Consider the following 60,430-nt stretch of genomic DNA (forward strand, 5'->3'; position numbering starts at 1 on the left):
CCTAAACCTGCCTCCACCCCTGCACACTTCTGGCTTCAAACAGCCTGCTCAACCCTGCATTGGTCAAGGTTAAAGTGTAGCTGTAAATACAATTTTCTGGTAGTCGGCAAGCAACCGCAGAGTCCAGATTCTTTGCTGCCGATCTGATAATATGAATTTATTTCATAAGGTTTCTCTGGCTTAAATAATAGTGCCCTGAAAGGTTGAGCAACTTCTTTCAACAAACATATGGGGAGGAGGGGGGTAATAATTCTCCTGGAAAGTAAATTGTAGCTGCATCGACTCTGATGCAGCATCTGGAGGAGTGAATGTGATCAGAAGCTAATGTTTGGCCCGAGCTGGCACAAAAACATTTCAGTCTTCTGTGAGTTAAAACTCAAGTTAAAATTGCATGCTAAACTCTGATAAGTATGCATGCATAACAAAAATGTATAATATATAATATAATATAATATTATATATATGTATATATACATATATATATATATGTATATATATATATGTATATATATATATATATATATATATATATGTGTATATATATATATGTGTATATATATATATATATATATATATATATATATATATATATATATATATATATATATAATACAATTTATAAATTATTATTAAATAGTTTCAGTAAAAAAGAAAAAAAAATATACCCTGGTATGATGGAAGTGATTTCAAAGACATTTATGATGTCTAGACCAGCTTGTTTAACTTGGACCTTTAGGAAGAAATGGCAGGTCTGCAGGAAAAAGAAAAAGCCGTCTTAAAAGCTTGTATGATTGGATAACGAGGTGGAAATGATCACAATACAGAATACTTTGGTCTGATTTTTTTAATTTAATGCTCATACCGGATAAAGCTCTTCAATTCCTATGAGTCATTTCTTTATGGTTAATTTACTTCACTTACAAGCTGATAATATTTCATATAAAGGCTTAAGCTGAAATGATTAAATCCACATCACTGTTACTGGACTCCTCATGATCTCATTCATGCAGTACGACTAAATAAAGGACAAGCCTCTCTTGGAAGTTTCAGATTCTTAATTTTGTTCTAAACCTACGCCCTAAACCACAGGCCAGCCTCACAACTTATTGCATGGTAAGGCTGGGATTGTAGAAAAAAACACAAGCATTATTGCAAGCTAATTTATGCTTTATTGACCTAAATTTATGCAGCGATCATGATGACACAGAATCCGCCCGCAATTTTCTGCAAAGCTGAAAATACAGCAAGTTTCATCACAGGTTTAGCTTGTTTACAGTAGCTCTGAAAACAGCTGCAAAGCTGTGACCTGAGCTTGACTCAAACGAAAAAGGCTTTTTTTGTTTAGACCCCTCCCTGTATCGTTAACGTCTTTTGTGTTGCTAGAAGAAGGGGGGAAAAGAAAAAGAAATAGCTGTGACTAAGCACAACCTTGATTGCTGTGCACTTTTGTTTTTAACATTACAGTTGCATCTTAACCCGCAAATTACTTTAATGGGCAGGCATGGTTCAGGTCCTCAGCACATAAAATGACTCAAACTTATAGAGATCCCACATGTTCAGAAACATAGTAGTGCAAAGCAACTTTGATTATTTTTCTTTCCAATGAGATGACAGGAGGATTTTACTTGATCATTTGAAGTTTAGCAAAGATTTAAGTAGTTTAGTCACCATTAAAAACAAAAAAAAGGAATATTTTCCACAAAAATCCAACATCCAGACTGAATCTTTACTTCATTATAACTAACTTTAATCATGCTTAAAACATCCTTATAGTCTATCCTCTTTCCCATAAGCAATAAAGAAAAAAACTTAATTATGGAGGAGGAAAAATGCAGATAATGATAGGATGTGAAGCGCTGCAGGCTATGAAATGTTTTCTGGCTCTCTATTTTCCTCAATTTTCCCAGAATTTTTTTTCCTCACTTGTTTACATACAGCTAATTGTCATTGCTGCAATAAAACATGTTTTTGGGCTGCTTCTTCCCTCTCTTCAAACATGATCTTGACCACAGGGAATTGATTTTTTGTGGAAGCAGCATTTCAAAAATTGGACTTTAGGTTTCTCTTTAACTACTCATAGGAGGATACAAATCACTGTTAGAGGTACTAACAGTGATGGGCTATGTAATTGTGCTTTTCTATCTGGTGTTTTTATCGCTGTCATTCATAGTTTGACAAAAAGATGACTAAATAAATACTTAGGTTGTTGTTGAGTCAGAGGGAAAGACAAATATCACTCCGATCATGTCAAAGTCTGTTGCATTTGAAACACCAGATGCAAATACAAGCGTACAGCTAGTTTTGCTTAACCCAGTGGTTTCCAAACTTTTTCTGCAGGGCCCCCTTTTCATCAACGACAATAATGTTGACCCCCCCCCCCCCCCCCCCCCCACACATGAACCACAGAAACATACGAAGAAATGCGTCTTTAGTTTTAGTGGCTGTATTGTCGGTAACTATAATTAAAACCGTGTCAGTATTATGGTCGATTCCTCTGCTTCAGTGTGAAACATTTTAAAACAGGAATCTCTGCAACCTGCTTCAGGTGAGTTTTCTATGAGACGATGCTGCTTTAGTAAAACAACTTTGCTATGTGATAGTTGGATAGTTTATTTCTAAAGTAACCTGCAGGCTTTTCTTTGTGTTGAGGATGAAAAGTCTCCAAGTTGGGGTGTAACTTGTTTGGCTTCATACTTCATCATATTAGATGATAATATTTTGGTACATGCAAAAGTCTGTGTTCTCATTATTACCCACCATTGGTTATTACTGGTCAAGCTGGGACAGAAATGCTCCATCATAGTTTGTTCTTCTTTTTTATTACTTGAAGTCTCTCTTGGTGATTTATCATAATTTCCTATGAGTACTTTTACAAATCTATCCAGTGTAAAAACTCCCAAGTTTTATTTAGCCTTGCCGTGCCCCCTGTGATAACTCTGGGCCCCCCCTGGGGGACCCGCCCCCCCAGTTTGGGAACCACTGGCTTAACCCAAAGGTAACAGTTTGGCCAATCGTATTGAGCATTATTCAATAAGTTGACTTAAAGTTGTCCATTACACACAATATACTTAATGAAATTACAGCTTAGATGGATCGGGACTTAGACAAGTGCCCAGATGCAGGATCTTAAATACATATATTCAAAACTACAAGACACCCCCCCACCCATCTCCCCTTCACACACACACACACACACTGTGGTTTAATTCCAGTGTACTTCCTCTTCAATGATCATTGTGTGTAAATCTGCTTCACAACTATTCTGCATCCTAAATCTGCAAAATGCAATTCAGAGTGAAGTATCCCTGCACTGCAGTAGATTTTATCCTAAAGTAAACTCCAGAGAGCTCGTACTTTCTGTGCAGCTGCTCACTTCTGTATTGGCTCAGTAGGAAACCCCATGCCAGGGATTCCCCCTCAGCTGTGCAGCAGAAGTGGCCCCTCCACTTCTTCTCCATAGTCTGTCTGCAGCATGGCCAGTCTGTCTGCTGCTTACGGTTGCAGCCATCACGAGCTCAAACATACACGGAACTTTGTGATATATATGCATTGGTAAAGGACTGCCACTGCCACATATAGGGAGCACATGAATGCAGAACTGTCCACCGCCTGACTTTTTCAAATGCTGAGTCAGGCGAGCGGTACATGTCAACATGACGACAGAGACGTTTTCCACCCCTAAATGCTATCTGACCTCATCATAATAGTTGGTCAGGACTAAAATATGGTCTCCCAATGCCTTAGTCCAGCAGAATGACCCACATGGTGACTAATAAGCAAACGACATCAATGAAAAAATCTGCAAAAGGTGTCTTGTTCTTATAAAAAATAATTTAACTGACTGCTGCGTATGTTGTTGCTCCTGTGCAAACAGGACTGACATTTCCAAGCAAGCAAGAAGCTAACAAATCATTTGAGGTGACAGAACATCAATTTCCTAAAAAGACCTTAATTTTCAGTGGTTAAAAAACTATGACAGAATTATAAAGCTTGGGAGGACGGTATCCTTACACATTTTGCCGAATTAAACATCAGCGTTTGATCCTCAATTAATTTGCTTTCCATTCCACAGTATGACAGCTAGCTGTGCTAATACTGCCAAACTGCCTGAAGGATGTTTGTTTCAGATGGACTTGAACACGTTTCCCCTTTAATCAGTGTGATGACATAAGAGGCAGACAGCAAGCCACTCATTCAGTCTGTATAGAGTTTGATTAACCTAATCACCAGGCAGCCAGAGTCTAGGTTACTGATTGGGTTTACAAACCCTCCTTGTCATCGTTGTGTCATTAGCTCGTCGTTAGCTGCGGCAAGCCTTGACGTGGAGCAGCGACACACAGGGCCTAAACATGGCAATCAGGGGATTAGAGTCTGAGCCTCAATGGCCGCCTCAGGCTCTGAGTCAAAGAAGGGAAAGTCCTGCCTTACTATGCAAGTTCCACGTGGCCACGGTGCATGGGCAACGCCACTGCTGATTAGCGATGGAGACGATGAAAGGAAACATTCAGTCACTTTAGACACACATGAGGTTTCCTGAATTACAATTAAGCCAAGTCTTTGACTGAAGCAATGATTTGATTGGGGGAACATTTTAGCCTCCAAATTGGTTTGCTTAATCTTCAAGTGGGAATCAAGCCCAAAAACAATGCTGGGTTGCATGCAACACGAAGACATTGTGCAGCCACTGCAAAAAAAAAAGCTAAGTGCCATCTGGAGAGGATTCATTTCTTCTGATTGAATTTGCAATCAATTCAAATGATTGACATAATCACTTACTGAGAAAATGTTTAGATTTATAAGGAATGACAATATTATGCGTCTAAGTGCTTTCAGAGCTCTTTGGATCCTTGGCTTGTATTAGGAGAGCCACCACACCCTTGTTTCCTCACGATGAGAAGCCCAGAAGACTGGTCGAGTTCTTTCCAAGACTTGTCTCCCGTCTGCTGAGGAAAGTGGCATGGACACTTGTCAGGAAACCAGCTCTGGGCTCCCATTCAAATCTGGTTGAGTTTTTCAGTGAGTCAAATGGCACTCTGGAGGCTGACCCTCTAAAGAGAGAAATGCAAATTCAATATTTGGGAACTCTTTGAAGTCTCTTTGCACTTGAATTAGATTGACATAACCTGAAATGACCCGATTGAAAGTGTGCCTTAGCAGGATTGAAACAAGTTGAAAAGGATTGATGACAAAAGTTAAAAAGCCGGAAATGTATCCACGATGTGAATATCTGTGAGCTCTCCTGAGGTTATACATGAATGTGTGTGAAATGCCATGCTGTATGCCTATAAAGAAGTGATGACTTGAGGTGACTTGTCTTTTAAAATCATCTGCATACACAGCACGGGTAAGAAAAAATCATTTGGCTCATGACATTGTTGGCAGAGTCCTATATGACTTGTATTTTGCTGGTTTAGCATTCATGCCATTCATGTCATATGCTGCATACCTCGCCATGTTCCTTCACAGTTCAAAGTAACATGGACCAGTCCCAAAAAGTAAAAACATGTGGCTTTTGTTGCAGCGTGGAATGAACAACAGCATTCCTTGTGTAACCACATCAAAGATCTCCCTCACTATGGGGCTAAATGAGGGCAGACTGTCCTGTTTGCCCCTCCTAACATGGCTGCCATTAATTAACCAGCTTTTAAAAGTGACACTTCCTCCTCATCAATTTTAATCAAATAAAACTTCTTAAACATGTTAAGTTTCCATCAAGTTGGGACAGCCACACAACACGCACAAAGAGCCATTGTGTGCTGGTGAAAATGTGGTTTACAGGCTTGGCTGTAATGGCCTGGTGGTTGCTGGAAGCCATGCGCACTTCCTAATATTCAGCTCACATGCGATTTCATTTTGAGCAAAGACTGAGCTCTGGGGCTTTGCCTTTGTGTAAGAGGGACGCTTCACAACTTATTTTCTAAGTTGACAGGCTCAGGCCCCTTTACACCCCCCCCCCCCCCCCCCCCCTCCTCCTAGCTCTTTACCCCCTCTTCCCCCTCTCTGGTGGCGCTACTATATTTGTGTGGGATCTCAAGCGATGGAAGAGTAGACACAGGCTGCGTTGCCAGTCAAACGTGTTCAGGCTGTCAGACTGAACGGCTTCCAGCTCTGCGATCTGTCTCCTCTCCTCGTCAGTGGGAGCTGTTTGATCTGACAGAGAGACTCCATTAGAGACACAGGGAAGTTCAACTGCAGGGAGGTTGGATGGCTTCAGCAGTCAGCCTAGCAGCCCAGAGAGGAAAAGGTTTGCACACACAGTCTGGTTGCAATCTTGGTGTCTGTGCTGTGTATCTATAAATGTCTCTGAGCATTACTTGTCCTTTTAGTAGGTGTGTGTGGTTACACAGCCCAACTGGCTGACATATTTTTTCGGGGGGCGCTGTTGGGCAAAGAGGTGATGACGCAGAGGGTCATGATTTCACTGCTCAGCTGCAAAGATGGCAGGCAAGGAGAGGTTATTTGCTGAGGTGGTGAGATGTTGAAACGTGCTGTCTTCTTTATCTAACACCATAGTTTGCTCCCAGTCACTCGGTGGTGATGACCTCACGCCACAGTCCACCAGAGCTAAGTAGTTGCTGGTGTGAGTGTGATGAAATGGCAGACGATGGTTTGATAAATATGCATAAATGGTCCAACCACAGACCGTCACTACACTCCCTACGTTTAATGTGGCTTCAGCTCCCAATAATCTGGAGGAACTCTGACATAAGACCCAAATCTGACACAACTTTATCATGAGAAGATTAGAATTCGACTCAGGCCGGCATCATCACCTGCGTGAAGAGTCGTAGCAGTTAAGAAGCTGAGGAGAGAAACGAAGTGATGTGGCTGCTGTGAAAGATTCGGCTGCTGATCTGTGTGTGGCAGCTGGGCTCTGGCAGGGCTCTGGCACTGGGGCAGCATGGCAGTTAAACTGTCACTGACAGGAACTGTAAATCTCCTGCAGAAGGTGAATGCAGCATGACAGCTCCACAGGTGCTTGTGTGGAGTGTGTGATTAATAGTCACAATGCTGCATTTGTTTGTCACATCGTCTGCCCGTCCTCTGCAGGAGCAGTCGATAAAATTTCAGGACGTATTTTGAGAAAAGTTTGAGACAGGATAGTCTGTGTGTGTGTGTGTCTGTAGGGGGTGGGGGTACTGTCACTTTGGCAACGCCACTGCACATATTGCAGCGATTACCACAGCGGAAAAATGTTTTTCTGCAACATGCAATTACTACAGATTACAGATTGCCGTCCTTGCATCAGAAGCTCTCGCCAGAAAAGGAGAAACACTGCATTCGTATGTGTATGTGTGTCGATGCACACAAACAGACACAGACGCAGGGACAAAGAAAGATGAGAAATGATTATAGCTCACACTAAAAACCACAACTGAAAAAAAAATGGGGGGGAGTTGACGTATTTATGGGACTCATTTAGATTTAAAAGTTATACTGACTTTCAGGGGTAAATAAAGGAAGAAAAATACAATCCATCCCTCAGTTACATGAAGAAATGCAGAGGATTGGTACATTTTGCACTCCTTTGTCCATCATCATTCACATTATGAAAAGTGTACACTGATGTTCTCATGGAATATACAAACCTAAATGCCACACAATATATTAATTTTGGACTCCGTGTTTTGTTCCAGAATACAAATCTCCATGAATATCAAAAAGCTCCCTTCAGGTCATGCTAAACAATATAGCCCAAAAGTGGTGCCCCGCAGCAAGTCAAGGCCCTATTTACAAACCCACCAGATCAAAACTCACCCCAAAGTGCTCCTATAATAGCACTGGGGCCTTTTGGTGAGCCTACCATCCAGTTCTACTTTTAGTGGGTTTCCAAAGAATAAACAGGCCCGCGAACCACATCACAGACTGCTGACTGTCATCGTAGGGTAAATGTACCCGACGGATCATGTGAGGGCGGAGCAACTATGACACTGAGGTTTACGGCGAGTCTCCCCCCCACCCTTGCCTGCCTCTGGTGTGGGGTGTGCCATAGAACAGCCACTGAAAGGGCAGGGAGGGAGCCTGACCACGTTCAAGCCCCTGATCCCAGTGAAGCCATCAGTGTTTCGCAGCACCTTCCACGACTTTTACACTGAACAGGACAGCAAGGCTGGATATTTTAAGGGGAGATATGTTGAGTCCTGCAATCATTTGTGACACAGCTAGAAAAGTCAAGTGATTTCATTCGAGGCTCTGTGAGGACATCCTGTTTTAGCCACAACACTAAGTCACTAACTCCACATATACTGTAAAACCAAAATGAATACTGACATTAAAAAACATCTGTGTGAAGACTTTGGTCACCAACTTCATCTGTGCAGCTTATAGGGGGAAAAAAGAGAATTAAATGAGCAATAATTTGTGGAGGGAAACTACCACTGCTTTGGAAAAAGACGACAACGCTTCCTATAAAAGCTGATCTAATGCCCATGTATGAAACATATCCTTCTATAATAACAAGTTTTATATTAGTATTATATGAAGAACATCTATGTGTCCACTGATGGCTGTACTTTCACAGGGGAGTGTAAGTCAGTCCCAGTGCCACTAGATGCAAGGCAAGCTGAAAGCATGATCAGTCCATCCTCATGCCTAAATTCTGATGAAACTCAACCTTTTCCTCCAAAAAATACCATCTGGTACTTTGTTGAATGTATTTGCAATCAAATAAACAGTATTAAAGAGTGAACATCACCATCCTGTAAGACGTCGACTGAAGGTTAAAGCCATGACATAGCGAGAAGTGGTTGCAAGTCTGCACATAAGTTACGTCTCTATTATGCCATAAACCCAGTTATTTTACGGTTTTATATGGATTTTCTGCTAAACTACTGCGTTCCGGACTGTGGCTAAGGTGTAGCCATTTTTTGAGACGTTAGGTTGTGATCTTTTTTTTTTTTTTTTTTAACTTTATCAGTCATCAAAAGGACTTGTTTGCAAATTGCATCAGGCTTTTTTCAGACTTTCACTGCAAACTTTTGTAGCATTGTGCACCATCACTCTATAGTCTGATTTTTCTCACTCTCTGCTCATCATATACTGATGTTTGATTAGGTGTTCATGTAAATCACCCCAAGGCATCACTTCTGGATGTGGAGGGTTTCTCCAACTTGTGACGCAACACTATCTTTAACTTATTTGAAATTTTAACCCAACTTTTGCCTTCTGCTGTATACTGTTTCCATTATTTATACTGTCGCACTGGTGTGTGTGGTGAACAAAACGTTACCATTGTGGTCTGTTGAAATGTAGCAAGATTAAACAACTAAACATATGGATTCTGTGGTATGTCAACACCAAGTTTTCTTCCAAAGATGCCATCTGGTACCTTGTTGCATACCTTTGTAGTTACCATAAAGAGAGCACTTTTGAGATTTGTTAAGAAGTATAATCGTCATTATACGTTATTGGTGAAGGACAAATAAAGATGGAAAATACCACAAGTAAAAAAAATAAAATAAAAATAACAGTTTCGGGCTTGCTTTTAGAATAAAAACTATTTTAGGACAAATATTCTTTTGGAATGATGCAGATATAGCTCTAAACCTCAATCAAATTATAGTAAAAAAAAAAAAAAAAAAAAAAAAAGAACCCCAAATAAATAAATACAATGAGAACGTTATTTCTGCAAAGGGCAATTCTGATGTCGTGAGGTCCGATGAGGTCTCCAAAATGGCCTTTTTGGCACATTTAGGCACCATCTGATCTTCCAAAAATGAGACTTTGAATATTAAAAGGTGAATGAAAATGGATTTCATCGTTAGAAATTTGGACTAATTATTTTACACTGATTTTGAAAATAATAGAAAAAAAATCCATTTTATCTACTTGGGCTTCAAATGACTATTTTCAGAATATATATGGTTTATAATTCTAACAATAAGACATTACATTTATTCATAATAAGTTCAGAGTTTCTATATTTCCCTTTAGATTATCTAAACTTCATACAAACTCTAAATTGTGATGAAGTAAAGTAATTAAGTATAAGTTATTCAGTTCTCTTCAGTGTTTCTCTGGAGGATTCAGGAAGTGTTTACATGCTTGATATGGTTGAAAATGTCTTCACATACAGCAGACAGAAATCAAACCCTTGTTGTAACTGTCCACCCCCAACAGCTCCTATAATAAACCCTCGGATCCGCTCGGCACCTTTCATAGAATATAAGCAGAGTATTAGACATGCATGGGATGAATATGCTCATTGTCTTCCCTGGTGACCGCTCCATCTTGGCTCATTATGCTTACATAGTAATTAGGCGCTGGGTTTGGAAATGTCACGATCCTCTTCATCTTAGTTGGGATAAAATATACTCTCAAAGCCTTCAAGGATCTGAAATTGGGGCCTGACACTCTTATGAGTTACTGGATGTATAAAGTAAAGAAAAGAGAAAAAACTAAGACGGGAAACTATGGAAATGGAAGTGAAACAAAGAATTTCAGAGTCATTAAGAGCTAAAGCAAAGTTTGAATACACAAATGCATACCAGTCATCATTTAAACTAACACAGTCGACCTTGGTGGAGAAAAGGCAACGTAAAAATTTATATAATCAAAATTGCTCAATGTGTTTCCTATTTTCTTGTCTGAACATCAAAATGGACAAAACTGACCGCCAATTGTGATGTGCTGACACGTCTTGTAATCAAAATTTGAGAAAGAATCAGCCATCAGAGCAGCAAGAGCCCAAAAGCCAAACAGTCTGTACCCACTCACTGTTGTTTAAAAGTTTCTCCATATACTTGTGTATATAAACACTCTGACGCTAGAATATGATTTGGCTTTGAGGGGACTGGCACAAATGGATTTGGTGACTTACATCATGCTTGGGAGTCTAATCACAGACACTCTTGTCATATCATGGAGAAAAAGTCCATTTCATAGCAAGCTACATTTCAACAAAAAAGGGGAAAAAAGGAGGGAGGGTAAACAAGTTTGGCGTTCCACAGCCACCGCAGAATTCATCAGTCATCCAAAAAAATACCCCAAGCCCCAAAAGTAGAGCTAATTTAATCCGAGAGGAATAAAACTCCATTTCATAGAAGTCATCCATTCAGAACACTCATATTTCCACTGAGCAGAAAGCCCCGGCTGAAATTTGAGCAGACACTTTTCGGAAGGAATGCATTCGGTGGGTTGAGGGCCAAAGCTTGCCCTGTAATTTGTGAATGTACAGAAATGTGTGACCGCCACAGTTCCTCTAAAGATAGAAATCTTTGTCTTATGTCATCGCCGAACCTCAAAACTATTTCTAATTGCCCCCAGAGCCCCCTTTTCCAAATGAATAGCTACCCATCCGAAGGCTTATGTGTGCCATGTCTGAAAATAGCCTGGGAGTTTACGCAGGCTAATAGATCAAATTCAGGAAAAAAGAAGAACTTTAAAAGGACCTCCACTAATCTGAAGACTGTCCCCATCTTCAAAGTGACTTTTAAGTGGAGGTGAAAGCTGTGTGGGTGGCATTTGGAAACAGGTATACATTTACAGACCCCAAAGGCTTCCACTGTTTTCTCTGCTAATGGGGATCATACTCATATTAGTCTTTACAGTCTGACTCACCGCGCATGAAAGCTAAAGTAAGTGGAGTTTGCTTCAGTTTAAAACGCACCAACCACGATGTGTTTCTGTGTGAAGACTCCGAATAATCATGTAATTAGTTCAATTCATTTGGTTGTGTTTGTTTAGATATATCCAAAGTGTTCAGGTGTGAAGCTTTAGAAAGAAAACTTTGAGAGGTTGTCTTTAATTTAACCACAAGGAATCTATTTCCATGATTGAACGTTATGATTCAGATCTGGAAAGCTTACGAAGACAAGTTCTCAGTCAAACGTTTTCACCATAAGAACCATCAGTAAACAACGATGATCTTGATTTGTAACTGCAGGATCCGTTTTCTCTTTTATCCTTGAAAGAAACATATATGCTGAGGCCTTTTTGAGGTGGGTCCTGGTTTCACATGTCCTCCAGGAGTTCTGTCTTGATTTCAGGCTCAGCCCACTCAGATCATTAAAAATCGTTCAGGGGCACGGCGGGCTCTGTCCTCAATGCCTGTGCGGCTGAAACTGTAGAAACTGCGTGTTGAAATGCAGAGGTCTAAATGTGACAGGCGCCCGGAGCGTGCACTATGGCTGAGTGGGACGTGTGGTCACATATTAATAATGAACTAGGGCAGGGGGATGACTAAAATATCACCTGCGATGCCACTGTACCAGTTCAACTGGACTTGAAATAGAGGCTTGTTGATATGATGATCTGATTCTAGATTCATTCAATTATTTATTTTTACAGCTATGGTTGCAACGGCTACAAATAAAATAAAGTAAATTTAGTAGAACTGAAGGAAAAATGATTAATTGATTTGGTTTTCTCCCATTCTCTCCAGTAAAAGACAACATTTATATGAGCACAGTTCGTGTGTTTGGCCGGTAAACTCCAGTAATGAAAGGTTTATGCTGCTTTGACCATTTTATGATGAAATCTGAGATATTTTCTCTTCAGATGTGGTGCCATTTCTTAGTAAAGTATGGTGGGATTATTAACAAATGTTAGGGAAAGACGGTAACACAAAGGGAAAGATCATCCTCTGTCCTACAACATAATTACAGCAGGCAACCACAAAAAGCGGTGTCACAAAAATGATTTTAGGTTCATAAATATGCCAAATAACCTCTAAAAGAAAAACAATATAAAAAAAAAAACTTTAACTAATATAAAAAAGCAGAAGGAGTGGAAATGAAAAAGAAAAGCAGAAGGGAGGCACAAGTGATAATTAAAGTTTTACAGGTTCATAATAAACAACAGCTCCACAGAATATCCCAGACTGTGTTTCTGCTCTCAGAAACTTCTCAGATAAGAAACTTCTCAGGCCACAATCTCAGCGACAGTAAACATTTAAAGGCTAACACTCTGAATTTCCTCATTTTTATTTCTAATTTTAATGTCTTCCTTCTGCAGCTTTGTCAGGGTGGAAATCTGAAGCCACGGGCCACTTAAAAGCACAAGTAAACACAACCCCACCCCCCAAAAAAAACCACAAAAAAAAAAACAAAACACACACACATACGCACGAGCACGCAAATAAAATAACACAAGACGCTTATAAAATTATATATATATATATATATGTATATATATATATATATATATATATATATATATATATATATATATATATATATATATATATATATATATATATTTATTTATTCAAATGATTCAATATTTGACTGAGTGTTTCACCCATTTAAGAAAATTAGTCACTTTTTGTTGCACCTGTCAGATCTCCAGTTGTTTTATGTCCTATCAATAATAAGCTCAGGTAAAATACGCACAAGGTAAATGGATATATTTCAAGCGTCATTAAGTTTGTTATTAAGAAGCATTTAGTCAATTTTGCATTTAGAGTCGGGATTTTACCTTTGATTTACAATAAGCTAATTGTGCAAATAATTACAAATAAATCTTTAAAAATATTTTAAATGCTTAATAAGAAAGGTTTATGATTCTGGTAAAAAAAGAAAAAAAAAGACCAAAGAAAGAAAGAATTTTGCCGCTTCTTTAACAACAAAAACATCCTATAAGCGAAATTAATTTAATTGAATGAGCTCAATCCGAAATGAATTCAGATTAGCAACTGTCTCGATGCTGAGATAAAGTTGCCTCCTATCTCTCTGTACAGATGTGAAACGTCTGTTTCTGACTGAAAGGCCTGACAGCGATTGAAAAGACAAACGCGCCAACTAGCGTCGGAAAGACGCACGACGCACAACTCGCAGGGTGTGCCGTCATTTGATGGAACCCTCAACTTTTCAAAGTTTCTAATGAATTCAGCCTCTGGCAAAAAAAACCACATTTATTACTAAGTTGTTTGTTTGATGTGGAGAAAAGAAAAAAGAAAAACAGACACACGCTTGCTTTCATTTTCACATGATTTCAGATGAGTTAATTAAGATGATAAGGATCTGCCTTAAACCCCTAATTTCACTTTGAAATTTGTATTTACTTGGAGGTGCAGAGCCGCCAGATTTATTGGCTTTTCACAATTAATAAATGAGACTGAAACCACAGGCCTGAACGTTTTTAATCCTCTTTTTATAGCAGATAGATTATTAACAGGTCAGATAAAAAGACATCGCAGAAGGTGATATAACGAACCACTTAGGGGTGAAGTCTCGTCGTTTATGTGTCATTATTTGGTTTTAACCAATTAATTTTAAGACTGAGTTTTACTATCTACAAAAAAAATAAAGCTTGTTTAAAAGCAGGATTGATTTAATCACGTTCAAATCCATTCAATCTGACGTCCAACACTTTCAGGATTGCTTTATCTCGCCGGTTGCGCGTTTGGATTATTGCCCATAAAGCAAAACAAAACAATTTCAAGTTCATATAATTCATGTTTATGTTTCACTGCCTCTGACAAAACGATTTCCTTTTAACTCACATCTCGTCCTGATCTCTTTCTGCAGCTTGTAAAACGTCTATGTGGGGCACAAAAGCACACGTTACAGAGAGGAGCTCAGATATGTATCAATAATTCAGCTCATGTGTGACAACAGCGCAGAGTAGCAGGAGGAGAAGCGGAAAGTTTGATTGGTCTGTGAAAGCCCAACCCAGCCGATTCATTGGTGGATATCATCTCCACACTCCCAACCACTAAACGCTAAAATGACTAGGGTAAAATAATATCGCGGCACTCTGCAGTCGCTTCAGGTTCGCGGCTCCTTCTTGCGCTCCACAACTCCAGCGCTTAAAGGATAACTTTGTTTTTTAAAAGGAAATCCAACTGGAGCGACTGGACTTTTATACCAGAATATATTCGTGTGTGTACGTGCGTGTGTGTGCGCGCGAGAGAGAAAGAAGATCAAACGTGGATAAGATCGCCAGAACTTTTGCGCATGAAGGACAGTGTTGACTTTTTATATTCGACTTTTTTTTCCCCCTCAGAAGTGAAAGCGGTTTTATGGTGACATCAAAGGAGGCATACTTTTATTTTTAAATTTGACAGAACTATTTTTTAAATTTTCATCATTTTTCTTTTCTTTTAAGTTAAAGTCGCGACGATCAGTAAACTGGAAGTCCCAACTTTTCATCGCGACTGGATTACCTGTTACCTGTTTCTAAACCAACAGATTACCTGTTTTTTTAGGCAATATTTCTGTTGGTATCCTGGTCCGCTGATTTGTGAATCTGAGGGAGAACTCGTGTAGTGTGTGGTATTGACACAGACTATTGTTTATACGCGGTTGAAAGTATTCAAGTCTGCGGTAGATAAGAGCGCCGATATCCAAGTCCGGCACTGCACAGACTGCAAGGAGATTTTATTTGGCTGCAGGTAGAGAAAAAACAGCATTATTTTTTTTTTTGTTTGTTTTTTAAGCCGACAAATCAGATGATCTAACGCAACAGTCAAAGTTGAAGTACAGAGGCTCTTTCTGCGCTCTCGCCTCCATCCTTTGCGCTGAGTTAGTGGACTGTTGAAACCGTCTGGAGGAGACACAAAACCTCCAAAGCAAAACAACAACAACAACAAAAACTGTTTTTCCTCCAAAGAGTTTGGCTCTTCTGATACGACCAGTCAGGTGGCACTGACCCAAGTTGTTGTGATGCATATTCCCGTAGAGCCGCCCACAACCAGACGGTTCACACCGCCCTCGACGTCCTTCCCCTGCAGTAAGATTGGAGACGGCAACGGGGCCATGGCCACCCCGGGGCCCCTGAGGTCAAGACCGGACCCCAGGAACGTGGTGGACGTCCTGGCGGACCACGCTGGCGAGCTGGTCCGAACAGACAGCCCCAACTTCCTCTGCTCCGTCCTCCCGTCTCACTGGCGATGCAACAAGACGCTCCCCGTGGCTTTTAAGGCAAGAGACACGACTATAATGACAATTTATTTGACATTTTAGCAATCCACGGTGTGGTTTTCTATTTATGTAACTAAATATAAAATTGGAAAACAAAAAGACTGAGAATTAACAGGAAATCTCACAACATGTAGAAATAATCTACAGTGAATTATGGTTATCTTTTTATACTTTCTCCATTTGTGGAGAAAATGATCTAAAACGCAACTGTTAATTTTATGTGTCTGACAGAAAATGTGCCTCTCAGAAATAACAAGATCCAAACGCAGAAATTACTACAGATGTGAATTTACATCTGATATCATTTTATATTTTTCTGCATTTTGTTCATTTGTTTTAAGCCGAAGTATATGTAACTTGTAGATTTTTTTTTTAAACAAATAAATAGATGAGAACAGTGTTAAAGCCTACAGATAACAGTGGAAAATAAAATGCAATTAATTATTTTTAATCTAAATGTTAACAGTCAACAGTCAGATGCTCCTTTTGAGTAAATCTCCCACTTATCCGACAAGTATACTCTAGTTTTATTGTTGACATTGTGGTGAAACTGTAAATTTATTCGCGCTTTATATTTATAGAGCCGGATGCGGTTGTGCGCGCGCGGTGTGTACTTATGGTTTGTGACCCAGAGTGACCGCCGACTTTCTCTTGCGCACAGGTTGTGGCTCTCGGGGATGTTCCCGACGGGACCCTGGTCACCGTCATGGCTGGGAACGATGAGAACTATTCGGCCGAGCTGAGAAACGCCTCCGCCGTGATGAAGAACCAGGTGGCCCGCTTCAACGACCTTCGCTTCGTGGGCAGGAGCGGCCGAGGTGAGCCAAACCTCTGACTCTCTCTCTCTCTCTGTCTCTCTCTTGCACGCAGATGCTCGCGGGCCCTGCACACAAGCAGTGAGAATGTGGCACGGTGTCTGCTGCATGTGGTGCAATGTGCAGCAGCGTTTGGAAACCTTCCTTTAATAAAAGAGTGTGTTCTTACAAACACACAGGATGTTGTCAGTTTAGAGCCAAATTTAAGAAAACGCGCAGAAACACAGACACAGCTCAGACATTTAAAAGAAACAAAAATTAGCTTTTCAGCTGATTTTCGGGGTGAAATTTCAGATAATGTCTGCTGTCAGTTACCAAGAAAATTTGCACAATATATAAGCACAGGTACAACTAAGCTACTGTCGCTTTGCCAGCATGACGTCCACGGTTGTCATCTGAAACATCTGGCCTGCGTCACCGTGCGCAGATGCGTCGTGTCGGGATCATTTTCTTTATCCAGGGGCTGCAAATAATTATCCACGCGGTGTCGGTTGGATAAGGTGCATTAAAAACAGCTCACAAATTGAAGTCCTAGGATCATTTGCCAAATAATCTCTGTCACCATGTAGGACACATATAATGCTTTAAATCTAATACGCCGTATTTAACATGGATATTGTTTATTTGCTGTATAAAAAAAATCACGTCAACAGGCCCATTTGCAGGATGTTGTGGTTGAAGCGCGGGCCTGCTGACTGATATTTTTGTGCTATATCAAGTAGATCAAAATCTCTCAAAGTTTAGGCATAAATAACCAATTGTCCTCAACTCAAAAAAGATTTAGAAGCTCGATTGTTCAGCAAAAATGAAGAAGTGGAGGAAGCATTTCTCCGATTCTCCACGCAGTCTACTCTGGCCTTTATTTCCATTACATATCTCAAGATCTCTAATTTGATCATTGTAAAATAATGTCCGATTTATTTAATTATTTATTAACAAGCAGCTCACCCTTTATAACTGCAGAAAATGATTTCTTTTTAAATGTCTGCCCACGCAGAATATTTAATAAGAGAGGCATTTTTTCCTCAGAGCTCCCCCTGCGTGGACTTTGATGCGGATGGGAGGAAAATCGGACCTTGTTGAACAATAAACCAGTGGTGTAAACTCTGTGGCGCAATCTGGAATAATTTACCTCAATAATCTAAATCATATCTGACCCTCAAAAGAGCTGCTTCTTGTCTTCTTGCATTAAAATCCATTTTAATCCAGCGGAATAAAGAAGAAAATCGTTTTGTTTTGTTTTTTTTGTTTTTTTTATTTTATTTTACCCACAATTCGGAAAAGGGACATTTTTACAGTTACGTGTCTCCGTGCTGCAGGAAAGAGCTTCACTCTGACCATCACCGTCTTCACCGGACCGCCACAAGTGGCCACCTACCACCGCGCGATCAAAGTCACCGTGGATGGACCTCGGGAGCCACGCAGTGAGTACACACACACACACACACACACACACACACACACACACACACACACACACACACACACAATGCATCAGTGTCATCCTTAAAGTTCTTTTTGAGAGATACATGCTGCGGTGCCACCCCACCACAGCAGCCATCCCCTCATGTGAAAGCGTGGGTGCAGTTTATCTCGACATGCTGTTAGAGCAGGATGAGTCACTCACAGGTGATATGTGAAAAATCCTACTTAGAGCAATGTTTGATATGTGAAGGTGTGGGCGTGAAATGTGCATTTACCTCAGTGTGAAGGGAACAAGAAAGAAAAAGAAAAATCAGTTCACACGATCGTATGTAAAAGGCATATTATCACAACATCTATATGGAGATTAAAAGTTGGTTTTTGGGGTTAGGATACAAATGAAGTTTTGGTTAAAGTTGGGGTATGCGATGGCGGAACTATGGTGAACGTAAAAATGTTAAGCTATTGCAGTTTATTGTCCTCACCAGAGCAGCAGTGTGGGTTTTGTGTGTTTGTGTGTGCAGTAGGGGCACAAGCAAAGGCCCGGTCAGAGGAAACTGTAAAGCATATTAAGGCATTACCCAAGACCACTAAGAGGAGCTGAGTGAGTCTCCAAGCCGCAGGTGGCTCAGTTCAGAGGACTTCTCCTCCTCCTCACACCCCAACTCTTCCTCATCGCTGGTCAGAGGGGTCTTACCTGCCTGACCACATAAGTGGCTCGTTGATTTAACACAAGACAGACTCTGGCCACTGTTAACCCTGGTAGGGAGGCTCAGTTTGCAAAAGCTGTTAGCACCATCGTTCAACCACAGCTGCATTCTCATGTGGATTAAAGCGAAGGATGGCAGCAAGCAATGTTACCCAGATGAGTCAGTCGCTTATGAGTCAAACTATATGTGCATAACTTTTTTTTGTGAACAATAACGATAAAAAAAAAAAAAAGGTAATATTCTAATTATTGAGGGATGGACCGGGTTCATAAAGGTTCCAGAGTTTCCAGGTTTTTATAGGCTTCTGAAAGGGTGGATGGCTGTGGCTCGTGTGGAAGTGGATATTTGGGACAGAGTGGATTAAAAGCAGTCAAAACAGAGCACACAAGGAAGAGAGAGTGATAGCAAGTGCTACTTGAGAGGGGATATGGTTGGAGGGAGTGGAGGGGTATCACACTCTTGCCAAGCTGGATGCTATTTGCAGAGGTATAAAAGAGAACAGTGACTGCGAAGGCGGGAAGGACTAGATAATAATAAACACACACAATATGTGTGTGTGTACATGGTTTCAATTTGATCCTCTTCTGTTTAACAAAAACAAAACAAAAAAAGCTGAATGTGGATGTTTGTGCATAAATGCATTCTTGTCTTGCATCTGCAAGAGTCTCAGTTTGAACTAAGTGTGCATTAAAGTTGTCTCCTGTCTGTCTGTCAGCACGTTATGACTGTAGCTGAGGCGTCAGAGTGGCCGTGCTACTTTTACACTGGCGCTGGGTGCTATAAAATGACACTGTTTAATATAGGTTGGGGGGGGGGGGGATTTTAAGGCTCCATTAAAAACTCAGTTGCACTGTGAGGACAGAGAATTCACAGAAAAACTGAAAATAAACTCATGCACAGGGTTTCTTTTTCATTCTTTCTTTTCTTTTTTTTTTTTTCAAAAAAGAAAAATGCGTCTGAGTTTGATTCCAGCTTGTACTAAAACTAAAACCTCCCCAGTTTGAGTCCCTGGAAACATATGAGAACCATGAGATTAGGTTTGTGCAAATGTTTAAAACGTGAAATAAAATAACAAATCCAGTCACTCTGCAGGGAAAATAAATCCAGTATCAACAAAGAAATTGAAACATCTGACAGCAGAAGCATTTATTCAGCATATCTATATTGTTCATTATATTGCTTAGAATGAGCCATTAGATCTGATGCGGAGATGACTTTTCAGCCCCGTTTAAACTGCTGAAGAACTTGAAGCCTCAAAATAGAAAAACGCACAAAATGATATAAAGTACTTCTCATATTTAAACAAGAAGCACATTCTTCTTCGGAGTGTAATATCAGCCAATTCCCATTACAGTCAAAGAACAGAAACACACACTGCCATTCAGATATTATTAAGAACATATAAATAATCAATCTCTTCTCTAAACACAAGGCACCACATTATATCAGCTTTACGATGCATCAAGCCAAAGCTGACAGGTTCTATTGCCAACACATAAAGCTAGCAGCATTTTTTCTTTATGAATATCATCCTCAGAGACAGTTAATTCCCAAACTACTTTGCTGTGTTTTTAGTTTTTTTTTGTTTTTTTTTGTAATCATTGCCACACAATGTGGCCTGTGCATCTCAGTGCAGACGTCCTGAAGCCAAACTTGGCTGGAGTTCAGTTCACCTGTCCACAGCCTGGCAAACTGCAGGGCTGTCCTGCTCGGGGCTTTACAGCCTGTTTGTGTAGGAGTCTGCATTTGCATGAGTGCCAGCCGAGCCACGGCAGGAGCTGGCACCGAGGGGGAGGAGGTTTTAGTAATGTTTGCTGATCCAGCTGAGAGAACCTGATGGACAGGACTGCAACGGTGGCTCGCCTGCGGCAATGTAACAAAGACTGCTATGCCTTGTGAAAACGCTTGTGCAGTAAATTAGGCACACATACTCTATGGACACAGTTGTGTACACTAATGCTTTCCCACATGCCCAGACACATACAGACATTTAAATGGTTATGAACACACAGATTGGGATCTGGTTCTGAACAGAAATTATGTTGAGTATCTTAGTTTCCCTTGCTGCAGATTTCCTCATCACACATTTGTCATTATTACTATACAACACCCCCCCCCCCCCCCCCCCAACCTCAGTACTCCCCTTCGCTCCCAGATCTATGTTATTATCCAACTTCAACTGGAAACACAGCTGTTGTAACTACTGACAGATCTCTCCTCTTCTGTCTGAGGAGCAGCTTTAACAGTACATCCCATCCAAAAACAAGACGTAGCAGGCGTGAAAAAGGAGGAAAGAAAAGGCGACTAAAGTGTTGCAGCTTCCTGTTTTCTGCTGCTGTTGGATCCACTGAACAGGAGGAGTTCTCACCATTTAATCACTCACTTATATTTTTGTTGATCTTCTCATCGCTTCGCTTGAACATGACATCAGCTGTCACCGATTTACCCACAGGGGAAGAGATGCATTGCGTCTCTTGACCTTAAACGAAGTGAACATGAGAACAACTTACAGCGGGGTCACGCAAAGGGATAAAAAAAGGATAGGAAATATTCGGAGATGATGTTTCTATTTTACAAGCCTAAAATCATCAAAGGTGTGATCGTATTTCTATGCACAAACATTTTCACATTCTCATATGTTTTAGAATATTTTTAAAGAGCTCATTTCTCAAGCTGGATCTGTGTGTGTGTGCGTGTGTGTGTGTGTGTGTGTGTGTGTGTGTGTGTGTGTGTGTGTGTGTGTGTGTGTGTGGGAGGGGGGGTCAATCACATAGCAAAATATGTTCACCTAAATCTAAAAGAAAAGATTCATTCATCTGTTTTTTTTCCCCAATATCAACAGAAAGAAGAGGTATTTGAGGTTTAAAAATTGTACTTTAGGTCTCTGAAAGAGCTTACATTACACAGAGGATGCAAAAACTATATATATTAAAGATGTAAGTGAAACATTTTACCACCCAAAGACACTGTATTTATGAAAAAACAACAAAAACCAAAGAAAGTGTCTTAACACTGTCGTGTTTTGTTGCCACTATGTATTCATATGGGTGTGTTCATACAGCTCCAGGAGAATAGTAAGGTAGAGGAGGGAGTTGGGGCAGGGGGGTGAAGGGGCATGCTCTACTTGGCAGGTTGATTTTATTTGCATTTGGCACACAGACTGTACAAAGTATGCAAATATACAAACAATGACATTTGCTGTGTTATTTTTCCTGTGATATTGCAGTCTCTCTGCAAAGTAAACAAAAAGACAGCATGCATGTTGTTGTATTTGCGTGTGCGGGTGCTCAGCTCATGCACCTGCCAGGTGCATCTCTTTAAAAAAAAAAATCGGCCCCACCAGGGCCACGCCCATGCGCCGCAAATCACATGAAAGGCTCAGCCTTGGTGCGAATTGCTCTCAAAGGCAACTTTGATGTTTGTAAATGGAGATGGGCGTCTTTGAAGAAAAAAAAAAAAAAAAAAGGGCCTACAGGTGTATCGGTGCCAGGGGAAGGGAAAAAACAGTGGCATATGTGACTCTGGAGGCTTTTCTGAACTATTAATGGCTCACCATCAATAACATAGAGACATAGTGGACTAGACATGCATAAAGTTGCAAAAGAACAACTCGTGCACAACAATGAAACTCATGACCACCTAATTTATGATCTGGTTAAGATTTTTTTTTTTTTGCCCCAATGCCGTCTGCAAATAGATGAGAAAAGATAAAGGGCAAATTTGATAACTGCAGTGTCTGCAGTGACTGGAGCCTGCCAGCTGAGGCAAACTTCCGCCTTGGGGTCACTCCAGACACATCACACACAGCCTCAGTGATTAGAAGAAGAGCAAATATTGGCAAACTGATAAATCCACTGGAATGCAGCGGTACATGTAGAATAGTTTTGGACTTGTGTGTTGGAGCAAACATTTACCACATTCTGAGGTTTGAGGCTTGTGATGGGTGCCGGATGATGAACTTATCCTCCAGCAGTCATGCAAGATATTTATTTTGTATTTTTCTCTTAAATCTCAGCAAATATGGGACTGTTGCTATCAGAACCATCAAAACAAATAAGCACATGTAATATGATCTTTTTGTGGAAGGTAAATAAGACTGAGATGGAAGCTTTTTGACCACCGTTTCCACCTTAACCACATCTAGAGACTTTGAGGCCAACTCACTTTGCGGGCTGTACACACACACACACACACACATATTCACACACAGTTTTTGGTAATCCTACTTAAGCTTTTATACTGAGGCTTTCCTGTGAAAGTAGAGCTAATTAGTCTGAACACACCGACTAGAATGACATAAGCAAAGAAATTACAGCTGGTTGTCAATTAGTGACACTTATCTTCTGCTGCTGCTAACAGTGTTTACTGCAGTGTCACTGCACAAGTTTTTGGCTAAAAATCAGGGGAAAAAAGAAGAACATTGTCTGACATTTTGAACGAGTGCAGTGCCGCCTCCTCAGGCCAACAGATGACTGTCAGAGACACACGCACAATAGCTGCAGGGTGAAATGGCCTTTTTTTACACTCAGACAAAAATTTCCAGCCCATATTTGCTGACGCCAGTTACAAAATGTACTCAAAATGACAAAATTATTAATAGAAGCTTCAGACATTTCTTTTTATTCACTCTGATGATGCAACAAGAAACATTCTGAGAATCAGAAGAGAAGCTTTCTCAGGCTCTGCCGACCCCCCCCCGCATCTCCACCTACTCACTCCCCTCTCACAAGCCAAGCATCTTTCCTGTTTACTTACCTATGAAGGGAAGTAAAATGCCCACTCTGTGTGTGCTCACTCTTCCTTATTTACACGGACCCATACAGGAGGGGGGCCATTACAACCTTTCAGCTTTAATTCAATAAAAGTTCTGATCTGCATTTAGAAAAATAAATGACCCATGAGTGGTGGAATATTTTCTCCCCTGCTGCATTATGACAATAAACCATTTTCTGTGTTGGGATAGTGGGTACGGGGGTGGACTGGAGGGCGGTTTGTGGGAAGAAGGCACCTGCTGGTTACTGGAAAAGACGCTGTGTACCACCACCCTGCGGTTTGGATATTTATTTCTTCAGGCCTTAATGGTTAGGAACAGTGAGCAAATAATAGGTGTAGCAAGGTCTTTCTTTTGCTTCCAGGAGCAGAGAAGGTTGTAATCCTCAGGATAAACACAGAGTGTTCAAAACACTCTGGAATCATCACAAATAAAAGGAGAGTTCAGTCTTGTACCCTTAACACTCCTGTAGAAGTCCAATGACAGCATGGTGAAGTCAGAGAAAGTTCTGAAAGTGAAGTATGTGCATACTATCTCAGTGGAAAATTCACACATTTCACACATTGACCCTCCTGGAATATCGATTGTCATTCTGTGGAACAGTGTGTGCGTGTGTTTAGGGGCATATGCATGATTGTTGCACATTATTGTGTGCAAGCTAGTATGCACGAAGGTGTGAACGCGAAGCCGTTTGACACATCTGCTGCCGTTGCATTGATGTATGTGACAGCAGCAGCTTGCTTTCCTTTCTCACAGCTCTGCGAGAGAAAGAGCTGCTGACCCCCCCACCCCGACACACACACACAAACATAAAAACACACACCAAGCGTCACACCGCTTAAAGCAACCTGACGACATGCAAACATGAATACATGCACACACGAACATGCACAACAACCCCATTCACCATTAGCGCTAAAATAACACACTGAAAGCAGCTTATTGCTTTAATATGATCTGTCACTGGAGCCAAATGGGCCTTCTGTGCTCAACAAGGCCAAAGCTGCAGCAGCAGCAGCACTGGGAAATCTGCAAAGTCTGCAGGCAAGCAGCCAAAAGGCCTGAAAAACAGCACTGCTTATATCATCCCCTCAACACGCCCCGGCTCCAGTAGACGACTGACACACACACAAAGTATAGAATGGCTACACAAAAGAAGGATGATTGCTCTCAACTTGCTACGGGCCGTGTTGTATTGTTAGAGAATCCGGGTGCACTGGGGCATATTTTTGGCACCTCTTACAACCCCCCCTCAGCCTGCCTCAACCTGCCTTGTTGTAAAACTGTACTTGTGCGGCGCTACCTCTGTCTCACTTACACACAAACACACAGACAACGCAGAGCACTTTATCCCCTTATCAGAAAGGAAGGCTGCACTCTTTGCTAAAACAGTCTCATGTAGCAACTTCCGCTGTGAGTAGTTTGTTTTCAGGCCTGTGAGGGGGATTTTCACACTGCTGATGTCCCCGGAGAGAGGCTGATGCATCTGCCTGAGGGACCAGACTCTCCCCCAGCTGCGGCCATACAGGGTGAACTACAGATAAAAGTATGCCAAGACTTTTGTTGACCTCCTCCAGAAAGCCCAAATAATGTTTCCACAAAAACCTCCTGCTGCTTCATTCAGAGCTGCAATGTTTATGAGAGACTTAGTAAATAGTACGTGCATTCCATCCATGATAATTATATAGTGGCGAAGCCTGATGCAGTCATATTGAAAGTGTTGCAAGGGTTTTATGTAAATTAATTTAAGGCTGTGTAATGTCTGTGTGTGGCTAGCATCAACTCATTTAGGCCCAGACGAGACAGCCACAATCACCAGCCAAGGGTAAAACCCACATCCCTCAGGGTCAGCCTCAAAACAAGAACTTTGATTTGCCCCACTGTAAATACTCAATGGTATGATTGGTGTCCTTGAATAGAGCAGCGCCAAACACATTGCTGCAGAGATACATTCTAAACTGGGGCCCTTAATAGAAAAGAAAAAGGGAAGTATAAAAAATAGTGGCGGAAAGAAGAGGGGTGGGAACAAATATGCGAGGAGTTCAGGTCCGCTAGTGAGAAGGAAGAGGAAGACAGGTGTATAAGACTTTGCTCAACAGATGTTGAAACGTCCTTCGTGTCTGTTGAGGGCAAACGGAAGTTTGCTCGCAGGCAAGTACTCCCCACAGCAGCATGTGTTCAACTGTCGCCCCACATCACAGTCAGGTTTCAAAAGCCAGATAAGGATGGAGTTATTGTGTTTAGAAGCTTTCAACGCGTAACTTTCGGTACGTCAACACATTCAGCGGACCCTTCTTTCACCTATAAAGAAGGATAAATGCATTTTAACTTGCAGAAATATTGAAAAAGCTCATTGATTTCAAACCAGAAAAGACTCAGAAGTACACTTCCCTTCACATTTTAGTTTGTAATCCTATATCATACATACCAAGACTTGACAGTCCAGACATAGTTTTCTGAGTTAAGTGTGATATATATACAATCCACATTAATTCCAGCCTGTTATCAGGGGGCTATCAAGTCCATTTATACGTGGAATACAAATATTTACCCTTCAAATATATTCAGTGAAGACTTGGTTTGGGGCCAAAGCACGTACTGCCCTTTACCGTTCAGATAGAGTTTCATTTTACCTCTGAAAAAGCACCCGGCCCTTCACTAAAAAGAGCTTGTGTTTAATGTGTCTCCCTCTGGACGGGAACATATGTTTCTTTATTTCAATAGAGACAGAGAAACAGACAGAAAGAGAGAAGTTGAAAAAAGTGGGGGATGAAGGAAGGAAACAGGTCGTATTGGGTGATCATTCAGCTGTGGCATCGTGTTTAAGTCCTGGCAGTCACCTCACTGAGCAAACACTGTCTCTGTGTAGAGCTGATATGGGCTTTGTGGAGGGAAGGCTGGGTAAGACTCAGTGGATTTTGCCGTTCATGTGGTCTGGTCTGCTCTTGGAGCACCATGTACGAGCTCATGAAAAACAACTTCACACCATTCACACTTCAGCTACCTCTGTGCACTTCAAAGCATAGGTTTAAAACAGCGAAGCAACATGTCAAGTTATTCTGCAGAGATCATAAAACATGGTGAGGAAATAAAACACACACACAAAAAACAAAGCATGGTTTGGAATGGCACACCCATTTCTTCAAAATACAGCCATCTCTTTCAGTACATCATTAATACCAGACATTTTATATCAAGCATTTTATTTATTCTGCATAGACTTTCATAATGCTTTCACATGATGCGACCACTACCCTGAGAGGAGGCTAGTAAATCCACAAGCTTTAGCATTCACTTTCAAGTCTGAATGCATATTGAGCGCTGCTGTTTAGGCCTCATGTGTGCATTGGCTCCAATCTCCTAGCTCTATCTTGTGGTTATGATATCATAGAGAGAAAAACAAGGGCATTCTCTCCTAAGTGCACCCTGACACATTAAATATTCATCTGACCACAGAAACCCCTCTGAAATGGGGCCGGTGTGGAGCACCGGCACCCCTCTGGCCCTCAGCCCTGTAGAGTAGAAGTCAAATGTTGGCGGTCGGATCCAAAACACTGTGGCTGCAGCCAGGGTCAGCTGGCCAAAGAGTGTGTATTAACGCAAGGTTTAACTGGACCTACAAAGCCGAGCATCCTGATGATTTAGGTAGTTTGAACTTTTCCGCAAAGAAGAAGAGTTTTCTTTCTATAAAAGACCAGGAATAATTGTTCAGCAGAGATATAAACACAAGCATGATTAATATTTTCTTAAAACATCTCAGTAAACTCTATTTAAATTTGACTCGGTACTTGTACACCCCCAAAAATACTCAAACAGCTGCAGTTAAAAATCTGTTTAAAACGTGACAGAAAGCATGTTTAATCTGTCAACTCTATATAAAAAAAAACAAGCGCAAAAAAGGGGAAGAAAAACAGAAAGGAAGAGGAAAGAGAAAGTTTCAAGCAGCTTTCCAGTTGATTAGTGGTGTTAACAGCAACTGTGGGCTCTGGGTTAATGGGCTTCAGGCCTTGTTCTAATGATGCTGCTACACCCCACTCAGAAAGAAAGGGAGAAAAAATTTTTTAAAAAGGCCCTCTCGCTACCCACTAAACCCCCTACTGGAAGCTGTGAACAGTGTGTCGCAACATGCAGCTGGAACTGGGCCACAGGATCTGCAAAACCAAGTGTGTATGTGTGTGTTTGTGGGCAGCTGAATGATCACTTTCATCCCTAAAGAGCCAGCCAATTCATCTTAGACCACCACTAGCCACAGAAAAACTGACCAATTATCATTTTTTCCCCCCCATGCTGTCTGTCTTTCTCTTTTTTTTCCAACCAGAGAGCAGTGGGATGTATCATTTCCCTGACCTCAGCCGTTTGAGGTGGTGTAAATCTCTTAATAACTACACAAGGACACATATAGGGGTTATATTTGGAGGGGCTGCTACTCCTGGTCGGCCCTGCTCTGGCCTGGAACAGACAGTAGCCGCAGTGTCTATGTGTGTTTGGAGCCTGGTGCAGGCGCTGTTGGAGTGTGTGTGTGTGTGTGTGTGTGTGTGTGTGTGTGTGAGAGAGAGACGGAGAACGCTGGCCTCCATTCCTTCCATCACAGTTTAAAGACAAGTCATGCTGACTAAAAGAGATATTACAGGCTGTGTGAGAGGGTGTCACACCACCCAGGATATGTTCCTGAGTAATGGCACTGAGCAAACTGGTCAAATCACACAAACACACATCACACACTGTTCTTTCTGTTGGCATCCTAATTTTTTTTAGGAAAACAAGCAGTTTCAGAGTAGCAACAAAAGTGCTGTCTCTGCTCAGACAGATTAGTCGTGACTGAGTCTCTCTTCTCACACATGGAAAGTTCAAGGCAGCAGTTGATCATGGTCAGTGGTGTAGTCCAGGGTGTACACGGGTATAAGGAGTATACCCACCTCTAACCCTCTGGGATGCTGCTTTTACAATTACAAACGTTCTTACACATGTGCTTATGTCAACCAGCAGCTCAGCTAAGGTTACCTATGCTAAACTGGTACATTTAGCCGTCAGCTGTGTTAAGTTTAGCCTGAACATAGACATAATAAAGACATATGTATCTATGTCTATGGGCCTGTCTCTCACTTGTCTGTGTGCCAGTATTTCATAACTCTTCCTGCTTGAAACCGAAGAGCACAAATTTTGTGACAAAGAGCAAATATTCTGATGGATTTTTGGGGTAAACTAAATAGTGTAGTCCTACACGCCACTTTTTTTTCAGAAACTTTTTTTTTCTTCTGGGCTAAATCTTTTTCCGTTTTTAAAACAAGGGCGAAAAATTGAAAGTATACACACGTCTTGAGTTACCGCTACATCACTGATTGTGGTGTATTTTCTTAAGCAGTGATTCTGGTCAGAGTCTGTGGCAGTGTACCGTGTAAACTTTAAGTGTGTTTGGGGGTGTCAAAGTTTGATTTCTATATAGTTCATTAAGAGAAGATGGAAGGGAGACAGTGGGCACAAATAAATGGACAGAGCGGTAAACGGGAGGAAACTTTACCCATGGGTTAGCCTCAAAGGAAAGATATATTGCCCATGGGTCAGTGGAGAGAAAGGACGGGCAAAATCCATATTGGTCCGTCTGTCTTGCCCCCTTTATATAGTGATAAAATATTCAAATCCAGCCATTACTTCACATTAGGCTACTCTGTAGAGATGCCAGGGAGAAAACCACAGAATGTATACATGCGGGTTCACACACAGTTTTGGTGCATTGATAGTTGCATTAAAATCTCTTCCTCCCATTAGAGGCATCCGGACTCACGTCTGACATTTAAGGTGTGTTCACATGTAAAGTACACATGTGTATTTGTACATGAGTGTGTCTACATAAAAGGCACAATCATAGATCTTTTTTTTTTTTTTCTTACCATTTCCCTCAACGAGACCTCAGAGTGATAGGGGCGCTAAGTGTTGGTCAGCATTCTAGGTGCAGCAGAAATGCGTCATTTCTCCGAGTTAGTTCTCACCTCCTGCACACAAATACACACAAGCACACACAGACTCACACACACACACACACACACACACAACTTTTCTTTGTTTTTTTTTCTCCGTTATGTTCAGCAGTGATGACTATAAAGTCTGGTAGCTTTGCTTGGGTGTTTCTCTCTGACTAAGTGCTGTGTCAGTCAGATTCAATTTATGTGTGCAGGGGGGTGTGTGTGTGTGTGTGTGTGTGTGTGTGTGTGTGTGTGTGTGTGAGAGAGAGAGAGAGAGAGGGGTGGTTGTTGGAGACAGATAACACTCACTATTTCTTGTTATTTTTCTTTAGCAAGGCAGCAAGATAAAAATCACTTAACCTCATCACTTCACAGAGACGCCTAATGCAGTTATTCACTCTTCATTAGACTTTAGGTTCAGGGAAAAACAACATTTCTCAGCAATTATTTTCATCCACTTACGCTGTCGTTATCTGCGGGTGACGTGGCAGCAGGTGCAGCTTGAGCAACATTTAGTGTCTAGCCCATGTATTTCAAGGTCTGCTTACATTCTAATAATATTTATGTGTTTGGAAGCTGAAAACATGGCAACAGCGGCCATATCTTTATATAAGTTTATCTGGTGTATGTGGGGGTGAGTTAAAATGGAAGCTCATGATGGTCTTTTCAGTCCAAGTGAAGTTTTTTTTTCATTAATTACAGTTTAAACAGGCAAAGGAAAAAAAGGGAAAAAAAATTAAAGGTCTTTTCTTGGATATAAAGCAGCCTTGTATACCATTGCAGATTAGAGGTAAAATTAGCATTTCCTTGACCTCTCCCCGTATTTTGATCTTTCAGGGCACAGAGTGAAGCTAGAAGACTCTCAGAAGATGCAGTTCTCCGACAGGCTGTCAGAGATTGAGCGCTACCAGCGGACGATGCGGATAGGCCCAGTGAACAATAACCCACGCCCCATCCACCAACCTCACCTCAGCACCACACAAGGTGAGGACCACATCCAAAATCACAAAACCGTAAAATCGTCTCACTTTAACTCCCGTTCCTCTGAGGCAAATAGCTCCTCTTTTAAGACAAACATCTTTGGTTTTATTTGGCCGGAGGGTAAGTAATCTGTACAGCAAATTTGTTAGCACATGCAGTTCACTCTGCTGCTTTAAGCGAAGCCAAGTGGCCCTAATGTGTGCTTTCTCCATGAGGGCTCTGAGGGGTGCTATATGTGTTGGCTCTGTGAGGGGAAGCTTGTGTCGACCGTGTCCCCAGATAGCCTCCGCTGGTGGGTCTGAAACATACAGCTTTAAGGGCAGAATCTGCGGCCAGGTGGCATTGTGGGTGCTGCCAGCCGAAATTTGGCCAGGGAGCTCGAGCTAACCTCTGCACACCACACATTACAGCCTTAGGAATGTAACAGCCGTCCGCTACCTTGGCAATCACGTCACGCTCAGACTGGTCGAATGTGTGGGGGCGGTAGAAGGGGAGAAGTGACTTAGACTGAGGTGGTGCGATGGGAGGGAGGGGGTTGATTCAACATATGTGTTATGTGTATGCTGTGGACAGCTGCGTGGGTGACTGCTGGACTGAGGATGAGTCTTCACTTGTCATGTGTCATTGGCTCCAACAGGAGATCTTGAAGCATCCACACACACACACACACACACACACTCCCCCCTCCCACCCACTTTCTAGTTCTCATGGTGTCTAATGAATCTCATTAGCTTTCCATCAGCGTGTTGCTGTGTACAGGAGGACTTATTTGGGAGTGTTGAGCCGTGCGTGGGTGCGACCCTATCGGACTGTATCATAGCCATACAGTGTTTGGCCTTGTGTTTAGCTTAGCCAGCACTGAGTCACCAGTATGGCCATATCTAACAGCTGACTGCAGGGAACACTGGGTCTTTTACCCTGCTTCCCCATGTCCTTACTTTCTGTTGATATTGATTTTGCGCCCCGGTACAGCCTGTACCAAACTGAAAACATGTCAGCCATTTTAGAAACACTAACTACTGGTAATGCTGAAAATAAACAGCGCAGAGCTTCAACACAATACCGCCACTGTGATGATAATTTTCTGATGGCTCAGAGTTTGGCGAGAGCTCGAGAACTTGTCTGCCAATAAAAAGCCCCCTGCAGCTAAGCTTATACTGGGGGCTTTGAGTTTCTGAGGCTTGCCTTGAATTTGGGGTGTATGTGTGTGTGTGTGTGTGTGTGTGTGTGTGTGTGTGTATGGAAAGGGGTGGCTTGCACTCCGATCGGCATGGAGAGGTGTACAGACAGGGTCCAGACAGCAGACGAGGAGCTCTGCTCTTGTCTGCCTCACACAGGATTAAGGCAGGAATTAGAGCATCATAAGGTTGCAAGGCTTCAAAGGGATGCAATGTTGCAACACACACATGTACGGAGCATAAACGGAGAGCCGACATAGCACGTTAACATCAGATGGAAGTGTCAGAGACGCTGAAGGCCTTGAGCTTCATGTTACAGCTGCCAGTGACTGCAGGCTGTCTATAAGAAGTGTGTGTGTGAGAGACAGAAGAGGGAAGGACTGTAAAAACCACACACCTTAATCTGTGGTATTACCATCATGACGACTTACCGCAGGGCAAGAGTAGTAAAATAATTAAATAACAGAGCGCAGGGCCGTTCTCCCTCCCACTTTTACTGTATCTGTTGGAGCGTCTGAGCTGCAGCCTGTATGCGTCGGACTCATGCACAGACAACAAGACTGTAGTATCAGAAGAAAAGCTCAAACAAAAATAGACTTGTTGTAATAAATCCCATTCAGAGACACAAGGAAGTGTTTACATATCAACAGCACACACGTCTCCACTTTTTCAAAGTTTTGCCAGACGCTGTTGTACTTTACAGATACTTTAAATCCTGGGACCTGTTTGTTTGAGCATCGCCTGGTGATAGATCGCCCATCAACACGTTGTAATTAAATGGATTCCCGTCTTGCTGTTACAAAAGATGTTTTCCATTAGCTTGGGCTGGAACTTTGAATTCTCCCCCTGAGAACAGCAAAAAAAAAAAAAAAAAAGTAGAAGAAGAAAATATAGTGTCACCTCCTCCTAAAGCCTCCTTGCTTCATTTTGCTGTCTCAACCATAAAATACTCATGGTTTGTTGTCAACAGGACATGTCTCCAGACATCTGCTTGACGCTGAATTCTTAAATCTCTCTCTACACAAACACACACAAACACACACACACACACACACACACACACACACACACGATTACACCATAGGCACATTGAAAACAAACAAGCGCACACACACATGCAGATGTGTGTTAGTGTTGCAGGTTTTCTGCTCGCACCCCAGACAGACAGGGTAATTAAGAGCTCATTACAGAGCGTGCAGTGACAGGATTCCTGCACGCTGGCAGACGCTACATTCGCTGCCTTGTTTTTGTTCTTCGGTGGCCACAGGTAAGCCTGCTAGACATGTGGAGTGATTCTCAGCCAGGGCGGAGGGGAGTGTGTGTTTGAAAATGCGTGGTTCACCTAGCTCAATCAAGCCAATCTGACACTCAGACAATCAAGTACTAAATTGTTATTCTGGTTTTCAAAACCTCAAGAGAGATACATGTGTTTACTATGTGTATCTGTGGGTGGCAGATTTTTTTTCCCCCTCTGATACAGGTAGTACTTTATCATTTAACATCTAACTTTGACAGCTTTTAGAGTGTATACACAAGAATTTCCACTCTTAAGGAAGGCAAAATCCTGATAGATTTGATTTATCTGTAAAAAGTAGAAAACAGATTCCAGTTTTACCTTAATCTAACTTAATGCTGGCAAAACTCAATGAACTCCTTGGCATGGCCTCAAACATTCAAACAAGAAGAAAGAAGCTCTTTTAACTTAAATGTGTTTAACAGTGAAGGAGGAGGGAAAAAAACGAAATGCGGCACCAATTTAATCATCCAAAAGAGAAAGTCCTGGCACTTCTGAGGTGGTATCATTTGACATGTTATTTATTCCAACACCTGTGTGTTCCCTTCTGATGATGAATATCAGATACTGACAAAACGTTCCAACGCAAGTGTTCGTTGCTTTCATGAAGACCCAAGAGTGTGTATGCATGTGTGCTTTTGTGTGTTGGGCTTGGTGTGTGATGTTACCAACAACAATATCAGAATCTTGCAATCTTATATCCCACACTTCATTTTTTAAAACTCTGCTCAGATGTACAATAAAAGACGCAAATCTTTTCCATTTTAAGACCCGTTTCACAAATGCTGGTACCGCTGGCACATCTGCTGCAGTCTCGTTCAGTACGTGCACGCTGTGGCCTCTCAATTGGACACAACTTGAGAAAGTCCTAAAGCAGTCGCGCCCCTCCATCCTCTTCCACAGTGACCACACAGTTTACTCCACATAAACAAGCTGGCCGGCCCCCCAGGTTTGAGGAGGCGCTCTGCTTCTGCCGCAGCCGAGAGGCGCTCACTAATTCGCACGTCCAGAGTGACATGATCAGCCAATTAGATGCAAGAGTGAGACAGGAAATTAGCACCGTCAGGTAGCGGTGGTGTGGACTTTTGAATGTAGCCGTCACGCCAGTTGGGTTTCATGCTGATTTCTGCCAAACCCAAGCAGGAAGCTGTGAGGCAAATACAAGCAAAAGAAGCAGGATTTTGGACCAGTCTTTTAGTCTTCACTCTTATATTTACATAATATGTCAATGGCTGCCACAGAGTTTATTTGTTATGGTGCCTGAAAGCTTCACTTGTGGTTAGTCTTATTTTGTGACCATGGGATGAATAATTTAGACTGAAAATGTTTTTTGTTCTTCAACAAAGAAAAAAGAAAGAAAAAAAAGCTTTTGAAGCTGCCCTCTTGGTAAAAAAAAAAAAAAAAAAAAACACGAGGAAAAAGAGAAGTGAGACCAAGATGTTTCTTTACCAGACTCAACTGTTTGTGTAAGTTATAATTTCACATCAGAGTCAGGCTGAGTTTTACATTTCAGCAATTACAGAAACTTCATGTGTGCCATGAACAGTCTCTATTGAGTCTGAGGAGAGGGGAAGGGCGGGTGGACGGTGAGCTCTCAAAGAGAACATAGGATTTTTCAGCCCATGTGTTTGTTTTTGCTCACGTTATAAGTGAGGGCTCAAAAGACATATCAAATGTCCCACATAGCTGAGCCAAGGCCGTGTTCCTCCCCTCTCTAACACGCTCTCTTTCTCTCTCCCTTCCCTCTCTGGCGTCTTTCTTTCTGTCCTGCTTGCTCTCTCACATTCTCTCCCCGTTGCGACGCCTAAGGCCTCAGCGAAACAGGAAGCCAGCACAAGGACCAGCATTCACTGTGTCTCAATGACACGCTTCATTACGGCAAGCGCATTACATGTCTCAGAGGCGCTGCTTGATCTGGAGTCACGAGGACGGACGCCATTTTGGCTCAAACATCATCTCAGCCATCCTTTTCATCTGCATACGCACTTCAAAAAGCAGGGCACGTTTATTTATGTCCTTCCCCAAAACTGCGCTGGACCCAACCCCAAAGCTGCTTATTAATGACGCCATCACCATTTCTTCCTATTTCCAGCCCCGGCCCTCTCCCCGCCTCAGCACCGCCCAGGGGGCTGGTCGTCTTATTAACAGGGGTAATCTGTGCCTCTGGTATTGATGTTGTCTGCTGGCCAATCAAAATATTTGAAGGAAATGTTTATTTTCTTGAGCGAATCGCACCAGCTGCTTGCAAGCTTTTCTGAATAAGGCCATTTATGTGTAAGAATTTGCCATTGTGAGGTGTAGTGTAGGACCTCTCAGTGACTGAGTGCTGATTTGGGCCTTTGCAGAGGAAGTGGAGGAGCTCCAGGGGAAGCACAGATCTTACACATGCTGAGCCCAGAGTGGCTGTACTGTAGGTGAACAACCCAGTACCACCCCCATCTCTGCTGCTGGCATCAGTCTGAGCCCTGATAGCCACAACAGAAGGCTGGAAGTTCAATTTATTTTGCTTCCAAGAGAAAACCGGAGTTGCGATGAGGCTACAAAGCTAATCGCGCTTGTTATTAGAGAGAAAACATTTTATAAAAAAAATGTGCTTCAATGATACATGATAAAAATATTTAGACATTTAAAGTTGAACAAGATGTAACACTGATCTGAGACATGCAGACTACATTTCTGTACAACACATGTACTCAAACTGCCCATGTCCACAAAGCTCCGTGCAGGTTGCCTTGTAGCAAATGCACCATCTCAGACCCTGAGCAAACATCCAACTGTTTGTGTCAAGCCTGCTGCGGTGTGACCGTTGAGTGTGAAGCAGGGTCCCACGCGTTGGGCCAGCAGGTCCTTGACCCACCGTTGCTTCCTGACAGCTTGGCTGGACAGCCTAGCAAGCATCCTACGCTTCACAGATCTCACCCTCCTTCAGTGTCTCGCCTGAAAGCCCCAAAAATACCTCGTATGCACCCACCAAGCATGTTTTTCCAAGCCTGGTCTCACTGTGGTGAGAAAAAACCACCCCTCCTCTTCCCAGTCTTCACTGCTCAGTCAGCAGAGGCCAACCTGTGACAGGAACACACATCTCCAGACCGCTAGATGTCAAGACAGTTTTGAGCAGTCTGTCATGAAGAAGTTATTAAGATAGTTTCAGATTCCTAACGCAGAGACACCAGTTTCCTTACAATGAACATATTTAAGTGTACAACCAACAGTATGTATAATTTTAGTTCTGCTTCCACAAAATTCCCATATAATGACCCTGCTGTTGATCGGTCTCCCTTTGTCTGTTATTTAGCTCTGTGGCAAGAGCAGATGGACACCCCGGCTCTAAAGACCTGCAAGGTGGAGGAGGACCTGAGACCATGGACAGGTAAGAATCGACAGTGTCTCTTTTCATAGTGGTGGGGCTCTATTAAATATATATTTAATATATATATATATATTATATGTTACCCTACTTTTGCTGGTTTGTCTCTCCTGATTCAACACCAAATATTCAATCTGTTGTTGAAACAGAGAAGCTGGACAGACTGGTAAACAGGGAGTGCCATCGTGTAGATTTTGTCCGTAGGGTCTTAATACCCTGAATGCTTTCTTCTTCGTTCTTCCTTCCAGCTCTTTGTTTCATTTGTCTTGGCGATTTTGATCTTAATAGATCAAAATCGCCCCCCCCCCCCTTCCCATCTGTCCCCCACATAGAAACCACCAATCCACAACAGACATGCTGAGTCATCCACTCACACTGTGATGAAGACCCACATTCAAATGGAAAGCAGAAAAACACTTCACCGAATGGGATCTTTTTATATGTTCTGCAATTTATCATAGAATCAAAATATGGCCGTTTTAGCACAAAGACAGTAGAATTACATATTTTAGTCCACTACTTTTTATGCAAGGCATTCTAAAAGGTGTGAAAAAAGTGGATTTTAGGAAATACTATGCAGCAGGGTTGGTACATAAAGCTTTATTGTTTTCAGTAGCAATACATATAGCCTGAAATCACCAAATGAAACTTCATGAGGGGGTGTCATGTCTCTCTCTCCTCATGGAAAAAAGATTTCCTTAAATGAACCTAGTAATCATGTCACCTTGGTTGTTGATGCATTAGGAAAATCTCAAGTTTTTTTAACAATCACAAATTTCTTTCCCCCTTGCTTGTATCATATGTCACAAGTTGAGAACATGCAAAATCCCCCCACGCTCACATGATTAAGTGCTATCAGGGATGGGGCTTTAGAGCTGTTGACCATGGTGTCACAGTACAAGGTGATTATCATTTGCATTAGACATGATGCTCTAGCTCCAAAGGCTTGGTGCTTAAATAAACACCGGGAAATAATTTGTGTTTATTTGGGTCTCCTATTCATTGCCATATGCAATGGCGGCTCTGCCCTGGTGTTATGTTGCCTTGTCATCTTTGCTCTGTTACGAACAGCGCTGTTCATCCGCATCGCATCCACTGTTCCAACCACCCAAACTAGCCAGTGGATAAAGCAAACACACTAACACTTTCCAATAAATCCATGCAGATGTGCAGCAATTTAGCTTTTATTTTGGATAATATGATTAGGAAACTATGTCATTCCCGCAGTGCTGCGGGTCTTTCCAGGTAGCTGCACCAGCTTTGGGTTTTCCCTTTCCCCTTTTCCTTCCCTCCACTTATTTGCCTGAGACACCATTCCCTGGGTCCTGGCCGTCACAGTTTGCATCAAGCTTGAGTAAACATTTCACAGGTGAGCGCCTGGATTTGCATCTTCCCATCGCCAGCCACCACATTCGAACACACATACATACACACTCCTGTGCACAATTACACACGCAGACTTGATCGCCTCAAACCTGCCCTTATGTTAACAACCATATCAGTTTCTCCCATAAGCAAATGAGACAAACCTCCTGCCATATCTGGGTTACACGCTTGAGTGTGGAAGTAGTGGACTTCTTGAGCAAAGCAGGAAGGTGGAGGACCCCACCCTTAGACGAGCGGCAGGATTTTTTTTTTCTTTGAAAATGTTTCTGAGCTAAAAGAGGAAAATAGGAGCACTGGAACGCAATGTTCTCAATAAAACCCCTGATTCCCAGCTACCCGCTTCATAGACTGGGAACATCACAGACAGCAGACTGTGCCAGCTCGCCCTCTGGGGTCCATCCCTTCTTCTGTCCCTGCAATTTAGTCAACACATTTCAGATGAGCCTAATGGAGATCATGTGTGGTTTTGTGCTGCTGAGGTTACAGGCAACTACTGCGAGGCTCAGTCGAGAAGACCCTTTCGGCCAAAGATACACCACTGTTACCACAGCCACAGCGGCAAAGCCTGTACTTACAGTGGGTGGGGGAGGGTGGGGATGTAGTAAGGTATGCAACATAGTTAAGAGAGAGAAAACGCAGACTGCTTCTGAGTTACAGAACAGTTTGTTTGGGCCTCTCCTCCAGAGGGAGCTACTGTACTTTGTGGAGACTTTTCAGTGGAAGCAGACACCTACTGGCTCTCGGCCAAGAGACTGAGGCTGAACAAGCTCATTAAGGTGTTGTGATAAGTGTCCAGTCCAGTTTCCCCTGACAGAGCACAGGAGTAAATCCCCACCACAGTTTAGCCAACACGTTTCCACCAACTCCAATCAAGAGGAGATCGTGTGCAGGGTGGGCTGCAGCAGCCAGAGCCACCCTGTCCCCCATGCCACATGTCCCCACCCCAGCTCCACCCCAAAGCCCTAAATTTAGCACAGGCAGGGAGAGATGAAGGGACGTACACACACACACACACACACACACACACACACACACACACACACACAGAGAGGGAGCAAAGGCTTTCTGGGAGTCCAGTAGGAAATAGTAGGCTGACTCCACTTCACCCGAATCAACAGCAGCTGAAGGCTTGGATTTTCCTCGTGTGAAATCAGATACGGAGCCAGACTGCAGTGCCTGGTAGACTCTGGAAAAAGAAACAGCCCCCCCAAACCCCCCTTCATCACCACCACCAAACTCCCTCATCCCAAAACGAAGAGGAAACTCAGCTGCAGAAGTGTGTGAAAAGAAGGGCTAGGAGTATAGATGGGCACATGGAAATTGCAAAGGAGCAGGGCTTTTTTTTTTTTTTTTTTTTTTGTTGCTGAAAATGAAGCGAGTTCTCCAGACACAAGAGTTTTCAACAACACTGTGGCACGCACATTTGGCATTCTCCCCCCTCAGGGCTGTGGCGTGCAAGCGCTTGCTATTTCACAAATACAAGCTCTCTTTTCTCTTCCATCCAAATTCACATTTTACACTTGCAGTCATGTGGACACATCGGACCCATGAAGGCTGCATAGAGACAAACAAATAGCCATGATCAAGGTGTGTGTGTGTGTGTGTGTGTGTGTGTGTGTGTGTGTATGAATGCCTTCTGATATGACAGGTGTAGAATTAGGAATAGGAAAGTCACCGCAGTGCGTAGGGCTATTTACAAATCCAGAGTATTTTGACTCGGCTATTGGCCACCTAATTTTCTACTAATATATCTGAATCTAACGAGCAGAAATGTTCAGCATGCTCAGCTTGCAAGTCACACGTCTTCATCATTATCAGAAGTTAGGATTTTGTGATGTACAGATAAGATACAAACTCAGAAATGAAGAGGATACATACAAAAAAAAAGAGGTTTACAAAGTTTAAATTAGCTATATTTCTATATTTATCCTCTTCAGGTACCAACAAGAACAGGATCGTATCTTAAACTCATTTATAAGATTAGCCAATTATATTTCTCAGTTAAAGTAAGAGAGGAAATGTGGTGTTTAAATTTGCCGGTGACAGTAGCTGCCTCAAATCTCAGGGGCAAACTGCCAAGTCAAACTTTCCAGCAGTGTTTCTATTTCCCCTTTGTTAGCTGAATGAAATTAAAACGTCTCGTCTGGCTTTTAACCGTGCTCTGTTACCTGTGAGACTACTCTTCACAGTTTACTCTGACAGCGCCTGTTCAGCTTAGAAACTCGCCGAAACTTTACTTTCATTTTACTTCCCTTTGTTTTCTTTCAGTCTGTCTCTGACTGTCTCTCATTGTGATTGTCTGCCTGTGTCGCCTAAGTATGATTTATGGTGAGTTGCACAACAGTGCAACAAGCTGTCGGTGTTTATACAAAGCACCCCTCAGCTCTGACAATGCCTCTTTTCATTGCTCAGAGAAAGACAGAAAGCTGTACGTTGATCTCCTTTTGAAGGACTAGTAGGATGGTTGTGGGAAGGGGGGTCTTTTCATAACTTCAGTTTTGTGCATGGGGCTGTGGGATGATGTGCTGTCAGTGCTTGACGACTGTTACTAAGCCAAAAAATGTCTCAGTTCATTACTTGAGCAAACATTTCCATAGAGTGGTTTATCACAAGAAATCTGACCCCAGAATTTGGGGTTTGGGGAGTTTTGCTGTTCTGAAATTTGTGGGTAATTATTATTTTTTTTTTTTTTTTTAGAATAATAGAAAAAGAGAAATCTCTGAGCCCCTTGTTTCATAATTGCAGTGGTAGTTTGCATTCATGACTGAAGGCTTATTAAGTCTTTCTTTGTGTTTTTAACAGGAACTACAGATCTCTTCCCACAGAGGACCACCTTCCCGTCTCTGTCTCCGCTGACTGACCCTCGCTTCTCAGACCCCCGCATGCATTACCCGGGGGCTTTCCCTTACTCTGCCAACACCTCCAGCACAGGCATCAGCGGCCTTAGCATGTCTGCCTCTTCTCGATACCACACCTACCTGCCACCACCATACTCAAACAACCAGTCCCAAAACTTCCAGTCCAACTCCTACCTGTATTACGGCACAGGATCTGGATCCTATCAGTTCTCCATGGTGGCGCCGGGGAACACAGGGGGTGAACGCTCCCCTACCCGCCTGCTGTCCTGCTCGGGAGCCACAGGAGGGACCAACAGCCTGATGAACCCGGGCCTGAACGCCCAGAGTGATGGTGTGGAGGCCGATGGCAGCCACAGCAACTCACCAACAGCCATCGGCGCTTCTGGTCGCTTGGATGAGTCGGTCTGGAGGCCATACTGACTAGCAGACGGCTAGAAAAAAAAAAATCAGTCGAGAAGAGAGGGAGGACAAGTGAAGAGAATAATGAACAAGAAAGCTGAACACTGAAAAAAAAAATACCAAAAAAGAGAAACGTTGCATGTTTGCTTTTTTTTTTTTTTTATTTCTCTAGCACTCGCTTTAAAGACTTTCTGCTTTTACAAACTCAGAAGACTTCTATGCATTTTAGTCATTTTTGAGTGAACTCCCACACTGCGCTCAAATACGTGCTCTGAAAGTCCTTCAAAAGCCATAAGCGTTCAGCGAAGACTGTAAATAGAGGTGCGAAGCCATAGCAGCGTACACATCAAAGACTAATGAACAACACAGCGTGGAAGTATGATCAGTCAGTGAAGTTGATGAACTGAAGTAGACATTTATCAAGCAGACTGTTCAGACTGATCACTCAGCAGGTTGAGAGGAGAAATCAGACTGATGTTTGCTCCGTGAGTGACTCTTTGCAAGGCTTGGCTAGACTGCTGTAGCAATCGGTCCTTTTAAGCTTTCATTTCTGTCAAATTTGAGAACTGCAATGATGCTGCATCAGCTGTGGAAACATCACCATCTGCATCCAAGACTGTTTTGTGGGCTCAAAGTAAAAAAAATGCAGTTCATTATTGTCTAATTTATTATCCAAATGGACACTGTAGCCTTTGGTGCAACATTATGAGGTGGGTGTCGCAACACAATTGCTGCATTATTACTAAAAAGAAAAAAATTCTGGCTATCAAGAAATTTCCTCTGCTGTGTCATCAGTGTATCATGTTTCAACAAGACAATGGCATATATTTTAAGGAATGTACAACACAAAGACAGGGGTTATTAGTGTTTTTTTTTTTTTTTTTTTGTTTTTTTTACAGGTATGTTGGAGTCTTGTCTTTATGCTTTTTTCCTAAATTTCTTATTCAAGATCTTTTCTAAAGAAGAAAAGTAATAGTTCGGTATTTTTGGACTGGATGACACGGTTTACTTTTGATATTTATTTGAGCCAAATTTTGAGGAAATGTATGCATATACCCCTGATCCTTAAGCATTTCTCTCTATTTTTTTTCTTTTTACATAAATATATTTACAGTATATATGCCATGTTTTGTTGTTGAGTATAAATCTGGATTTTTGTGTAATATATTGCTACTAAATTATGAAAAACAAAACCTTTAATGTAATTATTTTGCCTTCAAATGTAGCTTTGATGCACTAAAACCTTTATTCCAAAGCTGTAGCCTTTTCAAAACTGCTTTTCTCTGCTAAAAGCCATTTTTCTAAATTTTTTGCACTATTTTTTTCATTTCTATTTGCTCAAATATTGCTTGGTTATTATATCTGAAAGTGTGCTGGTGAAAATCTTAAATATCCCTGTGCATGTTTTTTTTAACACACTTGAAGTGTCCTTTTAACAAATCTTTCATAAAGTCATTTTTTAAGATTAGACACACACACACATTCCTTCACCACAGGTGTGTGTGCACATTCCTCTGTCCTGAGGGCTTTTCCCATGTATCCACTGTCCCTGGAAGAGTGTAAGGATGAAGGGGCAAAGAGAAGATTGGGGTCAGAGTGGTATCTTCTTACCAACACCGAGGGCAATCGTGCAAAACAAAACTAAAAAAAAATCTTCTCATGTTGTGCACAGGTCCCTTTGTTCTGGGTAATCAACATGTACTTTGAAGCCTTTGCAGCCATGCTTATGTTTCTCCTGCTCTAATTTACTGATCATGCATTGACAGTATCTTAAAAGCAGATAGTAACAGTGTGAAGTTTAATTGTCCAAGTTAGTATTTGTAGCTCAGGTAGAAAATCAAATATGCAGGGTGTTTGCAGACCCTTTGCCTTATTCCTTTTTCTCTTATAAGCTATCATTCCTATTGCCTTTTGTTTAAATGAAAAGCGTGTTCAGGGTCATTGGTCCCTCCTCTGAAGCTTTTACATTGTTGAAAGCCAGACTTTATTATGGGCAAATATCATGCAGCTAGAGCGACCACATGTGTGCAGAATGCTGTGTGGTTACCTCCACAAAACCAAAGATTTTCACAACTGCCTGTAATACTGTTTGGATGGTCACAAGATGTGTGGCAAAACAGTTGCATCTTAACTTATCTTATTGTGGATGCAAACCTAGGAAACCAAAGTGTGCAAGTGAAATGTATTCTGTGTATTTTATTAAAGAGCACAATTACATTTTATTTTGTTTCTTTTAAAAAGAACCCCTTTCTTATTTTATCAAAATGCTTTTTTTTTGCTACCTTTTGTTCTCTCTATGCTCAAAGCATGTACATCTGAAACTGATGTGTTAATTTAAAAAAAAATCTTTCCGATGCATGTTATGATGCCTTTCATGCGTCCATACTGAGTGCTTGTAAAGTTTGCAAATTATGTAGTTTTTAACCATTTTAATTAAAAAATGATAAACAAGTTCCACATTTGTCTTAAAAACCGTTCTTTCTACACTCCTTCACTAAATTATATAAACTCTTCCACTCAAAAGTCAGCATTTTAAACTTACATAAATATCTATCTCGTCTTGCACCATGTGCTAGCTGGAATAGGATCCAGCCACCCTGAAAAGGATACAGCGGGTATTAGAAAAAATAAATGGACGGATGGGTGTTCACGTATGGTTGGTTTGGTTGCCAAAAGAAATCTTACTGTTAAAAAAAAAACAAAAAAAAAAAACGTGAACATTTTACAAAGACAAAAATATCTTCTTATTCGACTTTAGATAAGTTCTACGAACACTAGAGTACTCTTACAAATATAAAAGTACTGATAAAGAGTGTTTTTTTTCCTATTATTTACATTATTATAGTAAAATAGAATAAAATAACAGTAAGGTTTTTTGTCAAAATTTTAAAATATCTTTACAGAAGATGTCTTTATTCTAAAAAAAAAAAAGAATAAAAAAAAAAAAAAAAGCAAGATACTGCAGATTGTTTTCCGTGGCAAGTAAAATAAATAATTAAGACTGGATTTTATTCTTTTGCTGGCCTTTCAAACACCATTGGTGCAATACACTGCGTCATGCCAGATCTGTTCCCTCAACTTCAGGAAGATCACTATAAATGTCAAAGCCCCCGGAAACACAAATCCACCTCTTAAATGTAGTCCTTAACATTTAAAATTTAAAAAAATTTAATTTAAATTTAATACATTTGTGCATCTATCTTTATATATGTATGTATGTATGTATGTATGTATGTATATGTGTGTATGTGTATATGTGTGTGTATGCATGTGTATGTGTGTGTATATGTATATATATTTATATATGTATATATGTATATATATAATGTATGTGCGAGTGTATATACATATATATGTAGGTGGGTATGTATGTGCATATACGTGTATGCATTGATCTCTTTCTTTTGTTTTTTATGTTCTCTTTTCTGTTCTCTTTCTGCCCCTTTCCTGTCCCTTCCGGTCAGGTCCAGCAGCATAAACTCTGTAATACAAGCTATTATCCAAAGCAAATAGAAAAATAAAAAAGAATCAAGAAATACAAGGGGATCATTACATCTATAAAAGATCCCCTTGGCAAAATAAATTTGCTCAGCAGAACACAGCATCCAGATCAGTCTGCTGCTTAAATGCTGGACAAGACAAAAAAAAAAAAAAAAAAAAAAAAAAATTTACTACAACAGTTTTTTTAAACTGTGGGAGGTCCAATATGTAGAGAGATGAAAATTTACACTACCGTGTACCACTTTTGTTTTAAACCAGTATACCACAGAATGTGCGTGCTGGCACATTTATGTCAACAAACTGCAGGCTTTCTGTCTATATTTGGGAGTAATTAATTGCTTGTTTGTATATAAAGCTGCTTGATATGATTTTTAATCTCACTGCATGATAATTTATGACCAAGTGTATCGCTTGAAAAATGAGGACAAACAGGTTTTAGTACTTGTCTTTGTTGCTGTTTTTATTTTCACTCATTCGTTTGGTATTCTGTTTTTGTTTCCTTGTCTTTGTCTCGCCTCTGCTTTTGCACGCGAGCTGAGTATATCATGACTTTTATGGATATTTTTGGGCGTTTAACTGCAAAGTAGAGCTATCTGGCACATGCTTCTACTTATTGAGACATTCATATTCACAAATCTAGGAGGTGAGATACAAAGGATTTTTTGGTTTGTGAACATGTTCATAAAAGTTCCACCATGTCTGGCCAAATAACTGCAGAGTGGTGGGTGGACTGATCCTCATAGCAATACCAACTTTGTTTCAATATCTGTTGATACTAATGCAATAATGTCTTCCATTCTTTAATACCAGTATGTGCTGCCACATTTCACCAAAAAAGCAAGCTGGATAACTGTGGTAAGACACCCCTGCCCATAACCTGCTTCTTTTGCTAAGATAGGGCCAATTTAATCAGTAATAACTTTGTCCGCAGCCACCCAATGATATAACTTTGAAATGTAAGGCTCGACAACAAGGAGGACAAAATGGTTTTTGGTGGATCTTGTTTACCACTGCAACAAGGAACCAACATGCTCAAAATTGGCTTATGTTGCAAAGAAATTCCAAATTCAGAATTTTAACATGGAATATCTAAAAAATAAAAAATAAATTAAAAAGAAAAAAAAATCTAAAGAAAAAAAAAAACATAGGAAATTAACTAAAATAAAAGTAAATTGTACTAACATTTTTGTTTCAAATATTACTTACTTACTTAATTATTAATTAATTATTTTAAAAATGAATTTTTTAATTCCAAGGATTACACTTTTTGTATTAATGCGTTAATTTTGACAGCCCTATTAAAAAGTATTGTATCAACGATACCAGTCTTGGTATCAGAACTATGCCAAATTTGGAAATATCACACACGAGTACTGCACACCTCAGTGTGTTAACCCTTTGAGCCCTGTGCTTGTTTTTAATGGCTCTACTCAAAAATTGAAATTCCATAACAACATGATAATATCTGTGCAACCATAAGCTATATTTGGAGAAATTTTGAGTAATATTAAAGGGAACACTTGTTATATTTCCTAGGATTGATAAGTACCAGTATATGAATTACTGGTAAAGAATACATTGACAGGACACACAGCACAAATGACAAAGCCTTCAGGTTTAGCAAAAATTTAAAAAAAAATCCACTTTTAGGACAAGAATATCTCTTTAGAAGATGTAGATGCGACTATTAAAGCTTGATCATGGTTCAAACATTATATCTGCAAATATCAGCTTTGATAAAGTGATGTACAACAAATTACAGAGCTTTTACAAAATTCTGGTGAAGTCCCCAAAATGGCCATTTTAGCAGAGGCTAGAACAGATAAGCACCATCTGTTCTCAACATCTCTCAACTGGAATACTTCAGGTTTTATATGGTTAAAGCTATGTGGTAAAAAAAAAAATGTGGCAATTTCCTCCATGCTCATATGACTGATAACTGGATGCACTGATTGTATTTGCATTGAGTTTTACCAATAATTATATGAATAATTTATAAATACTTTTTAATTAATAAAGTATTTTTTATTTCATTTCATTTCATGAAAGGTGATCCTGTTTTACAAGTTGCTTTGTCATATATTTGTCATATATTTTCCACTTAATACCAGAGACAAAACAAAATAATATACATACTGAAGTAATTAGGCTCCCCTTCGATCACTCCCCTTATCCTGCCAAATCTTACAAAAGCCACTGGTGCCCACTAAGCCTTTAAAATTAAAAATAGTTTAAACAAATATAAAAATTTTCACTTTATCTTTAAACAAAACGTATTTCATATAAATGCATGAAAACATTTTTATAAAACTTTCATCAACAGCCTATAAACTACATTTATCCTATACAAAAAGAGACTAATAAAAACATTTTATGTTGCTAAACCACAAACATACTTAGTTTTGGTGTTTAAAAGAATTAAATTTAAATATTTTGACTTAAAACAACCACCAGGACACAAAAGAAACGATAGAAAAAACAAACCGCTGCTGGCTAATTTTAGCCACAGATGACAGTCAACAGGCTGACTACATGAATGTCAATGAAAAGCAAAATTCACATTACCATGAAGCTCCAGTTAAGCAATATAGTAGTTTCACAAACTATTGGATCATGGAGCACATTTAGTTGTCACATAAAGCTAACGCATTTTGGCTCAGTTTTTCTCATATAAATGTTGATATAGTGTAAAATGTCTACATTTCTTTTTCTGAGGTAGTATTTATTTATTTGCAATCTTAAAACTGATAAGGGGCTTTCTTTGTCCTGATGAGTAAAACATCAGAGAAGAACTGACCCCCATGTACTATTTCTTCCACAATGGTTTTTTTTTTTTTATTTCCCCCACCACATATAACATTTTATTTTTCTTTTGACTGATAAAGTCCATCCGGCTTTGTTTAGTGAAGTCACGGCCAGATTTAATTTGTATTTACAGCCAAGACAAGTGTGTTGTTTTTGCTTCACAGGTAAAAAAAAAATATAAATACCATAGCAATTTTTTTTTTATTTTCTTTTTTTTCAATGTTGAAACTCAGTGTTGAAAGTGTAGCTCCTGAGATCTTAGCTGGTTTTATAACAGTAGGAGGTGTCAAGAGGGGAAATGTAAAATATGGAAGCAGAGGGAATAACTCACCTCCACAAAGACAGTTAGGGAAAAAATAACAAAAAAAATCCCATAAACATTCATTGGACCAAATTTCATGCCAGCACATTCTGATCCAATAATTTCTGTCTTCTTTGGTCTCATACAGAAAATACCACACATGCCACTGCCTCCATCTCATAACTATAGAAGTTCACTGGTAGTTTACTCCCAATAACCCCCAAATAACGAGCCTCTTCTCCACCATTAGCGAGACTCTCGCTGGCAATTATCCACACCTCTCAGACTTTTGAAAATGCCTCAGCTGTCAACACAGTGGTACCCAAAACGTATATAAACCGTAGCTCAGGAATCCGACACCGCCCTGGCAGCGTCCCTGATGGCTCACGTCTGCACGCTGTCACTTGTTAAAAACAATACAGGAGAAATGTGGAATGCTGGTTTGGTTTTTTTTTCTTTTGTAAACCAGCTATTCAGTTGTTAATTTATGCCATGATCATAGCAGCTTTTTGGGCCCAGTTGAAGCTGAGTCACAAGATTAAACACTTGAGATGCTACTTTGTGGGGTGGTCTGCTTTCAGATGTGGTTAACCTGTAACACAATACCCACTGCTCCTCACTTTTAAACTAAACCCACCTGTTGGTGTACCATGAAAGGGCTTTACTTTCTAAATACTTTGTTTTTTGCACATTTTTCACTCTTATATTCCCTGTTTATACAGGATTGTATTGACAACCCTTTCATCTTTTCCCCCTCTGCCTTACTCTCTTTTCTTCCTTTCCATCGCTTCTGTGCTCATGAGCCTGTCAGGCCTTCTATGGAGGTAGCATTGGCAAAACAACAAAGCCTAAGGACACACACGCGCAGCTTTGATACTCACTGCATTCAATTAACTTTGCACACTCAAAGCATTTACACACACACACACACACACACACACACACACACACACACACACACACACACACACACACACACACTCACACACACACTCACACACATACATACAATCTCATGATGACAGATCTCACACCATCCTCCACCCAGACAGTCTGAGCACCACTTTACACTGCGAGAATATGACAGCGTTACCTCCAGGTCTCACAGTTGCTTTGCATCCTTCCACCACTCAGGAAGCACAAAGAGAAGATGGTAAGCTTTCAATTAGGCTGAGCTCAGGGGAATTTTCCAGCTGTCTTCACACACTCAGACTTAACTCTCTAGTCCACATGTGGGGAATAGAGGAGACCTCATCTGGCTCAGTCTTTTGTCATGGATGTACACAAGCAGAGCAGCTTTGTTTTGTTTTTCTTTTAAATGATTGTCTCTCTGTTCTTGCAGCGCTGTTCTTCTTCCGGAAACTGTCCGGGAAAGAAGGAAAACGTTTGTCTGGATGAGGCTGCTTGTCTGGATGTAATTGTCATCAAATAGACTAACTGAATGAACTTGTTGAGACAACTACTTTTAATGTGGATGAAATATTACTAAAGACGATGAGAAGTCATAAAAAGAATGAATAAAAAAGATTCAGCTGAACGAGGAACACAACTTTTTGATTTATAACAAAACTGAGCAAAGTCTCCAACAGTGCATCTTAATGGGAAAGAGAGATATTTGTAAGCAGATTAGAAACACAAACACAGATAAAGCAGGACTAAGAGCCAGAAAAAAAAAGGATGTGTATTTTGGAAAAGGCGCAAATAATTTAAAATATAATTCTCATGTACAGATTATCACGTATCGCTTTTGTGGTACCTGCATAAGAAAGTTATTAGAGCCCCTTTCTGCTGTCAATGACCTCTGATCCATCCAACCCCGAGAGAGGGAGCAAGCTAGAACCAGTTTGGTTTGAGCGCCTGGTACATGAACAGAAGTCTATTTTCTAACCAGGCTGGTGGTGGGAACGGAGGCTACCGTCCAAAATCAGGGTTCCCACAGATTGACCGAGAAACGGAGGGGCCAGGGGCTGAAAAAACCACGAGCGCTGTGATGCAACCATTCTCACACAGATGACTAGTGCTGCCTTGCTGGCACTGAAAGGGATATGGAGGGACAGATGCAGAAAGAAAGAGGGCTCTTGTAGTTCAGATGGATCCCAGCGAAGGTAGTTTCTCATCCATGGTGGGTCTACAGAGACTGCTCAGTGTCACAATAAACCAGGCAACTCCCAGTTCCCACAGTGGTGCACCCCTCCATGGGGCTGTGAGTGGGTTCCCGCTAAGACTCACAGCGGCAGACGCACTATCAGGTCAATGCAGAGATCTCAAAGCACAAACTGAAGGTCACAATTGTGTTATTTAGGCCTGCGGTTTAATCTCTAAATGATCAGATGTCAGGTGATCCTTCCAGCCTTTTTCCAGCAGAACTAAATGTTACATTGCCCTTAAATATCAAATAAAAAAAACTGCTTGAATAAATAAAAAATGAATTGATTTAATCATATAAGTGACCTTTCCTGCAAAAACAAATCTCTCTGAACTTTTATCTTCTACTTACATGTGGTAAATGTGATTTCTAAGCATCTGCATTTTAAAACCACAAACCTTAAAGATATTTATTTCTTCTCTTTTTGTTGCAACTTTGAAGAATCCTCTTGCAGTTCCATTTACTAGGTAATGCTCACACACAAAGAAGCGTCCTGTCGATACAGATAAGAGGACAATCTTATGACTAAACCCCATCTGAGTCAAACTTCCGCACTCATCTCATTATAGGAAACCATGTCAACGAGTCAAAACCAGAAGGTCTTTCTAGAAAGCCAACAGGCCACTAGCTGGTGAACATGAGGCCCAGACCATGGTTAAAGGGTATTCTGGCTAAGACCACAGAAACTAACTTTCAGAGGTTTTTAAAAGGGTTAGATTTGGATTCTTCTCATTGTGTAAAGACCACAGATGCATGTGTGTGTGTGTGTGTGTGTGTGTGTGTAACCAATCTGACCTTAATGTGATTAGTTTATTGGGTAGAGCAGAAAGAATTACTTGAAGTGTGTGAAGACTTTTTTTGTCCAGTGCGATAGTGACACAACATGCCTTGCGAAGATTAATAATAACTTTGCATTTGCACTTTAGTGAACCAAAATATGTTTTTTTTTTTTACTGTCAGTATAAGTCAATTCCCCAGAAACAATGCTAGTTGTTTCCCACAAAGATTCATGAGAATTGACACAAAATCTTTTTTCTGCCCTTTTTTCTCACAGAGGAAATCTGAATAACGATCTGTACATGTGAACACAGCTTCCTCTATAAAACAGGAAATTAAGATACACAGATACACACACACAAACACTGAAGCTCACTGCCAGGCACTCCCCCCTTCATGGTGGGGTACTGGGTGGGTGGAGGGGGAAGCATGAAGGCGAGAAGGGGAAACGGGGGATCCCTGTGGACCAGGTCTCTGTTCACTTGAGCAGGGGAACTGGCTAAATTGGCGGTTCACATACACACTTTCTATCTTTCTATCTCCCTTACTTTTTTTCATCCATGTGCGCAAGCGGTGGGTTAAATGAGGATGATTGCTCAAGTCTGTTTTGGATCACGTGGGAATGTGGACGGTCATTAAAAGCTACATTGTGCCTCCTTCACTTTTTTTTCCCCACTGTCTGCTTTGGAACCGGCAAAGTCATATAAATATTCCTACAATTGTTTGCCAATAATTTTTGTTTGTCTCATCCTGGAAAAGTGAATGCCATTATGGGACAGACCGCTAACCTACGTGACTAATACCTTCTCTCCAGTAAAGGCTCACTGGATGTAAAGAAAACATGAGAAACCACTGAATCACCACAAACCTGCAGCCCCCATGCTGCTAAAGTGACAACATTAAAACACCTTTTTCCCCTCATCCTTCAGTCGCTGAACACACCAGCCTCACAAAAACTAAGCAATTAACTTTATTGCTTTTGCTTTAATTGCAACCATTAACACAATCAAAGGCAACTGAGAGTAAATCAAGCCTATGCTGGCATCTAGTGAAGCGTGAGCTATTGCTACTGTAAGGCAAGCGAGATGACTCAAAATTAATGCTGTGTATTTCTGTTTCCAGTGTACAGTGTGTGTGGCAGTGATACACACTCCCATGTCTGTCCACTGCTGCCCAGTAGGCCTCTGCTAATAGTTCCCATGGTTCCACAGTTCCACTGTGGACTTCCTCCAGGGACACTTCCCACATGCTGGTTTTCATCTTTAATGGGAGATCATCTTACTTGGTCTTTACAGCATATGCACATAGAATAAACCATTTGTTTGTATATTTCTTGTTTATAGTATGTTAAATTAATGAAAAAAGGTGTATCAAGAGCTTATAAAGAGGGGAGTGCAGATTTACACAGAATTATCCAACAAAATGGCGCCTGAAGAGTCAAAACACCTTGATTTCTGCTCCCTTTTTTGTTTTGCCCTGGAGGCAAAGATGAAGATGAAGGAGGAAAAATATCTTTTAAAGTATCTGAGGGAAATCTGTTAGAGCGTATTTAGATTTAGGAATAATTGTTGAGATGTAACAGGGAAATGGGCCGTAGAACAAAGAGGGATTGTGGGGTGATGGAAAATGAAGCATTTACATTTGAAGCCTGGTAATGAGGGGGTTTTCCTGAGAGATGACAGTAAGAAGGAAGATCAGAGAGACAAAGAGGGAGAAGGAGGTAAAACAGTGAGAATGCATCAGATCAGGAGGTGGCAATTACACAACTGATTCCAGACAAGGTTTTTGGCTGGAAAGAAAGCTTCATGCACACACATAGACATGCTTTATTCCTGAAGTCTACAGGTGTTTATGCTTTATGAGGGACTCGACAGGGAATCCAGCAGCAGAAAGGGCCAAAGAGCATTGTGGCTGTGGGTTGTCTTACAATATTCATTCACATTGTGAGGTGCAGCGTAATGACAGGCCACTCACAGCGGGGCACAGCAGATCTGAACATAAACACAGTCACTCCTTAAACGATCCACCCAATAAATCCAGCAGGCCATAAACTCCATCAATCTCTTTCACTCAGATGGACACACAAATAGATGAGGAAAGAAATGGCTTGTGAGGCTGATGAATTGCTCTAAGTATTGAAAGATCAAATATTAAAGTGTAAAGCATCAAACAATATCATTTCCCTTACGTTTTAAGCTCCAGTCTACTTATGTTTAGCCAATAAAGTACCCTGCAGTTTTCTTTTTTGTAGTTTTTGGAAATGCCCCCACTTTTCCGGCCCTGCTCCAATTTTCTTTAAATACAACCGTAATTGGTTTGATTTCCTACCTCCGGCCTGGTGGTGAGGGGAGGCGGGGAGGGACAAGCAGTGGCGGGAGTTAGAGTGGGCCAAAGCAAAGGGAACCAAGCCTACAGGAGGCGAGCCGCACGCTTGGGTGGCAATACTATTTGACCAGCAGTGCTTTTCCCCCGTTTAAGGGCTGTTTATGGGCAGATCCTGGAAGCCCATTAGTGGAAAACGTCATAAATCTGCACAGCAAAATATTCTAACACGCAGCCCCACACAATAGTCAGAAACTTCCAGCACCTGAATGTGTCTGAATCGTGAACATATACACATCGTAACTCAGCAACTTTTCCCTTTTTGTCTCTCTCTCACACACACACACATACACGTCCATTACATGCCTGCCAACAAATCTTGCGACATTATCACAAAGGCATTCCAACCTCCAAATCAAAACCAGTCCCCTACAAAAAGCCTTTTCTTTGTAATTTCTCCCATACACAGCCAGACGGAGGAGTGGGAGTGTGGCACTCATCATGCAAGCGTGAGTAATCAAAAAGGAAATAAGACGTAGCGTCTGTAGGAGACCAAGACGGCCCCTACTGATCTGCAGCCAGCTCATTGTTTGGATTTCTATTGTTTCTTTGCTTGGCTGGCAGACCAAGCAGAAGCTTTCCAACAAGAAAACAGCCAGGTCCCTGTCATGGAAATGCGCCTTAGGTAGCACTTACTGTAAAATCTTATTAAAATCACTGCAAGCAAAAAAGGACATAATACAGACAAATGTGGGGAAAATGTGAAAAAGTTTAGCAAGCATTAAAACATAATGACATTTTTATTAATTCTCTATCTGTAAAGTGTCTTGAAATGGCATTGCCGTGATTTGACGCTATATCAATAAAGTTGAACTGAATTGAGTTGAATTAATTGTGGGATATCTGCTTAAACGTCATATGTCTGATATACTAATCTGGTGACTGACTACCCGTAAAGCTAAAGTTAAGCGCTCTTATCAGCACTCACACCTTCCGATGACCAAAAAGACAAAGTCGGTGAAAGTTGGTGAAACTGGATCTGCATGTTGTAAAAGTCTCAGTCTGGGGTAGAGGAGGTGTTGACTTCCACTGTAACCAGCAGCAACAGAGAGAGGACCTGTTTTGCTGAGTCCACAGCCAAACACAGCATGTTAATATAGGATGGGGAGACAGTGGGCGAGTTTGTCTTCTTTATGATGGCTGGAAAAAACAACAGACACGCTTCCAACCAAAGCAGGATTCTGGGTTATGTGGTGCAGCCGCAGAAGAAATGGACCCAGGAGGCTTCCGTAGCTGAAGCACTGGTGCAGAGAGAACACAGGGACTTGTCCAAAAATGGCACAAGTGCGGGCACGCACATACACATAACGTGCAGCTTTCCCGGCAAGCGACAGTCGTCTTGGTGGAAAAATATGGTAAGTGATGCATTAAAGCCCAGGACTTTGAGGGATTGCAGGAACGCAGTGGCATTAAAGACACACAGACCAGGAGGAACACACCATGCAAAATCCAGAAAGCAGAGGATTTTGTTGGAACTGATGGGTCAGTGAAGATTCATACTGTGGAAAAAGAAATAAACCAACTTGACCTTAAGTTTGAACATATGTGCATGTGTTTCATTGTATTTGGGAATATCATCATGCTACCGGTGCTACCGGTGGCAGTCTAACAACCAGACTCATGTGGTTATTATACTGATGGAAACTACACCACAACACCGATTTCTGAAAATGAAGGAACTTATTTGTAAAAAATATTATTTCATAAAAACAAAAAAAAACAAAACAAACAAAAAAATCGAGAAAAAATAAAAGCCCAAGCAAAGATAAAAAAAAAACCTCTCAGAGAACAACCCGGCCCTGCTAGATGAGGTCTGCTGGTCTGTTGCCATATAACACCAAACCCTACACTTCTAACCCAACTCCTACAGAGCTTCTTTCCCAGTATCACACCACATTTCTCTCATCATTAAGTGAACCCTCGAAATGTTTAGAGTTCCTGGCACTTCTTCACAATCACCAGTGTGAGACCAGACTTTTACAGCACACAAGTCCAGGACCCTGCACGTTTTACAGGGTGAGTGAGCCAGAGCTTTCATTTCTCAATTGAACAGATTCCCCAAAAGTCTCAGTCCCCCCAAAGTTAATCCAGCTCAGGGCTTCAGAGGAACAGTACAGCCAAATAATAATAATAAAAAAAAAAAAAGCTCAAGACAACAACAGTAAACCAGCCTTTTGGCGATGTGATCTCTACTTGCACGTTCCTGATGAGCTGGCAGAGTAGAGAAGTAACACGGACTTATTAATGCTTAAAGCATTTTGACAGAGCCTTTTGTTACTTACTTAAACCACACTGCCTGCAACGACCTAATGGAAGTCTAAAAGCCATTAGGCTGGAGAGCTTAGCCAACACAAACCATGCACAAGCTATGAAAGAGCAGCTAAGGGCAATCAATATATCTGCCATCATCTTTCTCCTCTTGCTCCCCACCCCCCCTCCTCCAGTGTTAAAGCTAAATATCAGAGCCTTTGCGACTGCTGGCGAGTAACAGAGACACTGGTTCAGAGCAAAAAAGGAGCCAGCACCTGCAGAGTAACATCTAACATTAACTGCAAGTTAATTGACCTTTGCTCTCTCCTCAGTCTTTTCCATTTTATATTTAGTATCTATGTTTGCAAGCCAGCTAAAATAAAAACAGAGGAGCTTTACTGTCAATACGAGGCACGTGAGTGTAGTCTCTTGTCATTTTACCATGGCGACAAGGCAAGGAGGAGCATGCTGGGGAGTGTGTCTTTAACAGGCCTGGCCTCTGCTGAGGCTGGCATGAAAAGAAAGCAAGGGAGCTGGAGACGGATAGCAAAACCAAAACTTCAAAGAGCTCTTCTCTCCCTTTAGATGTGCAACACTGAAAAGGAACCTGCTAGTTCACTTTAGTACAAAGACACTCAAACACAAGGTCTTTTACACGCACACACCTGGGATTATCAAGTCAGACATTTCCTGATTCTTTTTAGGACCACAGGAGTAAGGTGCATTAAGAAACTACAGTCCAAGTATAAACACATAGTATTACACATTTTCATAACCGCACAGACATTGCAATAATTCGTCACATACCAGACAGATATTTGCTGCAGGCTGTGACACACTAACATAGCTTAAACTGTAAGGTAAATTGGCTCGGCGAGGAGCTAAGGTTGGGGTGTGTCTGCTGGCAGCGCTAAGTCTTTCATGTCGAATCGTTTTTGGGTTTTTTTCATAACAGACTAAATAAAACAGACCACTATTGTAGTCTTATAAAGAGACTAAACAGCCTGGACAAAGGCAGCTGGAGGCATGAGAGCTGACGTCACAAGTTGTCTTTCAAGTACAAAGCTGATGACGGCTCTTTGCCCCCCTCTCTTTATCCCCTTTTCAAAGTACTCACCCACATCTCTCTTTATTCCCCATTCCCAACATCACACACACACACACACACACACACACACACACACACACACACCTCTAATACTTCCTGCAAAAAAAAGTGCTGACCACGTACAGGAGATAAGAAGACAACCCCAGGAGAAGACACACTGTCAGCTTTGATATTTCCCCCCGTTTTTTGGCTTACTGTCACTGACTACCCTCTAGTGGCGTTACAGTGAATGGGAAAGAAAAGCGGGAATCCTTGAACTCTCACTGTGCCTCTTTACCAGCCAACAGCTGCAGTTAACCGCAGCGCTGCCACAGGGTGTGACTGCAAGACCTAGATGGAGTGAATGGCAAGCAGGGGAGAGGGGTGAGGCAGCGTTTTGTGGGCCGCCCAAGGGGGTCTGCCACAGTCCCCTATCTTCCCACCACAGTAGCCACTGAGCCCTGGAGAGAGAAAGCCAAACTACCACATTTTAACGAGGGGTAAAATAAACAATGTGAGCACACAAAATACACCCTCGCTGGTTGACCGCAGGCACTGGAGCGGAGGAGATAAGCTGGTGCTGTAGTTCGGTGGCCTTAGAGTTGAACGGGTGGCAGAAGCCACATTGAACTCCACTTTGAATTTTGAACTTGTGTGGAAACGTCACAATTTTACTGTTCTCCAACAATAAGGGACATTCTGACAACAACAATGAACATGTCGTGGTAAATAAGAATATCTTGCATACCTGCAGCAGGATCTTTCCATGCAAACAGCTTGTGGCATGATTTGATTTATTCGTCCGCTTCTATGAAACAAAACATTAAAAGTGAGCGGGGTTGGACATGTTCTATAAATTACATTTAAAACATCATATGTTCATCATCATGTTTTCTTGAAATACACTTATTTTCACAAACATGTATTCATAATAGATCCGAACATGCATTATATCATTATATAGATATTATTAGATGAAGAAATGTTTTTTTGGTTGATTTTTCCCTTCCTATGATAATAACAATTAGTGTTGTGCTAAAATCCCAAAAGCCTGATTAGTAACCCTTTTAATGAGGTACTACTTTGACGGACTGTGAAATGAGCAACACAGCTAGATGTGTGTGTAGTACATCCCTCCAAAAAGTGCCAAAAATCCCAGAAAATACTCTCCTGCTTATATTCAGTCTTGTTTTGAGGTTCAAGTACTGCATGCTGTGTGCCATACACAGATATATAACTGACACCCAACTGATGGGACCACTGCATCTTTTAGTCCTTACCAGCTCCAGCACACTGGACCGTGGTCCCTAAGGACCAGGATAAAGAAACACCATCATGCAGAATCTTGAACCTAACTTCGTCCTCATGATCAGGCACATCCACTAAGAACAAGAGGCAACTTGCACATTTAGCTATGCTGCTCATCTCACAGAAGCATGATCTATACAAGTTACATCTCCTTGCCAAAAGTGAGGAATCAGACTTTAACAATGTATAATGAAGCATCAACTTACAAAAATAAAAAGGGGAGAAATATTTAACCAAACACCTAGATCCTTACTTTTTCAGCTAATTTTATTCATAAAGGCAGGGATATTCAACTCGATCCCGCGAGGGCAGCAGCCCTGCAGGTTTTCATTGTATCCCTGCTTCCACACACCTGACCAAATTAAATGGATCCAACAGCCAATGAAGTTCAGCACAACCACTCATTATTTTGACTCAGGTGTGTTGTTGCAGGGAATCGGTGCAAAAACCTGCAGGGCTGTGGCCCTCATGGAACTGAGTTGAATAACCGGCATTAAACATTGCTGACACATTTTGATATTGTACTTTCCCTACAAGCAATAAAGACATATATAACACTAAAATTTCTGCCTGACAAACTTCTCTGACGATATTTTAGGAGCTCCTGCATTTTTGCACAGCCTTTTTGGGAAGTTAATAGTTCTATCCTTTCACTGTCTTGAACTATGAAAGACATATAAAGCTGAGAAACATACTTTCATCTAAATAAACCTGTACATGGTTCTATAACAATGTTATAAATCTTTTTTTACACGTTTACCAATTAAAAACCGCATAATAGTGATTTTACACGATATTTAGTTCATCTGAAGCAAATATGACGTACTTAATCACTTAATACTTCCTTATATATTATTATTTTAAACACGATCAATTTGTCAACAATAAAACTACCTTGCGGCCAAAATACACATGATGGGTCAGTGTCAGGTCAGGCTTGGAAAAGCTGGGCAAGAGAAAAACACACCTTGCTGCAGAAACAGTGTAAAGTAGGCGCTCGCGCTGACCAGGAGCTCTGTTTAGTTTTCACGCGAGCTGTTGTACGTTGTGTACGTTGACTGAATAAACTCCAACATTACTGGAAATGTTAAAACTCAGATAAAGAGCACGGAAAGCATTGTGTTATTCGGACTGTGATAGCTGCAGTATTCCAGTCTGTCTAACCAGTAACAACACCCACCAGTCTGCGCCAAACTGGCAGTTGCTGCTCCGGATGTTTGCCTTCAGTTGGCTCATTAATTCAGACAACTTTTTCAGCCAGATTACTGAGACTTAATGACCTATATTACTCCGTCTAATGGGTTATACTGAATCGTATATTATGTTATTTGAGGCTTGTTTATGTCTGTTGGCTGATATCTTTCAGGCGGAAGTACTTCCGGGACGGCGCAGGTGAAACTAACTGAGGTAATTATGGGCCTGTTCCGTTCAGGTTCACCAGCGTGTCATTTGGCACGATAACGACGTAACATTGCTTTCATGTGTATGGTTTCATGATTGAAAGGTAGGAAATGCAAATTGGGAAAACTGCGTTTCAGGTGGGGCCCTATTCAGGGACATTGAGCCAGCCCATATGGGTTCTCCATTCCCACATTTATCATTGAGAGGGCTCATACAGCCAGCCCATATGGTTTAGTTTAGTTTAGTTTAGTTTAGTTTAGTTAGGATCCCCCATTGGCTGTAGCAAGCTACACCTTTTCTTCTTGGGTTCCGGCACAATTATAACATCAAAAACAATAACTTGGAAAAGTTACACAGCGCATCGGCACTTCTGTTAAATCATGGAGTACAAGCTATTTACATACTTAAATACATCTCTTTAAATCCATTTTTACATACTAAATGCATGCATGCCATGTCCATTCATGTTATATCCAGTACTTTACCGTAATACATTGTATTCTAGCATGTAAACAGTTTACTGTAATACACACCCTATTCATGCACGAAATATGCTTACTCATAATTGAAAATGAACCTATATATTTGATGATCTATAATACAAATCTTCTAGTACACCTCTATCCACATTAACAATTAGTTTGCTTTATTACACATACATTTGTATTTATTATACTTTTATCACCAAATCCTTATAATTATGATTTATATAGATACCTGTACTTTTGAGAAATAGTCTTTGATAATATGTTAAAGTTTTTTAGATCAGTGGTTAATTTAATTTGGGTTCTCCATGCCCACATTTATCATTTAGGGGGCTCATACAGCCAGCCCACATGGGCTTCACCTATGCAGCCCATGTACCTAAAACCATATGGGACCTGCAAAATTATCCCAGTTTGAGCCAACATGGACATGGTGCCTGGGCTATGGGGGCAATATGGGTCCTGTGCAACTCACCAAGTTGGGTCCTGCTGAAACCCAATCAGAGCCAATCTGAAACCCATATGGTCAAACACAGGTAAGGCCACTGTGGAAACTGTGGACAAACCCATCTGGGATACCTTTGTGCAGCCCAAACTAAACCCTTATGGGCCCTGCGTCATGCTTGCAGAGTTCTTCTACAAAAAAGGACAAGTAGCCTACACATCCTTCTTGTTTAAGATTTTAAAATGTATAATCTTGAAGGGATCAATAATTTACCACAAGCTTTCAGACAGGTCTCATGTTGTCATTCATTTTAATATCCCTTAAACTGTGAAAAGCTGCATAGTCTCTGAGAGAGACTTAACCCCATTTGATGACACCATCACCACCATACCTCTTGTTTTGTTTTTGTTTTTTGTATCAATCTGTTTGCCTGCATCTGCGGAGGGGGGGTGGGGTATTCATCTTTCTGTAACACTTGTAAGAGATTTTATTTACAGTGAAAATTTCTTTGTAATCTTTTTTTCTTCCTGGAGTCTTA

The 60,430-nt window shown here is 41.1% G+C and overlaps 1 protein-coding gene across 1 annotated transcript; it reads left to right on the forward strand.

Annotated features, from left to right (window-relative positions):
* Nucleotides 1–14,934: 14,934 nt before the first annotated feature.
* Nucleotides 14,935–43,281, forward strand: runx3 (RUNX family transcription factor 3). Its single transcript, XM_079261996.1, has 6 exons — nucleotides 14,935–15,863; nucleotides 16,525–16,681; nucleotides 17,998–18,102; nucleotides 30,379–30,525; nucleotides 36,290–36,364; nucleotides 40,550–43,281. The coding sequence occupies exons 1-6, from the start codon at nucleotides 15,606–15,608 to the stop codon at nucleotides 41,023–41,025; spliced, it is 1,218 nt and encodes a 405-aa protein (XP_079118122.1). The 5' UTR covers nucleotides 14,935–15,605; the 3' UTR covers nucleotides 41,026–43,281.
* Nucleotides 43,282–60,430: the final 17,149 nt, after the last annotated feature.

The sequence above is a fragment of the Telmatherina bonti genome (genome assembly GCF_933228915.1).
Source record: "Telmatherina bonti genome assembly, chromosome: 22".
Lineage (NCBI taxonomy): Eukaryota > Metazoa > Chordata > Actinopteri > Atheriniformes > Telmatherinidae > Telmatherina > Telmatherina bonti.

What these genes read in the sequence shown, in the direction of transcription:
- runx3 (XM_079261996.1), top strand. Translation starts at nt 15,606, where the DNA reads ATGCATATTCCCGTAGAGCCGCCCACAACCAGACGGTTCACACCGCCC. An exon ending in CGTGGGCAGGAGCGGCCGAG is followed by an intron (nt 16,682 to 17,997) that starts GTGAGCCAAACC and finishes TCCGTGCTGCAG; the next exon opens with GAAAGAGCTTCACTCTGACC. An exon ending in GGACCTGAGACCATGGACAG is followed by an intron (nt 36,365 to 40,549) that starts GTAAGAATCGAC and finishes TGTTTTTAACAG; the next exon opens with GAACTACAGATCTCTTCCCA.